The sequence below is a fragment of the Pristiophorus japonicus genome, chromosome 1 (assembly GCF_044704955.1).
Source record: "Pristiophorus japonicus isolate sPriJap1 chromosome 1, sPriJap1.hap1, whole genome shotgun sequence".
Lineage (NCBI taxonomy): Eukaryota > Metazoa > Chordata > Chondrichthyes > Pristiophoridae > Pristiophorus > Pristiophorus japonicus.
Genome location: NC_091977.1, coordinates 391,751,332 through 391,823,420, shown reverse-complemented (window position 1 = coordinate 391,823,420; position 72,089 = coordinate 391,751,332). Strand labels below are relative to the sequence as shown.

At 45.9% G+C, this 72,089-nt stretch overlaps 1 protein-coding gene across 1 annotated transcript; it reads left to right on the top strand.

The window, feature by feature from the left end:
• The first annotated feature begins 25,979 nt into the window (after positions 1–25,979).
• xkr9 (XK, Kell blood group complex subunit-related family, member 9) lies at positions 25,980–57,007 on the top strand. The gene is made up of 3 exons (XM_070875321.1): positions 25,980–26,302; positions 51,696–51,883; positions 56,250–57,007. The coding sequence occupies exons 1-3, from the start codon at positions 25,980–25,982 to the stop codon at positions 57,005–57,007; spliced, it is 1,269 nt and encodes a 422-aa protein (XP_070731422.1).
• The last annotated feature ends 15,082 nt before the right edge of the window (positions 57,008–72,089 follow it).

The following is a 72,089-nucleotide window of genomic DNA, read 5'->3' as shown; positions in this document are numbered from 1 at the left end:
GTTGAGGGATAAATATTGGCCAGTACACTGGGGATAATTCCCCTGCGATTCTTAGAAATAGTGCCGTTGGATCTTTTACGTCCACCTGACAGGGAAGACGAGCCTTCAGTTTAACGTCTCATCTTAAAGACGGTATCTCCGACAGTGCAGCTCTCCCTCAGTACTCAGTGCTGCGCTGGTGTCAGCCTAGATCTGGCACTCAAGTCCCTGGAGTGGGACTTGAACCCATAACCTTCTGACTCAGAGGCAGGAGTGCCACCACTGAACCATAGCTGATGTGAGAAGAGATGGTGCTATCATTAATGGAGAAAGGGGAGGGAATTCCCACAAGAACTTGTGGAAATAATTGCCAGTTTGAACTGAGAAAGTTGAAGAGTGCCAGCTTGAAGTGGGGTTGGGTGAAGAAGAGTACCAGCTTGAATAGTAGGATGAAAGAAGAATGTTAGTTTGAACTGGATTAGAGGAGAAGAGTGTCAGGTTGAATTGAGAAGGAAAGGGAGAAGGGTGCCAGTATGAACTGGGAGAGTTGGACAAGAACAGCATGTCCCAAAGTGTAATGAAAGGGGGAATGAAGTGAGGCAATGAACGAGCACTGGATGTCACTGAAGGGGCATGGATAGTTATGAAGATGTTGGGTGTTGGATCAAGTACAATGGGCTAGAAATTTAGCAACATACCGCCCATTTAACCACCCAATTACTGCTGGGAAACAGTTTACCACCCAAATGACGGTCAAAGTGAAAATTATTGCCCATTTACCACCCATATATCGCCGGCGGTAAATTCGACAGTCAATTACCGCCGGCGATAAACAATACCGCCTGCCAATTAAAGAAAAATTGATTCTGACGTCATTTCTCGTGCACCGCCTAAATACTGCCCAAAAATACCGCTGGTGGTAAATTCAGCAAATTGCCCATTTTTACCGCTGGACTAAACTACCGCTCAGAAAACGCATCACTTACCTGACCTTAACCCAGTGGTATGGACGCCATTTCTTAAATCGGAGGAACTTGAGGAATGGCTGTTTGAAGTTGGTGGGAGCATAAATGTTTTTTGTGAGTAGTTTTTAAGGGTGTTTGAATATATTGGAAATTATCTGAGCACATTGTGGTCAATTTAAAGTATATTTGTGGTTGTTTGAGAACATTTGAAGAATTTTGAGGACATTTTAGGACATTAAAATGAATGGGGCCTGTAATTTCAGTGCCAATATTGCTGACTACTTACATGCTGCAGAACAGAGCTGGAAGAAGGTTCATTGAAGAGCATTATGTGCCCAATCAAAGAGGTCGCAGACTTTTGAGGAGGAGGAGGCCTTACCCCCAATGAATTTACAGGGAGAAGCGGTCATACCTGCACCTGTCCGATACACAGTGCGTTAGAAGGTTGCGCTTCCGGAAAGAGGTCATCAATGAGATATGCCAGCTCATTAAGGATGACCTGCAGCCTACCAGCACCATCAGGACTGCACTGCCCGTCAAGGGGAAGGTGACTGCAGCACTTCCTTCTATGTATCGGGCTCTTTTCAGGCATCAGCTGGCGACATATGCTGCATCTCTCAGTACGCCACACATCGCTGCTTTCGCCAGGTAACTGAAGCACTTTACACACGCAGAATGGACTTTATAAATTTCCCAATGACCAGGGAGACACAGAGTGAGAGGGCTCAGTTGGGGCATTACCGTGATGGGTCCAGAATTATTTTTCTGGCAGACCACACAGCGGTCTGCTACCTGCTGGGCATGTTTTTTAAATCCCTGACCCCACCAGCTTTTCTGGAACCGTGCCGTCATCTGTTGTGAGGCCACGTGTCCCCACGAGTGGATCTGTTGGGCTAAAAAAGGCATAAGCGCTTGTGGCGAGACTGGCTTGTCGGTAACTCTTTGTCTCCAGACACCATCTTCGCATAGCTTAATTCTTGCCTCAATCCATGTCCATTTTTCCTCTCAGGAGCACTCGCCTTGCATTGTTTGAAGGTCTCGTGTCAGAGTCCTGAGTGCTTTCAATCTGCACATCTGTGTTGGTTCTTCTGGGGGATCGCCCCGTGAGGCGGCATCTTTAGCTGCCTGGTCGGCTAGGGCATTTCCCGGAGCTTCTGTGGTATTTTCCTTGGTATGGGCCTTACACTTCAGGATGGACACTTCCTGAGAAAAATTGTATGGCCTCTAGTAAGTGTCAGACTTCTTTTCCATTTCGGATAAGTGTACCAGCAGCAGTGAGGAATTCTCTTTTCCGCCATAACAGACCAAAGTCGTGAGCGACTCCAAAAGCATAACGCGGATCTGTGTCGACGTTAGCTGTCTGTCCTTCTGCTATTCGACATGCTTCTGACAGGGCCCGTAACTAGGCCTGTTGTGCTGATGTTCCTGAGGGTAAACATCCTTTTGCCATTACCTCATATAAGGTTGTAACTGCCCATCCTGCTTTTCTGGTACCATTGTCCACAAAAGAGGAACCATCTGTAAACAGGATGAGGTCTGGGTTGTGTAGAGGCTCCTCTGCTGCTCAGGCTGCTTCTTCTGTTTCTTTTAAAATCTCCACGCAGTCATGCTCTTCACATTCTCCCCCCTCTTGCTCCCTCGATTCTGACATTGGGAGCATAGTTGCGGGATCAACCGGGCTGGCCCAGACGATATGGAGATTAGGAACTTCCAAAACTGCTGTCCAGCGGGTCCATCTAGCTGCTGTCACCTGAGACATTCTATTCATAGACAGCAAAGCGTGTACGGTGTGGGGATACTTGACCATCAGCTTTTGGTCGAGGACTAGTCCCGCAGTAATCATTACCGCTCAACATGTAGCTTCCATGGCGCTTAGGCAACTTCCCCATCCGAGGGCTGCCGCATCCAGTTTTGCTGAATAATAGCCAATAGGTCTTTGCCGATCCCCATGTTCTTGTGTCATGTAAGGATCGAAAATCCAGTGCTACACTATAAAAAAAAAAGGGCACCCGGTAACAAGGAAACAGAGCATGTGATCGTCCTCTAATCGAACTTTGGCCAAGGCAAGCCACAGGAAGAAAGGCAGGCTGGGAAGGATGTCTGTGGCCAGACACTTTGTGAATTCGAGGGCCACAGGCAGGCTGAGAAGCTAGCCAATCCCTGGAAAGAGCATCCTGGGCCGGCCAATCAGTGAATCGAGCCGGGCCAGAAGCAGGGAAATCGTCGACCAGTGGGGAATACCCGGCCCACTTTGTAAAGAACAGCTTACCTGGATCTAATCAAGGAGATGGGCCTATTACCAGCCCATTACCCATGTACATAAAGACAATAGGAAAGCCTCACACTTCAGTACATCCCGACCCTGACACAATAGCCAGCTAGATGATTAGGCACCGAGGTGCACAAGAAACAATGCTTTACATTTAATACCTCATCCCCACCTCGACTCAAACAATGAGACATTGATTCAGTTTGGGTGCAAAAGGGGCCGAACCGGATATAAAGGCAAGAGCAAGAAGGACACAAAGGACACACAGGCGGAGAAGGAGACGCACACAAGAAGGACACACAGGCAGAGAAGGAGACGCACACAAGAAGGACACACACTCGGAAGGAGACACACTCAGCCAGAGATAGAGACCTGACGACACCTCAAAGTAAGAGAGAGGGACTAAGCCTCGCAGCAGATAAAACCTCCGGGGACAACTGAAGAAGCCCGATTTAAGGTGGGACCCACTATACCTGTCAAAAGGGAAACTGTGAGTATCACCCTGGAGTCTTTTCCCAACTGTCAGCTTAGGCTAGTTAGGTGTAAAGGAGGGGGTGGGTGATAGAGTGGGTGTAAGGATTTTAAACTTGTGTAAAACTTTCGATGTGTCCGTTCCTCCCATAGACCTTTTCTTAGTTCAAGGTGGTTCAACAAGCCAGTGCGTCGACCTTGTATTTCACTTGGTCCACACTTTGGGGGCTCGTACCAAATATACATGTGTGTATTAGCCTTTGTGTTGTTTTAGCAATGTAACCTTGTTTAAACGCTCACCTGGGTTTTAATAAAGTAGGACTTACCTGAATTTTCCAGGAACATTTCTTGTCTTTTGCATCTCTGAGTGTTTTATTGTGGGAAGCTCACTATCCACCTAAATTCTGAGGTCAGAACCAGATAGGGGTACAGGACACGTCAAAAACATCAAGGTTGCGATTGGATATAAACGGCCGCAGACATATTGGTGGTATCAAACATATCACTAAGCTATAATTGGATATAAGCAGCCGCAGACATATTGGTGGTATCAAACATATCACGAAGCTGTAATTGGATATAAGCAGAAAAAAAAAAGTCCACTGGTGATAGCAACTCAAATCACCATAGTCTGAAGGTTGCGCCCGGTCACCAGCAACCAGAGAAGGAAAAACCCCTACAACTAATGGCGACCCAGATGGGACCTCAGTGGAAAAATGAGCTGACCACCTCAGAGAAGGTGATCCTGGAACATTCCAAAATGGAGGAAAGAATTAAAGATTATGTGTTTTCTAAAGTTAATTTTTCTTAGGCTTGGGTTCAGAGCCTGACAAGGGCGCCGCCTCCGGCAGACGTGGCGGCCCATGGACTGCGGGCCCAACCTATGGAAAGAATATAGAGAAGGTGATCTGGCTAATCTGCTTGACAAGGCAGGTAGAGAGCTAGACCTCCAGGTAAGGAGGTTACAGGATGAACTCAAAGAAGCAGTAATAACCTCAGCAGCCAGCAGTGCAGCGGGTACTAAGGTCACAGAAGAGTTAATAGAGGAAAGGAATAGAAGGGCACAGTTAGAGGAAACATTCCACAACCATCAGGAGTACCTGCAGAGCCAGGTTACAGTGTCTCCGGCTGCGGAGCAGAAACATAGGGAACAAAGTATAACCTATGCAAAGCAAGTACAGGAATTGCAGGGCCAGCTAGAGGATTTGCGTGTTGCCTATAAAGTCAACATGGAAATCAGCCGTGAGAAGGAAGATCATGCGTCCTGCCAGAAACGGATCCAATCCCTCCTCCAGGCTCTGTCCCAGGTAAAGGGGACAGTGTGTCTGCTGGGGCCTAAGGGGGCTACCAATGAATGGGGAGTGGAGGAGGATCCGACGGCAGAAGCTCGTCGACCGCCTCCCGAGGCGTCGGTAGTGTGTCCGGCAGGCTTAGGGAGGAACAGAGGGTGCAGTCCAAGAAGCCCACAGGGCATGGGACCGGCCAGGGAGAGTCGGCCCAGCCAAAAGGGCATGGGGCTGGCCAGATGGAGCCGACCCAGCCAAAGGGGTATGGGAAACCCGTAGAAAGGGTTGAGTCTGTCAGTTTGATCACGGCTGAAGAAGAAGGGGAGCCAAGGTAGACAAGTCCCCTGGTCCTGATGAAATGCATTCCAGGGTATTAAAAGAGATGGCAGAAGTTATAGCAGATGCATTCGTTATAATCTACCAAAATTCTCTGGACTCTGGGGAGGTACCAGCGGATTGGAAAGCAGCTAATGTAACGCCTCGATTTTAAAAAGGGGGCAGACAAAAGGCAGGTAACTATAGGCCAGTTAGTTTAACATCTGTAGTGGGGAAAATGCTTGAAACTATCATGAAGGAAGAAATAGCGGGACATCTAGATAGGAATAGTGCAATCAAGCAGACGCAACATGGATTCATGAAGGGGAAATCATGTTTAACTAACTTACTGGAATTCTTTGAGGATATAACGAGCATGGTGGATAGAGGTGTACCGATGGATGTGGTGTATTTAGATTTCCAAAAGGCATTCGATAAAGTGCCACACAAAAGGTTACTGCAGAAGATAAAGGTACGCGGAGTCAGAGGAAATGTATTCGCATGGATAGAGAATTGGCTGGCTAACAGAAAGCAGAGAGTCGGGATAAATGGGTCCTTTTCGGGTTGGAAATCGGTGGTTAGTGGTGTGCCACAGGGATCGGTGCTGGGACCACAACTGTTTACAATATACATAGATGACTTGGAAGAGGGGACAGAGTGTAGTGTAACAAAATTTGCAGATGACACAAAGATTAGTGGGAAAGCAGGTTGTGCAGAGGACACAGAGAGGCTGCAAAGAGATTTAGATAGGTTAAGCGAATGGGCTAAGGTTTGGCAGATGGAATACACTGTCGGAAAGTGTGAGGTCATCCACCTTGGAAAAAAAACAGTAAAAGGGAATATTATTTGAATGGGGAGAAATTACAACATGCTGCGGTGCAGAGGGACCTCCTTGTGCATGAATCCCAAAAAGTTAGTTTGCAGGTGCAGCAGGTAATCAGGAAGGCGAATGGAATGTTGGCCTTCATTGCGAGAGGGATGGAGTCCAAAAGCAGGGAGGCCCTGCTGCAACTGTACAGGGTATTGGTGAGGCCGCACCTGGAGTACTGCATGCAGTTTTGGTCACCCTACTTAAGGAAGGATATACTGGCTTTGGAGGGGGTACAGAGACGATTCACTAGGTTGATTCCGGAGATGAGGGGGTTACCTTATGATGATAGATTGAGTAGACTGGGTCTTTACTCGTTGGAGTTCAGAAGGATGAGGGGTGATCTTATAGAAACATTTAAGATAATGAAAGGGATAGACAAGATAGAGGCAGAGAGGTTGTTTCCTCTGGTCGGGGAGACTAGAACTAGGGGGCACAGCCTCAAAATACGGGGGAGCCAATTTAAAACCGAGTTGAGAAGGAATTTCTTCTCCCAGAGGGTTGTGAATCTGTGGAATTCTCTGCCCAAGGAAGCAGTTGAGGCTAGCTCATTGAATGTATTCAAATTACAGATAGATAGATTTTTAACCAATAAGGGAATTAAGGTTTACGGGGAGCGGGCGGGTAAGTGGAGCTGAGTCCACGGCCAGATCAACCATGATCTTGTTGAATGGCGGAGCAGGCTCGAGGGGCTAGATGGCCTACTCCTGTTCCTAATTCTTATGTTCTTATAACCAAACCCCCAAGAAAGAGTGGCATCAGGAAGGGGGATATCCTTCCGATAAGAGGGGGATATGTTACGGGTGCGGCAAGCCGGGCCATTTCCGCAACAACTGCCGGACCAACCCATACCACACCGAGGAGGTGAAAACATCCCCGGAAGGGAACCCAGGCGACGAGAAACCCGGGGCCACCACAGCATTCGAGACTGCGGTGGAAACCCTCAGGCAGCTGCTGGCAGGTTCCGGCCGGGTGAACGTAGCTGTCGGCAGGGAGATCCCAACAGCTCTCCTACAGCAGAAGCTTTTACTAGGCCCCACCAAGCCCGCCTACCTGTGTCCGCTGGACTACGACTCGTGGGGAAGATCGTGGGTAAAGATGAAGGTGGAGGGGAGCCAGAGTAATTACCTGTTGGACACGGGAGCTTCAAGCACCCTTGTCCACACAGGGGACCCGGCCTCCTCACCCCTGTCTAACGGTGTACCCTACGAGCTGGTCGGCTTCACAGGAGACGAGAGGGCAGGGTACTTCTCAATCCCATTGACCCTCAAGTTGGGAGCACTTACAAGCAAATGGAATTGCGTCCGAATGCAATGGGAGCAGGCTAACAAGGGGATACTAGGGGCAGATTTCGTAAAAGCCCACCAGATTCTGGTGGATTTACGAAATCACTGTTTATGGGGAACAGTAGATCTGGGAGAGAATAACGAAGTCATGATTATTGAGAAAGTGCAGGTCAAAGGGACCCTATGTACTGTGAAGCCGAAAGGGGGTTGCGATTTGGAGCTTCTGGTCAGGAACACCCCGGCCGAGTACAGGGCCTATGTGCGAGCCAGTCTCGCAGCATTTGCCACCCACAAACATGATTGTGGGAGAGTCACCGGAGTCGAAGTCCGGGTAGATGGGGATCCCATGTCCCGTCCTCAGAGGCAATATAACTTCCCGAGAGAGACAGAAGCCAACTTGGAGGTAGCACTGAGCTCGCTGGTGGAGCAGGGTGTGTTGAGACGCATAGCCACGCACGTGAACTCTCCCCTGTGGCCGGCCAGAAAACCGGACCACTCGTGGAGAGCCACTGTGGACTATCGGGTGCTCAATAAAAACATCCCGGCTTGTGCTCCCACAGTAGCCGCAGTGGCAGACCTGATCAGGGAAATCCCTGCGTCTGCCATTACCTTTTCAGTGCTGGATATCTCCAACGGCTTCTGGTCTATCCCTGTAAGGAGAGAAGACCAGTATAAGTTTGCGTTCACTTTCAAGGAACAGCAATATACTTGGAGTTGTTTCCCTCAGGGATTTCACAGCAGTCCAAGCATCTTCCACCAGTGTATGGGCGAACTGTTTAAAGAGCTTCAGCCAGCCGCAACAGCTGGTGCATTATGTGGATTACTTGCTCCTTTTTACTGACAACAGTAAAGAGCATGGTCCCCTTCTGGCGGAACTGATGGCTGTGCTTAAGGAGGGGGGTTTTAAGGTCAACCCCAAGAAGGCCCAGATAGGGTTACAGGAAATAAAATTCCTGGGTCTAACACTCAGAGCAGGGGAACGAGGTATAGATGAGAACCGAAGGCAAGCCGTGCAGGAACTCCCGGTACCGACCACCGTATCCGGAGTCAGATCTTTTTTCGGGGTCACAGGCTACTGCAGAGATTTCATAGAAGATTATGCAGCAACCGCAGCCCCTCTACTCGGGCTCCTACACAAAGGGGTCGAGTGGGAATGGGACCAAGGCTGCCAAGCTGCATTTCTTCAGTTGAAACAGAACCTGCAGAAGGCACCTGCACTGGGGGCTATTGATGGGGTAAAGGATTTCTATTTAGAAGTAGCAGCCAGCGGGGACAGTCTGAGTGCAGTGCTTTTACAGGAAAGGCACGGACAGCTGAGACTGGTGGTGTACTCCTCTAGAGTCCTTGCAGAGGTGGAGAAAGGGTACTCCAACTGTGAAAGGCATCTGTTAGCCACTCACTGGGCTGTGAAAAGAACACAGGTTTTCACAGGAGTATCCCCTATCACACTCCTCACCCATCACACCCCGACCCAGATATTGTTAGATGGAAGAATAAAGGATGGAACAGTCAGCAGTGCCAGGATCACTCGCTGGACCCTCCTCCTCTCCCAAATGGCCATCAGGGTCAGGGGCTTCTGTGAGCCCAGGCTCACAGCTAACCTCATATATGCAGGGGAGCCACACAGATGCTCAGTAGAAGGGGTTTGGGACACCGACTTTGGATTTCAGGCAGGGGTATATCCCACAGGCCGTGAGATCCACGTCGATGGATCCAGTTCAGTGTCTGCGGGTACAATACTCACGGGTTGCGGAGTTTGGGACCCCAAGGCAGGCATAGCCTTGGCGCTTAAACTCCCCAGCATCCTGAGCGGCCAGCAGGCTGAACTGTCAGTGGTGATGTACGTGGTGACACACCCCGAGGAATTCCCCACCCTGTACACGATTTGTTTGGGCAGTATGTTTACTTGCAACTCGTGTACAGAGTATCTGGCTATTTGGTCATGCAGCGGGTACACATCCGCAGATGGAAAGCCCCTGGTAACCAAGATCCTGCTAGTAAGGATAGTGGCAGCCCTCGGGAACAAAAGGGATGTCTACATCCATAAGGTTAAGGCACATTCTAAGACAGAGCCCAGGGCAGAGGGTAACCAGCGGGCGGACCCCCTGGCCAGAGAAGGAGCCAAGACAGGTTGCTTCTGGGACCCGTATGAGAAAGGCAGGGTGATAGCAGCTAGAGGCAAGCCAGGGAAACAAGGGAGTGCAGGGCTAGCGGTGGCCTCGGACCTGAGAACGGTTCAGGCGCAGGACCCCATCCTCAAGGCTGCCATAGCAACCATCCTAAGTGGAGGAAAGGCAGAGAGCCCATACAGTGCCGTTGATATAGCTGTCAGGGAAGGGATGCTGTTCAAAGGGGATAAGTGGGTGGTTCCAGCACAACACCAGCAGTAGTTCCTACAACTGGCCCATGAGGGTTCAGGTGCGGGACACCCCGGGCCAGAATCCACCTGGCAGAAAGTGGAACAGGCAGCATGGTGCCAGATCTCCGGAACGACGTCTGTGATTTCTGCGCAGCCTGTCTGGTGTGTGCAGCCAACAACCCAGACCCCCAGAAAAGGAAGGCACCTATGGGGCACATCAGGCGGGTAGAGGGACCATGACAGTCGATCCAAATTGACTATACAGGGCCCCTACCAACCACCCAGGGAGGTTATAAGTATTGCCTCGTCCTGGTAGATGTGTTTTCCAAGTGGGTGGAAGCCTTCCCTTGCCGAACAGCTACTGCATGGGGGACGGCTAAGCTCTTGGTCCGGGAAGTGTTCACAAGATGGGGTCTGCCACAGTTTGTGGAGTCTGACCGGGAAAGTCACTTCACCGGCCGGGTGATGCAGGCTACCTTAAAGGTACTGGGTGGCATGTGGCTTACAACCCCAGTCCTCAGGCCCTGTAGAACGCCTCAACCGCACTATAAAAGAAAGGCTCCGCAAGGAGACAGGGAATTTCCCCAATCGATGGGTAGAGGTCCTGCCCCTAGTCCTCCTGGGTATCCAGGCTGGCCAGTCCAAAAGCACAGGGTATTCGCCCCACAAAATAATGACTGGGTGGCCCATGAGAACCCCAGTACACCTACTGGTGCCGAGCCTCACAGAAGGGCAACTTCGGGAAGGTAATCGGGACTGTTTTGCTAGGAATCTGCTGGAACAGCTGCAGCAGATTCACTGGCAGGCAGCCACCAACATGGGAAAGCAGCACTTTAGCAACAAGCTGCTGCTGGAGCTCCGCAGCCACCACGACTGGGAAGTAGGCGACCAGGTTATGGTCCGCAGCTTCGTTAGGGTGGGGGTGTTCGAGCCACTGTACATGGGGCCCTACATTATAGTGGACAAGGTAAGCCCTATGGTTTATGCGGTCCAATTACCCCGCCGGGTAAAGTGGTACCACATAAACCAATGCAAACGGTTCAACCCTACTAGGGCAGGAAAAAGGAAGGCTCTCACAGGTAAAGAAACCCCACGGGAGGCAGAGGACATTCCGGTGGATGTGGAGGCTGTAACAGAGGTCATCCCTGACCCCGAAGCCCCACAACCCGGAATAGTCCACTGCCACAGTAAGACAATCACACAGCAGAGTGAAGTGGCACAGCCTGATAGGCAGGAAAGGGACTTAGCACAGGAGAAGGGAGTCCTGTGCAGTATAACGACAGGGCAGATAGAGGAAGGGATAGACCAGTGGGAGGACCAAAGGGTGCAGCCCATAACATGGGACTCCGTGCCCCTGGTTTGGCGTAGTTCCAGAGTGGGGCAGCCTAGGATGCCTTGGTCCCCCGTATACCTTCCCCAGTGTCAGATGAGAAAAGAAGCACAAGAGTGGCAGACTCTGTGCGGTAAAAGGGACACCACCGAAAAGCCCGGGAAAGATCCCAGACACCGAAGGGCCCACAGAAATTGAAGCAGGACACATAAAAGAAGTCCTCCTGCAAGCCCTACAAAAGGGGGCAGCCGGCTCCTGGGGCAAGGTCAGCAAGATGGCCAACAAAGCCAAGTCAGTATCAGAGACTGACCTGGCCACCCGGAGACGTGTGGCATTGTATATAGCCCGGTGTTCTGGAAATAGTTTAGGGAGATTTTAAAGTGAGGTGATGGTGTTTTTATTTTGTGATGTTACTCCAGTCGAGCCTGAAGAAGTCTCAGGCAAGACTGTGTTCAATCCTGTGTTCCAGAAGATGCTCCGGACCGTCGCGATGTTATTTACCTACCTGGGGACCTGCACCGGACAGAAACTCGACATCGAGATGTCTTTGACATATGGGTGCTCCGGGAGCAGGGCGCCAATCGTGACCACAAGAGAAGGGATCATGGAGGCAGAAGGCCAGGCCACCTACTTCCACAAGGGGAGATGGCCGGGGTGGTTGGGTTTGAATTCCACCCGGTATTCGAGCCACGAGAGTTTTACCTATGGGGAGGCCTCCATCCCTTGCCGCGAAATCGAGATGGCCACGTCCCGGATTAGGGTGACAGAGGGAAGGAAAGTGTATTTAACGTGTGTTGGGGATATACCTTTGGGACGCTGGTGGTGGCTCAGGAAACTGACATCAAGGATAGCAGCTCAGATTGGGAACGTCTGAGCAATGACACCTACCGAACGATCACAGGGTCACCGGGGGGGTCACTGTGTGTTGGGAGAAATGGTAGGCCTATGATCAGGGGATCTATACCTGCTTATGGGGCTCAGCCCGAATATGCCCAGTTGGGCTGTCCATTGCTTTTGCCCGATGGTGGAAGGACTCGGGGAAGGGGATGGAATGGCATCGCAGCAGGGAAGACTGTGTGCTCCCTCGCTTCCCAGTACCGGTCAACGCCACCGAGCTGCTGGCTCAGGTGAAGAAACCCCTGCCCAGGCCCAAGCCCATTGACAGTTATGGATGTCCGTCCACCACTAGGGGACTTGGGAATGGGTTAGTGTTAGTACCGACAGATAAGTTAGTATTACCAGGGAGTACATTATGCAGTTGATTCAGTAATTCTAAACCTGACAGAAGTTCACCTACCTGCTTTCTGCCCCAGAGAAACCGAGTTGTTGTATCAAGCTCGACTGAAGGAAATGTTCAGGAGCTTTTACGAGCTGGACTTTGGGAACATCAATGTAGCAGACTAGTATAGGCAGGAAGACATCACCGAACGAGGCAGGCAACACAGGGGTGTCATGAACGACGTTTTTACGGGGATCAACACTGGGGCCTCTGTCATGAACAGCCTGGACGAGGTGCAGCTGGCCCTACAGATTAACGGGTTAAAATCACAGCTGCGCAGCATCCTTGGCAAGGAGAACCACGTATTGGGTTCCTCACTGCATGAGGGGGTAGCTATGACAGTACACCTTAAAGAAATCATTACTCAGATAGAGAATCATGCCCGAACCATAAACGCCCTGATCAGAGAGGACCGGCTGGCCTCCGATCAAGCTGCGCAGAATGAGGTGTGTGTACTCTACGGGGCCTGGTTGCTGGGAGAGGGACGGAGTAACTTGGAGGACCTTAGGCAAGGTCGGGTCCCCTCCTGGATCAGTAACAGGCACCTGGAGGCACTACACCCCTATAGCAGCACCCTCAGCCCCTGTCAACTCCGGGTAGCGTCCGCGGCCTACCCTGTCCCCATTGACTGCGGGAAATCTAACCATACCATCATGGGCATAGTCGTGCGGATGCCAGTCATGGGGCCATCCACCAAACCAGCACCCCTGTACCGTGTGGAAAACATAGGAGTCATTCGAGGGGAGGTGCACGTCCGTTTCGCAATGGTCCCACCCTATGTCATTATGTGGGAACGCGCCATGACAGGGACACACTTAGCTGGTTGCTGTAGCCGGGGAGCACAGGTCATCCTGAGTCCCCAGCACTTGAAGGCCTTCGGGAGGCCACAGTGCGGGTTTTGCACTGCTGGGGCAGAACCTATAAATTACACGATGGAGGTGATGGCACCTGGCCATGTACCTCCACAGATAGCATATGTAGGTAGTGGGACATATTGTGTCGCCACAACTGCCCACCGGTATAGACACGGGCCGAGTGGGCGGTGTGATATTCTGGACAGCAGTTTTTGCTTTAAACCCAGGGCGGAAGTTCAAGTGGCCCAGGAAAGGATCATTCCAATCCCAGAACCCTCCACTGTTCACCTCACGGTACAAGACAACGCGAGTGACCTGCAGAAGTACGCTGTCCGTTTTGGTTATCCTATACCATTACTCCCTGAGAAGCTCACCGCCTTGTTGAAGGCAGTGGAACTCAGCCAAAAGCATTATTACACTCTGGAACAAAGGAAAAAGAGTATAGCCCTCGAGATTGCAAATATACAGTCACCAGCATGGTGGGACTGGGGTATCCGGGTGGACATCCCTGTTTGGCTTTGTATGGCCTCCCACGCACTGGTTATTGCACAGTTAATTATTGTCCTGTACCTTCTAGCCAGCGCTTGTAAATCTAGGCAGGCTCAGAGGGCACAGGGCTATTCCGTAATGTTCCAGAGACAGCAGCAAGACAGCCTCATCTGATCATTAAGAACGCCCTTTGTTTCCAGGTTTTCTTGCCTTTTTCAGAAACAAAGAAGGACACTCTGGCTGCCGTAACATCCCGAGAAGTCGCACCCGGAGACGGACCAATCCTGTCACATGAAGCACATCATGGACTCGTATACCATGGATATTCTCTGTGCAGTAACTATGTGTGTTGGTGTGTTGTAGTGTTTTGAAACATGGCGCAAGAAGCGCAAGAACCACGCGACATAGTGTAATTTTGGGTTTGAAAGCACTATGTAACTAAGACAAAGAGGTACCTGTTTTGTAATTTACCTGCAAGAAAGTGGGGTTAATGTACATAGTAAGAATGTTGCTTGTGCACCTGGGAGTAAACGGGCCCATAGTCGAAGATAATTATTGGGGAAGGCTGACACTTGGCAGACCCTAGGATTTTCTTACAGTCCTTTGACACATTCCGTTTATTTCCGGATGTGTCAAGATGGGGGAGTGTAAGGGTCGAAAATTCAGTGCTACACTATATAAAAAAAAAGGGCACCCAGTAACAAGGAAACAGAGCATGGGATCATCTTCTAATCGAACTTTGGCCAAGGCAAGCCACAGGAAGAAAGGCAGGCTGGGAACGATGTCTGTGGCCAGACACTTTGTGAATTCGGGGGCCACAGGCAGGCTGAGAAGCCATCCAATCCCGGGAAAGTGCATCCTGGGCCGGCCAATCATTGAATCGAGCCGGGCCAGAAGCAGGGAAATCGGCGACCAATGGGGAATACCCGGCCCATTTTGTAAAGAACAGCTTACCTGGATCTAATCAAGGAGCTGGGCCTATTACCAGCCCATTAACCATGTACATAAAGACAATAGGAAAGCCTCACACCTCAGTACATCCCGACCCTGGCACAATAGCCAGCTAGACGATTAGGCACCGAGGTGCACAAGAAACAATGCTTTACATTTAACACCTCATCCCCACCTCGACTCAATGAGACATTGATTCAGTTTGGGCGCAAAAGGGGCCGAAACCGAACCGGATATAAAGGCAAGAGCAAGAAGGACACACAGGCGGAGAAAGAGACGCACACAAGAAGGACACACACTCGGAAGGAGACACACTCAGCCAGAGACTGAGACCTGACAACACCTCGAAGGAAGAGAGAGGGACTGAGCCTCGCAGCAGATAAAACCTCCGAGGACGACTGGAGAAGCCCGATTTAAGATGGGACCCACTATACCTGTCAAAAGGGAAACTGTGAGTATCACCCTGGAGTCTTTTCCCAACTGTCAGCTTAGGCTAGTTAGGTGTAAACGAGGGGGTGGGTGATAGAGTGGGTGTAAGGATTTTAAACTTGTGTAAAACTTTCGATGTGTTCGTTCCTCTCACAGACCTTTTCTTAGTTCAAGGTGGTTCAACAAGCCAGTGCGTGTATTTCACTTGGTCCACACTTTGGGGGCTCGTACCAAATATACATGTGTGTATTAGACTTTGTGTTGTTTTAGCAATGTAACCTTGTTTAAACGCTCACCTGGGTTTTAATAAAGTAGGACTTACCTGAATTTTCCAGGAACATTTCTTGTCTTTTGCATCTCTGAGTGTTTTATTGTGGGAAGCTCACTATCCACCTAAATTCTGAGGTCAGAACCAGAGAGGGGTACAGGACGCCTCAAAAACGTCAAGGTTGCGATTGGATATAAGCAGCCGCAGACATATTGGTGGTATCAAACATATCACTAAGCTGTAATTGGATATAAGCAGTTGCAGACATATTGGTGGTATCAAACATATCACTAAGCTGTAATTGGATATATGCAGCCTCAGTCATATTGGTGGTATCAAACATATCACTAAGCTATAATTGGGTATAAGCAGAAAAAAAAAAGGTCCACTGGTGATAGCAACTCAAATCATCATAGTCTGAAGGTTGCGCCCGGTCACCAGCAACCAGAGAAGCAAAAACCCCTAGTCAGTATAGCTGTCATGTATACTTCTTTATCATGGACAAACAGGGTAAATGGCTTACCACTGTTGGGGATTCCCAGAGCCGGTGCCGAACACAAAGCCTTTTTCAAACTCAGGAAGGCCTCTTGCTGTTCCTTAGTGAGGGTGATGGCTTCTTTAGGGGCGTGTTTCCCCTTTAAGATATCATTCAATGGCTGAGCAAGCTGTGTGAAGGAGTCAATCCAATTTCTGTTAAAGTTACACAATCCCAAAAAGGACCTTAGTTCCTGAATAGTGGTGGGTTTTTTAGCAGCCCGAATGGCTGCAGTTCTATCCTGGGTAAGTTCTCTCTTTCCTTGTGAAATCTTTTGTCCCAGGTATACAACCTCTTCTTGGGATATTTGTGCTTTGTCGATGCTGGCTTTATGTCCTTTCAGCCAAAGGTGGTCCAGCAGAGCTCGTAAATCTTGTTCATGCTGTTCTTCCGTGTTTGAAGCTAGCAGGATATCGTCGACATATTGGATGACTGTGGATGACAGAAAGGCAATTCTCACAAATGGCTTTGTAAAGCCATGTGGAATACCATAGGGCTGTTGTGGAAACCCTGCAGTAACCGGGTCCAAGTATACTGTTGTCCTTGGACCGTGAAAGCAAACCACTGTCGAACCTCCGGTGCCAGAGGCACCGACCAAAATCCGTTGGCCATATCTATAACTGAGAAATATTTATGTTCCGGTTTGAGGGCATTAAAAATGGTGGAGGGATCTGCGACCAAAGGGGCTTTTTGATCAATACACTGGTTAGCTTTCCTATAATCGACAAACGCCAAGTCTCATTAGATTTCTGTAGCGGCCACACGGGGCTTTGGAGGAGCTATGCATTTTAATAAGCACGCCTTGTTTCTCCAATTGCTGAATAACCAGTAAGATTCCCGTGATGGCAGTTGGACTGATGGGATACTGTTTAGTGCATGCAGGCTTGGTCCTGGTAAATGACGCAGGCTCCATCTGGAGTAGGCCACAATCATTCTTATCTTTAGCCCATATCGGGTGTTCCTTCAATTCTTCTTTCTTTAATGTTCTAATTGACCATGTCACCTGACCATCCTCGAAATGGAACAATGAATCTATTTGGATTAGGATATCCATTCCCAAAAGGGGTTGATCTACTGGGCCTATCCAGACCGGCATGGTTAGTTCATGTGGACCCAGCCCTATAAGTACCGGTGTTGTCCTTTTAATTTCCATTTTATGGCCCCCAACTCCATAGGCTGTACCATCCAACGGCAAAAAGTCTCCATATTGTAGGGCTAAGCATGTTAATTCCGCCCCGTGTCAAAAAGACAGTCCATATCCTTATCGCCCACCCTCATAGTTATATATAGCCCATCTCCCTTCTGTTGTATTAGTGCGAGGAGGGGGGGCCAGGGCGGGCTCTAATCGTTTTTTGCTATCCCAAGTAATTCTTTCTGTTGTTGTATTGTCAGTCGCTTAAATGCTTCTATTAGGTCGTTGTCTTGTGACAAGCCTGGTTTGTTGGCTGAATTGTATCCCTGGCTGCATCCTCTTCCCCGGCCATGACCTTGCTGTTTCGCCCTGCACGTCTTGGCCCAGTGACCTTCTTTCCCACAATAATGACATTTTCCGGGTAATTTTCCTAATGACAGTTTATCGGAATTCTGGGATTTCCATCCCATAGCCTGCACAGTTCGGACTTTAGCTCCCATATCCCTGTCTAATTGGTTACATCGCTCCACCAACGCTGCAAAGGTAGTTCCTCTACCTTCCCAGTCCGGTAACACTACCTTAAGCATTTTGGACAGTTCTGGCTTTAGACCTGCCACGAAAGCTGCTTTCAGGGCTCCAAACTCTTGTTCATCCATTTCCTCATCCGTATTATTCATACCTGAATGTTCTAGCCATGTGTATCTAAACCGCTCGTCATACTCCAGGACCTCCTCTGTTCCTTTCTGTTGGCAGGCTGCAATTTTTCCCCAGTCTGTCTTAGCTGGACTGAAGACTTGCAGCTAGTGTTTAATCGCCTCCCATCCTGCGTCTAATTCTTGCTCATCCCGTCCTAAAGCTCCTTTTACCTTGTCGTACAATTTTCTTCCGTGTGTTTTTGGCACCATTATGGTCAAAATTTGCACTCCGTCCCAGGGATGAAGTTGATATATATTTCTTAAGTGGTCCAATTGGTCCCACGTTTTCACTCCCCCTTTCTTTGGATTGGGCAACTCCTTGGACCATTTATCAATTTTCTCTGGGTCTGCTGGATCATGAACTAAATATTTTTCATACAGCCTTTTCTTCGTTTTTTTGGTTCCGCCTTCATCCGCAGTCTCTTCTGATTTGACTCCAACTCGCCTTTTTTTAAACGGGGCAAAACGTACCCCTAATTCTTCATCCTCCGACCCTGTATCGTCGGAGGACTCAGAATCCGTATCTATTCCTTGGTCGTGTCTTCGGGTTTGCGCTTTTAATTCATCCAAACTTGGGTACCCTGGGAATTGACCGATACATTTTCCTTTTCCTATTACTGTCTCTTGACCTAATGATTTTTTCCATTCTTTAATTTCACCTTTAAGATCTTTAACTTCCGCTTCCAATTTTTCAAGTTCAAGCTTTTTCTGTCTCATTTGTTCACAATCCGCTTGTAATTGGTCCTTTGTACTGGTCAGGTGCCTATCATGTTGGGAACGTGTTATAATTTCATTCTGCTGTCGGATCTGTCCCATCTGGTTCACTCTTTATTTTTCATACGGGTCATTTTTCCCCAGACCCTTTTGATCTCGTCCAAGGACCATTGTCCTTTGGAGGTTCCATACTTTTGTTCAATCTTGATACAGGTTTTAGATAAGTCGAATTGTTGCTCTATGTATTCTTTCAACTGTGCGAGGATTTCGCCTATCGAAACCTCAGGTGGTGCCTGCCCGCCCGCCTTTAACAGTTGTAGGCAATTCTTTGCTCTTATCTTCTGCTGCCTTAGTACTAATTTCTTTACTGGGGTCTCGAGTTGTAGGCTTTCCAGCCGATCAGTGGGTCGGTGATGAATTAACTAACACACCGTCGAAGTTTAGACGTCTATGGGACCTTGAGCCGATTACCAATCGGAGGGTTCGCAAACCGGAAGCTTTTGGAATCGCGTAGAAGGGGAGGTGAATTCAGACAATTGACCAAGGACTTTTATAAAGAGGAGTCCTTACCTCAGTATGTTGATCCGATGTCCAAAATTCAGTTTCTTCCCTCAGCGATCCTGTTCGTGATGCCAAAATTGTTAGATCTCTTAATTTTCAATGAGATGCGAAGTCCGGTGATAGTTTAACATAACTTTATTCTGGCAGCTACAACAAACTGCTGGCTTTATGCCAGGTCCTTTGTCCTTCTAAAACACATGGCAAAAAATGGCTGTACTTATCCTGGATCAATTTACAATCGTGACCTCGCCCCCTTTGACCTTATTGGCTCAATTGATATGTTGTTAGCCCATAATTGGCTCGCTGCCAAAAGTCCTGAAATGTCAAGCGTGAGTTATAGCTCAATGCAATATGCTAACTCTCACGTAGGCAGGGGTCTGTGTTTTCTCAACTTTGCAGCCTGTTTAAATTCTCCATCACCAAGGATAAGATACATGTCAGCGAATAATTACTGTTTTCCTAAATTTAAACATTATAACCATCCCCAACTTCTGCAGGTTAAACATAATAGACCTACACACGATAGATATGGAAAGAGGGTCAGGTAAAAAATGGGACCGGGGAAAAAGAGGGATAATAGAAATGGTACACGGCGGGACACACGGCAGGATACGCAGTGGGATACGCGGCGGGAGTTGCGACGGTAAACAGTATAGACCTACACACAATAGATGATCGAGTTAACGCCCTAACATGAACCTTACAGGGGTTGCTGGAAAGGGATGAGGATAAGGAAAAGATACAGGCACAACTGGGTAATGGCGTAGAAAGGGAATTATTACAAGTGGCCCACACATTGCGAGACCACACCAGAACTATAAATGAATAGAGCAGAATGGAATACTTGATGTATTTACCAACTGGACCTTGGACAAAAATATGACTCATGCCTGCGAGGAGCGGAGAAACAGTCATGCTTGGGTCCCAAAGGCCAGATGTGTAACCGGATATTTAAATAGAATAGGTTTTGTATTATCTATACTACAGTATGATGTGACAAAGGGAGATCCTCTATACCAAACAATGTAGGAGAAATAAGAAATCAAACTCGCATGCGGTACCATGACAAACCGGAAATGTAACTGAAGAGAACAACAGTACTAAGAGTCTCAGCATAGATGATTGTTATAACAATAACCATGTTGCTTTATGTTGAGATCCACTACGAATGATCAAAGATGACTGAGGATATAACCAAGTGGATGGGTGCACCTTGAGTATCACTCCCCTAACACAGGACTACTAAATTATCGCTGTTCCACGAGGAAATGGAGATTGATGTGTGAGCACCATGGCAACTGAAATGAAGAAAGGAGCACCTCATGCACCATTATGGATATTGACTTCTGCTTTACTCCACTTGATGAGACAGATATAAACGGGTTTATTATAACCCCTGAACTAAAGGAGGAAAGATCAATGGGACAATGATGGACATTACCTGAGGAGGTTATGCGAAGGCCATCGGGCCACAAGGAAAACTGATACTCGAACTGAAAGAGGAACAAACTCGCCTGAATTGGACACCATTCGACAACATAGAGGATACCCCAGGCGGGGCATAAATTCAGCAGAATAAAGAAGATCCCAAGTGGAGGAAAGAAAGAAGAAACAGAGGATAGCCCAGGCAGGGCATAATTCGAACACCAAGAAAATGTTGGCTAAAAAGGACTTATACACGAACTACGCTGGACTAAATGTACTGGTTGTTGTGCAAGGGAACTAGTATTGTCCTGTAAAAAGGTGTAACCAACGTAAGAGGCAGGCCCTAGCTTGTACTCTAGTTAAAACATTCAATAAAGGGAAATCGGATAGTCCGGCAGAAAGGACTTACATAGTATAACCTTAATGGGAAAGCAAATAGGCAGATCCTGCAGCTTGGGAAGTAGTGCTACCCAAGCAAAAAGACAACACTGGAAGCTCACCCGTGAGGTATTAATTGGGAAATGGCCTATCTTGGGCATATAGCCAAGGGCCATTAGGGGGGAATTGTAAGGGATAAATTGTAAGGTTGTAAATAGGGGGTCAGAATTATGCTGAAGGTAGCGAACTTATAAATTGTCTATGTATGTAAGACTTGCTTATATAGATATAGCAGACTTCTACGCATTAAACTATAGCTTAACCTTAGTAACACTTAAACAGCCGAAGTCAGCAGTTTTGTTTAGAAGTCCCTGAGGAAGAGATAAGGAAGCCAGCCACACTTGACGCGGATAGACTGGGGTAGAGGGCAAAATGGAACAAAACAATGATGAAAGATGGACAGTTGTATGTACCCCTCAGAGCCCGTCTGATAAGAGTCGACAAACCAATGTAACTTTGCTGATAACAATAGACCTATCGCTGATTTTGTAGGAGGATAGCTCCTCTCCAAAACCTGCATAAATTATGTTTGAAAGCTCTTGTATTTCGGAGATTCCATGACTGAACCTTCCCTTGCAATTGCTCGAAATAAAAGCCGGTTGAATCTGGGATTTCGTGTGTTCACTTCCGTGGTCGTTCTACAACAGGAGAAGGGCGAGGTGTTGATTAACTATATCAGTTAGTCCACCTTGGGGGAGAGAAGCCTCCTTTTTACCCCAACAGGCGCTCACGCTGTTGGCATACAACGGTCAGGCAGAACGAGCAGTTCAAACAATCAAGCAGAGCTTGAAAAGGGTAACTGAAGGCTCGCTGCAGACTCGCTTATCCCGAGACTTGCTTAGTTACCGCAGAAGACCCCACTCGCTCACCGGAGTCGCTCCCGCTGAACTACTCATGAAAAGGGCACTTAAGACAAGGCTCTCGTTAATACACCCTGATCTACATGAACAGGTAGAGAGCAGGCGGCTTCAACAGAATATATATCATGATCGCGCAAATGTGTCACGCGAAATTGAAGTAAATGATCCTGTATTTATGCTGAACTATGGATGAGGTCCCAAGTGGATTGCTGGCACTGTTTTGGCCAAAGAGGGGAGTAGGGTGTTTGTGATCAAACTCACAAATGGTCTCACCTGCAGAAAACCCTTGGACCAAACCAAAGTCAGATTTACGGACTATCCAGAACAGCTCACAAAAGACTCTACCTTTTTCAACCCTCCAACACACACACAAGTGGCAACCGACCCAGCAGTTGACCACGAAGCAGAACCCATCACCCGCAGCAGCCCAGCAAGACCAGCTGCGCAGCAGCCCAGCGAAGGTCCAACAAACGACTCACCAACACCAGCATTTGCACCGAGACGATCTACCAGGGAAAGGAAAGCCCCAGATCGACTCACATTGTAAATAGTTACACTAGTGACTTTGGGGGGGGGGGTGGGCGGGTTTCGGGGGGGGGGAGGGTGTGGGGTGGTGGTAGTATTGTTATGTATGTAAACCTGTAATTACCATGTCTAACCACCAGAGGGCTTATCCCCTGGAGTCCCAAGGGATCCCACAATCCCTTGGGAGCACCTGTATATAAGGAGGCCTCACAGGCTGGAGAGGCACTCTGAGATCTGTAATAAAGGTCTACGGTCACACCTTACTTTGAGCTTGCAGTATCTAGTCTGACCCTTTATCCAAGATACAACACAGATGATGTCATCAAATAGTAACAAGGTACACTCAAATACATAACATCGTTTAACATACAGATAATGTCATCAAATAGTAACATGGTACACTCAAATACAGTCATACAGACAATGGCTAAAAGGCACCATATCGTCTAGCAACCTCTTTCGATCCAACATTGCATCTTCCAACTTTTAACCCTTTCGATCTCCAGGCCGTGCCGAAGCAAAGAGTTCAGAAATGCAGGTTTTCGCTCCCACAGTTAGCAGCAGGGCAGGGGAGGGGAGGAGTGACATGAGTAGGCACACGTTGCGCAGGCTTATGTAGAGGAACAACACTGCTGCATTGTATATCACCGAGGGACATTACATGAAATTAGCATAAACAGAATGGATAGAAACTGCATGACATTAGATTTCATGGCCCCAGCATTACATTACATTATTTCTACATTATGTTCACATAACATTAAATTACATGACCGCAGCACAGCCTGGGGCTTATGCAGGACTTACCCTCTGCCACCGGATCAGCACCACCATGGGTGGCCGAGCGATTATGTGCTCCAACAAGGGCTACGGTGCGCTCCTCCAGGTCAGACAGATCTACCAGCTTTGGTGGCCCTCCACTTTTGCACTGACGCTCTGCTCGATTGCTGGATATTTTTTTCTGCAAAGCTGACAATAGCAATGTATAACCTAATTGCCCAGCTACTATTCATCATCATCATCATCATCATCATCATCATCATCATCATAGGCAGTCCCTCGGAATTGACTGTACGTGGTCTGCCCAGTGGAGCTGATCAAGAGTGGTCAGCGCTTCGATGCTGGGGATGTTGGCGTGGTTGAGGACGCTAATGTTGGTGTGTCTGTCCTCCCAGGGGATTTGTCGGATCTTGTGGAGACATCGTTGGTGGTATTTCTCCGGTGACTTGAGGTGTCTACTGTACATGGTCCATGTTTTTGAGCCATACAGTCGACAAGCTCCCTGCTGGAGTGGAACTAAACTACAGAACCAGTGGGAAGCTGTTCAACCTACGCCGTCTCCAGGCCAGGTCCAAGACCACCCCAACCTCTGTCATCGAGCTACATACGCGGACGATACCTGCATCTGAGCACCTACAAAGGCTGAACTCCAGGACATAGTCGATGTATTTACTGAGGCGTACGAAAGCATGGGCCTTATGCTAAACATCAGCAAGACAAAGGTCCTCCACCAGCCTGTCCCTGCAGGAAAAATGCAGGGAACAGCACCAGCCCTTATACATGGCTTTCTTTGACCATACAAAGGTCTTTGATACTGTCAACCGTGAGGGTCTATGGAACATCCTCCTCCATTTCGGATGCCCCCAAAAGTTCATCACCATCCTCTACCTGCTCCATGACGACATGCAGGCCAGCTACTATTACGGAACACACAGATAGACATCACCAATTAGCCATCCCCAATCCTTTCCTCAATGTCCCATTAATGTACCATTAGGATGCAAGTGATGCATGATGAACATACCTAAGTAGAGAAAACCATTGCAATAAGATCGTTGATGGGAAATAATGCATGACACCAAGCTTACTAACATTAAAATGTGGCAGATTTACATTTTAAGTAATGAGTCTGTGCATGATTAAAGTTATTACTTACTCTCGCGGACAAAACGATGTCGTTCCATCTCTTACGGCACTGGTTTGCTCCCTGATGAACCTGGGCAACCGAGGACACTGCCTCCAAAATCTCTGACCAGATGCGTTGGTACACCACATCCACCCCGAGTCAATTGACCCCATCTTGCCTCCACCTCATGGACAAGAGCCTCTTGGGCTTCCCAAGAGAATCTTTTAGCCCTCTTCCTTCCTCCTATCTTTCCACCTCTCCCTTTCCTTCTCTCTCCACTATTTTAGGTTTGAAAATCTTCTAAGATTATGCAGAAGAAAATATTCAAAATAAATTCCAAATAAATTCAAAAAATTCAAGAAAGATGTACAGACATCGATAAAAGTGTTGTAGTTTCTCAATAGCACGACTATAAATCCAACCAGTCTCCTCACTCTCTCTCTCTTCTTCCCTCACTCTTCAGCGCATGCGCGGGTGAACCCTGACCCCAGAATCATGGGAAAAACTTACATCTGAGAATTTTTTTTTTTGCACATGCGCAAAAGGGCCATTGTCAAGGATGCCAGCCTTGCACAAGGAAAAAAAAATGCCATCGCCCAATAGTTACCGCTAATACCACTGCCGGTGAAATTTTACCGAAACTAACGGCTTTAGTTCTTAGCGATATTCCGGCGGTACTAAAAACTCAATCAGCATATACCACCGGAATACCGCTGAGATATGGGCGGTAGCGGTAAATATGGAATTTCTAGCCCATTAATGTCTTTGTAAACTGGCCTGGAAGGGGTAGAATGTCTTTGTGGATTGGGGTCGGGGGGGGGGGGGGGGTGGGGAGGTGGTGGGGGCTTTGACATGGGAGTGTGATTATTGAGGTAACTTTTGGAAAAATGGTCATTTAGTTGCTTTGTTAAAAAAATCTATTAATTGTGGTATTAAAGTACTTAAAATAAATCAGAATGCATAATTTTTAATATAAAAATTCTATTTTTTCTAGGGAGCATGCCGTTGGACCCACTAGAAATGCATCACAATTTAGTGCCATTGATACTTGGATTTACTTTTTTTTAGCTTTCATGTACTTAAGTTGCTTTTCTCCAATACAAGTGAAGGAATGTTAGTTATACCACACAGTCCTCAGGGCGCCAATCTGGCAGAATGGATCTCCCACCTGTTACAGCACCAGCCTGATTTTCATACCATTGATTGCATGAAAAGGCGGATTCTATAAGGCGGGGACCAACCGCTCTGTCGGATTATTGTCCAGGCAGTGGAAACGAAAATTAACTTCCTTGTTTTCAGGTCATAGTCAGAGTGCTTATTGAGGTAGCAAGCTGATTGACACATAGCATTACTAACACAGAAATATTGTATCGTTAGCAAAACTGCATCATAAGTTTGTCAGACCATCATCACGTGAATGAGAACCTTGGGATAAGCGGTGTGGTGATCTTACTACATTTCACTGTGATCTGACGGAAGTTGAGGGTACCGAAAGTTGCAGCTCCAGTCTCGGCCATTCCCCGGCTGCTCTCAGAGGGACTTGGCTCCGAAACACTGGCGGTCAGTTGCGTTATTGGACAGTCATTCGGACTGTTTCTCAATCAAATGATCAATGGTTTCCACCCAGATAACATACTGCATTTAACATTGGATTAATTCGAGTGACGTTTCCGGATACCCGGTTAAGTGGAAAAGTGAAAGAGAAAAAAACACCTTCACGAAGTTGGGGATTTTATGCGGCTTCAGTGAAGACAGTATAGATTGACCTTAAGAAGGATTAACGGTTGACCATGGCAACCGAGGAAAAGTTCAGCAAGTGCAATTTTCTGTTGACCCTAGCTGGATTCGTGCTGTATTTAGCAGACATTGGAACCGACCTTTGGGTTGCAGCGGTGTATTTAATCGAAAGACATGTTACCTGGTGTGTTATGGTTTTGGCGGTGACAGTGTTTTCTGCTCTGATACTTCAGAGCTTCAGCTGGTCTTGGTATCAAGATGACAAGAAAAGTCAGCAGGCCAGTTCAGAAAGGCAACATTCACAAAACCAAGACTACAATAGCAGCTGCTCGTATCTCTGTGTGTTGCATATTTTTCAGATGGGCATGCTGGTAAGGTAGGTACTTTTCGATTACATATTCTGAATATTTTTTTTAAAATCAGACGCAGAAGAAATGGTTTCGCTCCCCGGATTTTCCAGTTCACTTCCACCTGTTCTGTATCTGGTGCATATGACCTAGAATGACTGGATTATGGAAAGGAACGAACTCAGACCCAGCTCATGTAAAAGCACAACACCACGCATGCTGGAAATCTGAAATAAACACAGGAAATGCTGGGAATACTCAGCAGGCCAGGTAGGTCGACCTGAAACGTGAACTCTGTTTCTCTCTCCACAGATGCTGCCTGACGTGCTGCGTCTTTTTACACCATGCATTGTGGTAATATCACCAAGTATTTACAGCAACGAAACAGGCCATTTAGCCCAACGGGTCGATGTCGGTGTTCATACTCCACAGCAGCCTTCTTCATCTAACCCCATCAAGACATCCGTCTATTCCTTTCTCCCTCATGTGCTTAGCTGGCTTCCCCTTATATGCATCTATGTTGTTCGCCTCAACAACTCCTTGTGGGAGCAAGTTCAACATTCTTACCTCCCTGGGGAAATACGTTTCTCCTGAATTACAAATATATCTATTTAAAAATGTTTTTGCTAAATCTGAAAAGACTCTAATGTAGGTTTACTGAGAAACAGTGAAGTGCCTCACTTGAAGCAGTCAAATTGAAGTTACAACTCTCTTACATTTAAAGCCGTATTTACACTGCAATGTGGTATTGTTTCAAAGCGGTTTTGCTTCATACCAAAGCGAAGCAGTTGTGTACATCAGCAGTCAGGACCTGACCTGAGTCCAGAGAGAAGCAGAGTGAGACTCTTTTCTCTAGCAAGTCACTCAGGTTTCACTCTCGAATCAGGCATCGACGTATAATACATTTTAAGCATGTAACACAGCAAAATCATGTTGCACTGATGTGGCGGGTGTATTATGAATGTCGCTGAAATGTGGATGTCAGTGAGTGAATATTCATTAGATGTATGAGCATTGGTTGTTATGGTCGCTGTGCGATTGCTGCTGCTGGGATCTTGTTGAAAAGTAATTTTACAAGGGCTTGTTTGAGGAATAAAACATCACAGCATACAATATCTGACTCCTACTGTACAAATCAAGGACATTCAAGACATGGAAAATGGGAAATTGAATATTCCGCATCTTCCTCTTCCTCTCTCTCTTCTGAGATGGACTGGGAGTCCCTTCTGGCAATTCTTGTCCCCTTCTGATAGTCAAGTTGTGCAGCATGCAGCACACCACCATGAATTGAGCTACCTACTCAGGGTGGTATTGTAGCTCGCCTCCTGAGTGGTCCAGGCATCGAAAGCACTGCTTAAGCACTCCAATGGTTTTCTCGATGATATTGTGTGTGGCTCTGTGGCTCTCATTGTATCGCTTCTCGGCATCTGTGTGGGTGTTATGCAGGGGGTCATCAGCCAGGTGGCGAGGCCATATCCTTTGTCACCAAGCATCCAGCATTGACCTTGTGGCTGACTGGTAAACATATCAGATACAGTGCTCTCATGCAGGATATGAGCATCATGGATGCTGCCTGGAAATTTTGCATTTACTGCCATTATAATTTGTTGGTGGTCGACAACGAGTTGCACATTCAGGGAGTTTGGAATCCCTTTCAGTTCCGAAAAACTTCTGCATCCTGAAAAGGTGCCCGCATGCCGATGTGCGTACAGTCTATTGCTCCCTGCAGCTTGGCGAAGTTTGCAATTCTGGACAATCCTAGAGCCCTTTCAATCTGTGCCTCCCTGGTCATAGGGAAGCTGATAAAGTCCATCCTGCGTGCATAAAGGGCTTCAATGACTGGTCGAATGCAGCAATGTGTGGCATGCTGAGATATAGCGCAAATGTTGCCAGCTGAGGCCTGAAAGGAATCTGAAGTGCAGAAGGTGTCGGGATACAAAGGTGGACTAACTGATATAGTTAATTGACACCTCGCCTGTCAGTTGGGGTAAAAGAAGACTTCTCTTCCCCGGGGTGGATTAATTGATATAAATAATCGACACCTCATCCAACTCCCACTGTATAACGACCACGGAAGTAAACAAACAAAACCTCAGGTTTACCGGTTTTATTACGAACAATGCACGGGAAGGTTCAGCCTAAAACCTCCGAAATACAAGAGGTTTCAAGTACAATTTATACAGGTTTTGGAGAGGAGCACCCTCCTAGGTCTAATTCTATCAGCGAAGTTACATTGATTTGTCGACTCTTATCAAACTGTCTCTGAGTGGTATATGCAATTGCCCATCTTCTATGGTGGTGTTCCATGACTTGCACTTTGCCACAGTATAATAGATGCCTAAACTGGCTTCCTTATCTCTTCCTCAGAGACTTCTGATCAACAACTGCTGATTTTGCTGTTTACGTATTAGAGGTTACGGATTCAGTTTAATGCGTTATACATTTGTGCTATACCTACATAAGCAAGTGTTACATACATAGGCAATTATACAGACCCTCCTACTGCTGATAAGTTCACTACCTTCAGCATAATTCTGACCACCTATTTGCAACTCTTACAATTTATCTCTTACAAAGGCAAGTGCTGCAGTGACCTTGACCTCAACGGACAGTGCGGTCCTGATGGTGCTGGCAGGCTGCAGATCTCCCCTGATGAGCTGGCATATCTTACTGATGAGCAAGCGCAGTCTCCTCAGGCACATGTTATCAGACAAGTTCGCTTCTCCCTGTAAGTGCGTGGTGTGTAAGTTCTCGTCCTCCTCAGCAGTATGCCACCTCTTTGATTGGCCACATAATGCTCTTGAATATACCTTCTACCATCTCTAGTCTGCAGCATGTGCGTAGTCATCAAGACTGGCTGAGAAATTACAGCCCCCATTACAATCACAATCTGTATTATACCTATTGTTCACAAACAATAAGTTTACCTACTAAAACACCTAAAATAAATTCAAATCATCCACAGTATAATAAGATGTTTGTTCAGATGTTCAAATCACCTGAAGACATCCAGAGTACATCAAAACTCCCCAGAAGTCAAAGCAGCCTTTTATATGAACTGACCTCCAATTTACAAAATACCGCTGGGTTTAGTTCAGGTGAGAGCAACTTTTTCTCAGCAGGATTTTCAGCGAGCGATATTTTCGGCGATATGTGGGCGAGGTGCCGATAATAATGCTCAGTGATATAATGGGTGTTAGTTTTGCCCATTCTGATCTTTACGGTTAAAAAAAAGTGGGCAGACGGTATTATTTCTCGGCATTAACTACATGCTGAAAGTAACACTCGGCGATATTATGGCCGTTAGTTTCGCCCATTCTGATCTTTATGCCAAAAAAGAGTGGGCGGGCGGTATTATTTCTCGGTATTAAGTACATGCCGAAATTAACGCTGGGCAATAAGTGAGCGATACATGGACGTTAGTGTCCATTTAGCAACAACATTGAAACTATCTGGGCATTATACCTTGTTAGATCTCTTAATTTCCAATGAAATACGAACTCCGATTGTAGTTTTAATGTCACTTTATTTTAGCAGCACGAACAAGCTCTTGGCTTTAAGCCAGGTCTTTGTCCTTCTGATATCACATGGCCAAAATGGCTGTATTTATACCGGGTTCAATTTACAGAAAATAACTCACCTTCTTTGACCATATTGGCTCAATTAATAGTCTTTTAACCTTTTAATTGGCTCGCTACCCAAGGTCCTAAAATGTCAAGTTGATTGATGACTTAATGCAACATGCTGAACTGCACATAGACATGGGAGTCTGTGTTTTCTCAACCTGTCTAAATGCAGTCTGTTTGAATTCTCTATCAATCCCCCCTTTGATTCTTTCACAAACTGAATCATAAAATATCAGGTATCACTGGTTAAACATTCTACAAAATAATTTCATACATGTTAATAGAGTTTCCTTTGAAAATTTGTTGATGTGTTTCACCACATGTCCGGACTAGTAGCTTCCACACAAATTTACACCAAACCGAGTTCCATCATATCCACAATGGAAGTCTGGTTTTAGTAGGTTAATTAACCTTATTCCAATTTAATCCAAATCAATATCTTAATTCAACCAGTAAACAACCTTCCCTTAAGCATAACATACCCCTGTACCACGTACAGACGGTCTGCTGGGACCTGCAAGGTGTCTCACATGCGGGACAGCAGCTACAGCCGCCTGGTCGCAACAACATTTAATCAACATAAACAAACAATATAAAAGTAAAATAATTACAACAAATAAAATTAAACCTTCCACCAATGAAGTTCCTATTGAACCTAGCCATTTAGTGGCTCAGTTCCACAAAGTGAATGATGGGGGTTGCTTAAGTTTTTCTACCTCCTTTTGGATATGCTCCGCTAAGTGAGTAATTTCTTCGGAGCTATCTGGGATATATGTGCAACACTCAGTTCTGAGTAGGGTGCAAGTACCTCCCTTTTCAGCCAGGATGTAATCAAGGGCCAGTCTATTCTGTAGGGCTACTGTGCGGATTGCTACCATTTCTGCATTGATTTTAACGAGGGCCTCTGAGATATCATTGGCTACCCGGTCCACAACGGATGCCATGTTAATGGATTTCCTTGCCAGTTTGGCGGTCCCATACCTGGGGATCAGAATGGCAAAGAACCTCTCTGTTTAGCTCTCTTAGGACGATGTAAATGTTCCGACAGTGACCTTATATGATACATATAAGGCACAATGTAGGCTAAATAGCAGGATCCCGTCCAATTCTGAAGCAACCAAGGGTAGGCCTTGTGGCCACACACCCAATAGGTGCCATTATAGGCAATGAATGTTAGCTGTTTCTTTGTCAGCAACACTCCGGGGCCTGTCCAGGCTTTTCCATCTGTTTTATTCAGAATCCCCGTTATGTTAAAAATTCCCACATCGGCCCAGTTTGGACGGTTCCGTGGCTTGATTATATTATAATTCCGGGAGCGGTTACTATACCCCATATTTTGGCCTCCTTTGATGTTTCTAATCAGACAGACCGATTCCCCCGGTCTTCCTATTTCCGTTGTATTAGTGATCACAAAAAAATGGGGGCCGTTTGGAAATATTGTAGCACGGTTGGTATCCCCCTTCAAAGGTAGTCAGATTGTTACCTGCTGACTTCCATTTACGTGCCCAGTTTTCCATATCCTGAAACGCATTGCCTGTTTTGTTTTGATTAATTATCCAGTCAGCCATTTCCGAGATATTCAAGGGAACTAGCCTCAAGGGAATCCCTCCCTTTGAGTGAATAGGAATATCTGCACACACCCAACAACGAGAAATGTTACCTTGTTTGGCATAAATGTATGACATATATAAAAGGTATTTACATGTAATTCCCTTGCTACCCTACTATTTCCCTTTGGTGCAGAGGGTCGGCTAGTAAGAAGTAGGCAAATGCCTAGTATACCTACAATCAGTAATACAGTAAATTTATACATTTTCGCAAAAAGTAATTATCCTTATTAGATTTCAGCTTCAGTTATGGGTGCTCGTTTAACGTGTGAAGCGTGGATCCAGGCTTTCTTTCCTTGGACTTTAACAGCTGCATGGGTGGTCAATAACACTTGATAAGGTCCCTCCCACTTGGCACCCAAAGGTTCTTTATGCAACTTTTTCACATACACCCAGATTCCCGGGATGATGTTGTGTCTTCCTTCGGGTGGATTACCCCAAGCTGCCGATACCTGTCGGGAATCAGAACTAATAGCGTTGGTTAAGTTCTGACAGTATGATAACAAAGTGTCACTCATTAAGTGAAATTCAGCTTTCCGTAAATCGATTGTTCCTGGCAGCGACATGGGTCTTCCTGTAATAATTTTAAATGGACTTAGACCTGTAGTTCTGTTCGGGGTTGCCCTAATGCTACATAGCACTATTGGTAGTGCCTGGTGCCATGGTGTTCCTTCTTGGTGATATTTGGCAAGCTGTTGTTTCAGAGTTCAATTCATTCGCTCTACTTGTCCTGATGATTGTGGATGATAAAGACAGTGTAAATCCCACGTAATGTTCAGTAACCTACAGACTTCTTGGCAGACAGCACCTGTGAAGTGTGTTCCCTGATCTGAGTCAATGCTACTCGGGACTCCCCATTGGGGAATGTAATCCTTACACAAGACCTTTGCAGTGTGATTGGCTGTGGCTCTTTTAGTTGGGACAGCTTCTACCCATCTAGAGAATCTGTCGACCATGACAAGAATGTTAGTGTATCCTTGGCATGAAGGAAGAGATATATAATCAACCTGCAGATACTGGAATGGTCCGACAGGGGCAGGGGGCCTCAGTTGGGGCATTACCGTGATGGGTCCAGAATTATTTTTCTGGCAGACCACACAGCGGTCTGTTACCAGCTGGGCATGTTTTTTAAATCCCCGACCCCACCAGCTTTTCTGTTGTGAGGCCAAGTGTCCCCACGAGTGGATCTGTTAGGCTAAAAAAAGGCATAAGGGCTTTTGGCACGACTGGCTTGTCGGCAACTCTTTGTCTCCAGACACCATCTTCACATAGCTTAATTCCTGCCTCAATCCATGTCCATTTTTCCTCTCGGGAGCACTCGCCTTGCATTGTTTGAAGGTCTCGTGTCAGAGTCCTGATTGCTTTCAATCTGCACATCTGTGTTGGTTCTTCTGGAGGAACACCCTGTGAGGTGGCATCTTTAGCTGCCTGGTCGGCTAGGGCATTTCCCGGAGCTTCTGTGGTATTTTCCTTGGTATGGGCCTTACACTTCAGGATGGACACTTCCTGAGGTAATTGTATGGCCTCCAGTAAATCTCGGACTTCTTTTCCATTTCGGATAGGTGTACCAGCAGCAGTGAGGAATCCTCTTTTCTGCCATAACAGACCAAAGTCGTGAACGACTCCAAAAGCATAACGCGAATCTGTGTAGACATTAGCTGTCTGTCCATCTGCTATTCGACATGCTTCTGACAGGGCCCGTAACTCGGTCTGTTGTACTGACAATCCTGAGGGTAAACATCCTTTTGCCACTACCTCATATAAGGTTGTAACTGCCCATCCTGCTTTTCTGGTACCATTGTCAACAAAGGAGGAACCATCTGTAAACAGGATGCGGTCTGGGTTGTGCAGAGGCTCCTCTGCTGCTAAGGCTGCTTCTTCTGTTTCTTTTAAAATCTCCATGCAGTCATGCTCTTCACATTCTCCCCCCTCTTGCTCCCTCGATTCTGACATCGGGAGCATAGTTGCGGGATTAAGCGGGCTGGCCCGGACGATATGGAGATTAGGAGCTTCCAAGACTGCCGTCCAGCGGGTCCATCTAGCTGCCGTCACCTGAGACATTCTTTTCAAAGACAGCAAAGCGTGTACGCTGTGGGGACACTTGACAATCAGCTTTTGGTCGAGGACTAGACCCGCAGTGATCATTACCGCTCGACATGTAGCTTCCATAACCCTGAGGTAACTTCCCCATCCGAGGGCTACCGCATCCAGTTTTGCCGAATAATAGCCAATAGGTCTTTGCCGATCCCCATGATGTGTCAGTACAGCTGTCATATATCCTTCTTTCTCATGGACAAAAAGGGTAAATGGCTTACCACTGTCGGGGATTCCCAGAGCCGGTGCCGAACACAAAGCCTTTTTCAAACTCAGGAAGGCCTCTTGCTGTTCCTTAGTGAGGGTGATGGCTTCTTTAGAGGCATGTTTCCCCTTTAAAATATCATTCAATGGCTGAGCAAACTGTGTGAAGGAGTCAATCAAATTTCTGTTAAAGTTACACAATCCCAATAAAGACCTTAGTTCCTGAATAGTGGTGGGTTTTTTAGCAGCCCGAATGGCTGCAGTTCTATCCTGGGTAAGTTCTCTCTTTCCTTGTGAAATCTTTTTGTCCCAGGTATACAACCTCTTCTTGGGATATTTGTGCTTTGTCGATGCTGGCTTTATGTCCTTTCAGCCGAAGGTGGTCCAGCAAAGCTCGTAAATCTTGTTCATGCTGTTCTTCCGTGTTTGAAGCTAGCAGGATATCGTCTACATATTGGATGACTGTGGATGACAGGGGAGGTAATTCTCGCAAATAGCTTTGTAAAGCCATGTGGAATACCGTAGGGCTGTTGTGGAAACCCTGCGGTAACCGGGTCCAAGTATACTGTTGTCCTTGGACCGTGAAAGCAAACCACTGTCGAACCTCCGGTGCCAGAGGCACCGACCAAAATCCGTTGGCCATATCTATAACCTAGAAATATTTATGTTCCGGTTTGAGGGCATTAAAAATGGTGGAGGCGTCTTAATAAGCACCCCTTGTTTCTCCAATTGCTGAATAACCGGTAAGATTCCCGCAATGGCAGTTGGACTGATGGGATACGGTTTAGTACATGGAGGCTTGGTCCCGGTAAATGACGCAGGCTCCATCTGGAGTCGGCCACAATCGTTCTTATCTTTAGCCCATATCGGGTGTTTCTTCCATTCTTCTTTCTTCAAAGTTCTAATTGACCCTGTCACCCGACCATCCTCGAAATGCAACGATGAATCTATTTGGATTAGAACGTCCATTCCCAAAAGGGGTTGATCTACTGGGCCTATCCAGACCGGCGTGGTTAGTTCATGTGGACCCAGCCCTATAAGTACCGGTGTTGTCCTTTTTATTTCCATTTTATGGCCCCCAACTCCATAGGTTGTACGTGCCCTACCATCCAACGACAAAAAGTCTCCATATTGTAGGGGTAATCATGTTAATTCTGCCCCTGTGTCTAAAAGACAGTCCACATCCTTATCGCCCACCCTCACAGTTATATATAGCCCATCTCCCCTTTGTTGTATTAGTGCGAGGAGGTGGACCAGGGTGGGCTCTAATCATTTTTTGCTATCCCAAGTAACTCCTTCTGTTGTTGTATTGTCAGTCGCTTAAATGCTTCTATTAGGTCGTTATCTTGTGACAAGCCTGGTTTGTTGGCTGAATTGAATCCCTGGCTGCGTCCTCTTCCCCGGCCACGACCATGCTGTTTTGCCTTGCACGTCTTGGCCCAATGACCTTCTTTAATGACATTTTCCGGGTAATTTTCCTAATGACTGTTTATCGGAATCCTGGGATTTCTATCCCATAGCCTGTACAGCTCGGACTTTAGCTCCCATATCCCGATCTAATTGGTTACATCGATCCACCAACTCTGCAAAGGTAGTTCCTTTACCTTCCCAGTCCGGTAACACTACCTTAAGCATTTTGGACAGTTCTGGCTTTAGACCTGCCACGAAAGCTGCTTTCAGGGTTCCAAACACTTGTTCATCCATTTCCTCATCCGTATTATTCATACCCGAATGTTCCAGCCACGTGCATCTAAACCGCTCGTCATACGTGGGTGATCAGCCATGGTCTTGTTCAGTGGCGGTGCGGGCTCGAGGGGCCGAATGGCCTACTCCTGCACCTATTTTCTATGTTTCTATACTCCAGGACCTCCTCTGTTCCTTTCTGTTGGCAGGCTGCAATTTTTCCCCAGTCTGTCTTAGCTGGACTGAAGGCTTGCAGCCAGTGTTTAATCGCCTCCCATCCTGCATCTAATTCTTGCTCATTCTGCCCCAAAGCTTTTTCTACCTTGTCGTGCAATTTTCTTCCCTGTGTTTTTGGCACCATTATGGTAAAAATTTGCACTCCGTCCCAGGGATGAAGTTGATATATATTTCTTAAGCGGTCCAATTGGTCCCACGTTTTTACTCCCCCTTTCTTTGGATTGGGCAACTCCTTGGACCATTTATCAATGTTCTCTGGGTCTGCCGGATCATGAACTAAGTATTTTGCATAAAGCCTTTTCTTCGTTTTTTTGGTTCCGCCTTCATCCGCAGTCTCTTCTGATTTGACTACAACTCGTCTTTTTTTAAACGGGGCAAAGCGCACCCCTAATTCTTCATCCTCCGACCCTGTATCGTCGGAGGATTCAGAATCCGTATCTATTCCTCGGTCGTGTCTTTGGGTTTGCGCTTTTAATTTATCCAAACATGGGTACCCTGGGAATTGCCGATACATTTTCCTTTTCCTATTACTGTCTCTTGACCTAATGATTTTTTCCATTCTTTAATTTCACCTTTAAGATCTTTAACTTCCGCTTCCAGCTTTTCAAGTTCAAGCTTTTTCTGTCGCAGCTGTGCACAAACAGCTTGCAATTGATCCTTTGTACTGGTCAGTTCTCGATCATGTTGGGAACGCATTATAATTTCATTCCGCTTTCGAATCTGTCCCATAACTGCTAGGGACCATCTGATTCGCTCTTTATTTCTCATACAGGTCGTTTTTCCCCAGACCCTTTTAATCTCATCCAAGGACCATTGTCCTTTGGAGGTTCCATACTTTTGTTCAATCTTAATACAGGTTTTAGATAAGTTGAATTGTTGCTCTATGTATTCTTTCAACTGTTCGAGAATTTCATCTATCAACCTCAGGTGGTGCCTGCCCACCTTTAACAGTTGTAGGCAATTCTTTGCTCTTATCTCCTGCTGCCATAATACTGATTTCTTTACTGGGGTCTCGAGTCGTAGGCTTTCTATCCGATCAGTAGGTCGGTGATTAATTAACTATCACACTGCGAAAGTTAGACCTCTATGGGACCTCGAGCCGACTACCAACCGGAGGGTTCGCAAACCGGAGGCTTTCAGAATCGCATAGAAGGAGCGGCAAATTTAGACTTTTGACTGAGGACTTTTATAAAGAGGAGCCCTTACCTCAGTATGTAGGTCCAGTGTCCAAAATTCAGTTTCTTTCCTCAGCGATCCTGTTCGTGATGCCAAAATTGTTAGATCTCTTAATTTCCAATGAAATACGAACTCCGATTGTAGTTTTAATGTCACTTTATTTTAGCAGCAGTAACAAGCTCTTGGCTTTAAGCCAGGTCTTTGTCCTTCTGATATCACATGGCCAAAATGGCTGTATTTATACCGGGTTCAATTTACAGAAAAGAACTCGCCTTCTTTGACCTTGGTGGCTCAATTAATAGTCTTTTAACCTTTAAATTGGCTCGCTACCCAAGGTCCTAAAATGTCAAGTTGATTGATGACTTAATGCAACATGCTGAACTGCACGTAGACATGGGAGTCTGTGTTTTCTCAACCTGTCTAAATGCAGTCTGTTTGAATTCTCCATCATACCTCATCTCAGTGTTAAAATCAACGTTAAGTGGGCGGTATCGATGCAAAAAAAGCAGAAAGTCTAGCCCATCAGGTTCCACATGTACGCTGACAACACCCAGCTCTACCTCTCCACCATCTCTCTTGACCTCTTCACTGTCACTGATTTGTCATGATGCTTGTCTGACATCCAGTACTGGATGAGCAGAAATTTCTTCCAATTAAATATTGGGAAGGCCGAAGCCATTGCCTTCGGTCCCTGTCGCAAACTCTGTTCCCTAGCTGCCAACTCCATCCCTCTCCCTAGCCACTGTCTGAGGCTGAACCAGACTGTTCCCAACCTTGGCATCCGATTTGACCCTGAGATAAGCTTTCATCATCATCATCATCATCATCATACGCAGTCCCTCGAAATCGAGGAACCTAAGAACATAAGAACATAAGAATTAGGAACAGGAGTAGACCATCTAACCCCTCGAGCCTGCTCCACCATTCAACAAGATTATGGCTGATCTGGCTGTGGACTCAGCTCCACTTACCCGCCTGCTCCCCGTAACCCTTAATTCCCTTATTGGTTAAAAATCTATCTATCTGTGATTTGAATACATTCAATGAGCTAGCCTCAACTGCTTCCTTGGGCAGAGAATTCCACAGATTCACAACCTTCTGGGAGAAGAAATTCCTTCTCAACTCTGTTTTCAATTGGCTCCCCCGTATTTTGAGACTGTGCCCCCTAGTTCAAGTCTCCCCGACCAGTGGAAACAACCTCCCTGCCTCTATCTTGTCTACCCCTTTCATTTTTTAAATTTTTCTATAAGATCACCCCTCATCCTTCTGAACTCCAACGAATAAAGACTTGCTTCCACTCTAAAAGTGAGTTCTTAGGTAACTGAACAATCCAATATGGGAATTACAGTCTCTGTCACAGGTGGGACAGACAGTCGTTGAAGGAAAGGGTGGGTGGGGAGTCTGGTTTGTCGCACGCTCCTTTCGCTGCCTGCGCTTGTTTTCTGCATGCTCTTGGCGATGAGACTCGAGGTGCTCAGTGCCCTCCCGGATGCACTTCCTCCACTTAGGGCAGTCTATGGCCAGGGACTCCTAAGTATCGGTGGGAATGTTGCATTTTATCAAGGAGGCTTTGAGGGTGTCCTTGAAACATTTCGTCTGCGCCCCTGGGGCTCGCTTGCCATGTAGGAGTTCCGAGTAGAGCACTTGCTTTGGGAGTCTTGTGTCAGGCATGCGAACAGTGTGTCCTGCCCAACGGAGCTGGTCAAGTGTGGTCAGTGCTTCGATGCTGGGGATGTTGGCCTGATCGAGGATGCTAACGTTGGTGCGTCAACCACATATCCACTCCATCACTGAAACCACATACTTCAACCTCCATATTATCACCTATCTTCGACCCTGCCTCAGCTCATCTGCTGCTGAAACACTCGTCCATGCCTTTGTTACCTCTAGACTTGACTATTCCAATGCTCTCCTGGACAGCCTCACATTTTCCACCCTCCATAAACTTGAGCTCATCCAAAACACTGCTGCTGTATTCTAACTCGCACCAAGTTCCATTCACCCATCATCCCTGTGCTTGTTATCTACATTAGCTCTCGGTCTGGCAACACCTTGATTTCAAAATTCTCATCCTTGTTCTCAAATCCCTCCATGGCTTTGCTCCTCCCTATCTCTGCAACTTCCTCCAGCCCCACAACCTTCCAAGATCTCTGCACTTCCCCAACTCTGGCCTTTTGCGCATTACCAACTTTAATCATGTCACCATTGGCTGCCATGCAATGTTCCTGTTAAGCTGCTCAACTGCGTGGCTGTGCAGAGGTAGAATCATAGAAATTCATAGCATGGAAGGAGGCCATTTCAGTCCATCGTGTCTCGATGTCCCGCGCAGGCCGCTCACTGTTTTTTTACATTGGAGAAATGCACATGTCGTGAAAAGTTAAAGGTGTTGTATATGCAGACTATGCATGTACTCTCTGTGTAGTCACTGTGTGGTTGCATAAGATGGAGACTTGTTTACCTGATGTACTATCAATAAGGTTTACACTATGTATATACATGCTGGCACCACTAGAGGGTGCAACTGGTGGAGACCGGGGGTCTCCTGCCCTGGTGGCAGGGCCCAGTATAAAAGGCTGCACACCATGCTTGTGCCTCACTCTGGAGTTTGGAATAAAGGACCAAGGTGACAACAGTTTGAGTACAACACATTGTCTCGTGGAGTCATTCATAAGTACATTACAGACATAACAACTGGCGACGAGGATGGGATTTTCTCACGATATTATGGCAGCTTTGGCACACTAAAAGACTTCGCAGAGGGTGATGATTGGGATGCTTTCACGGAAAGGCTAGAGCAATATTTCGTGGCAAACGACCTGGCAGGGGAGACAGACACATTGGCGGAGAAGTGCAAGGCTATACTGCTGACCAGTTGTGGGCCCGAGGTCTACCGCCTCGTCAGGAATTTGCTGGCATCCACGAAGATCAAGGATAAGACATACGATGAGCTGACTGAACTAATTCATGACCAGCTAAAACCAAAAGAGAGCATCCTCATGGCCAGGTACAGATTCTACACTCACTGCAGACCTGAAGGCCAGGAGATTACAAAATATGCTGCCGACCTCAGGAGACTTGTGGCACCGTGTGATTTTGGCACGCACCTCAACGAAGCATTGCGAGACATCTTCATTATGGGAATCGGCCACGAGAGCCTCCTTCACAAGTTATTATCTGCCGACACCACAGTCAACCTGCAGAAGGCCATCAGCATCAGTCAGACATTCATGACCTCGACCTGTAGCACCAAGCAAATCATTCATCCTGTGCACTCCAACCCAGCAAGTACTGTACACAGAATGATGCCTTTCACAGGCAAGACTGTAGAACGTGGCTCTGCCCTTGGCAAAGAGCACAGACCTCAGGGTTCCAGAACTCAGAGTCCGCCCAGAACGACCTTCCCGGTTCCAGTGGCAGGACTCCTGGGGAGGAAGATCAAATTCACAGACACTCTTCTAGCTTTTGTGGCAGAATCGCGGGAGAGAAGGATCAAGGCAGTCGACCTCGAGGACAAAGGCAAGATGGCGTCCCTGCTGCAGCGAAGGGCAGAGCGATTGAAAAAAAAGATGGCTGCGGCCATATCACGAGGTGTAATGCTGAGGGACCAACACGTGGTGTCAAACAAAGGATTTGACTGGACTTAGAGACATTGTATACATGGCAATCAGTGTAACGAACCGATTAAGATTGTGAACAAAATGTTGTTGCGAATTGTCGGTACTATTCCTAATGTAAAGAACAAAATGTTGTTGCGAGATGTTGGGAATAGAGTGTCCCCAAAAGTAGCAAGCAAGCGACCTCAGGAGGGTGAAGGCACTGATACCCTGCCCCAGGTCTATCCCACGCTGCAGGCACCCGATGGCACTATTTGCCACGGACCCGGAAATGAAAATGGCGCCAATCCGCGCAGTCGATCGCCGTTGCCCACCACCCGGGTGGAGACAGCACAGCCCCCCAACCCAGTCGCTACCTCGGCCGTGTCCGGGAGCGAAAGGTCACAACCAACGAGCTCTCCAAACGGGACCTGGAACAGCCAGGTTCCCAACACCGTTAGAGAGCAGGCAGAAGACTCTGCAGCCCTCAAAGGAGGACAGGGAGGCCACACACATCTGTGGCTCTGCCCACCACTAGGCAATGGCAAAGGCCCAGAGTCCTGGCAAGGTGTGCGAACCAAGCCCACCCCGCTAGCAGGGGGACGCAGCGCCGCCATCAGACGACTAGGAACCCGTCCGGTTGCTCTGGAACTAGCATCCTCACATACCTGTACTGCTACCTCAGTACTGACCATGACTGAACCATGAATGCAATCTACCCAATCCTGGCGCACGACCGTAAAACGTAATGAATATAAGTCACTGAACCAAGGTGTCACGATACAAACTGTAAAAAAAAATGTTTTTCTTCCTTTCCTTGTACTTGCACTGTGTCTGATCCTGGATGTTAATGTAATGGGCCAGCTGCATGATCTTGCTGTGGGGTTGGGGAGGGGGGGTGGAAATGGATGCATGTAGCCATGGGGACACACATGGATCACACCCAGAACCCACTGGAACCTCCATTGCATCATCGAATCATCCAATCTGGTAACCGCCACACAAAGTTGTGGCAAAAGGACTTGGGGGTTAACAGGGAGAGAGCCAAGCCAAAGCACAGCCAAGGTGCAAGGGCTATTGGCACTTCAGTCTGGGGAGAGCTAAGCCAGAGCACATAGTGCAAAGATAATTGGCACAAAGGACTTGGGGGAGAGTGATGTTGTATATACAGGCTATTTATGTACTCTCTGTGTAGTCACTGTGTGGCTGCATAAGATGGAGACTTGTTTACCTGATGTACAGTACTATCAATAAGGTTTATACTGTGCATATACATGCTGGCACCACTAGAGGGTGCAACTGGTGGAGACCGGGGTTTCCTGTCCTGGTGGCAGGGCCCAGTATAAAAGGCTGCACACCATGCTTGTGCCTCACTCTGGAGTTTGGAATAAAGGACCAAGGTCACTACAGTTTGAGTACAACACATTGCCTCGTGGAGTCATTCATAAGTACATTACAGACGTAACAAAAAGGACTGCACATGAAAAAAAATAGAAGAAACATTTCTGCTGTGCCTTGATCTGCCTAGGCCCTAAGCTCTGGAATTCCTTCCAATAACCTCTCCACCTCTTTCTTCTCCTTTTAAGCTACTCCTTTTGATTAAGCTTTTAGTCACCTGTCCTAATATCTCCTTATGTGGATCGGTGTCAAATTTTGTTTGTTCATGCTCTGTTGAGTGCCTTGGGATGTTTTACTACATTAAAGATGCTATATAAATGCAAGTTGTTTGTTTCCTTCAGTGTGATGGAAGTAGGAACTTATGTTGGAGTCTTTTCCATTAGAGGAAAGTCTGAAAGTCACAGTCATTGGTGAGAAAATCTACTGACTATTTTCTGATAGCATCTCAAAAGATTACTTTTTAAAAGTTTTTGAGAGACAGAAAAGAACATAAGAACATAAGAATTAGGAACAGGAGTATGCCATACGGCTCCTCGAGCCTGCTCCGCCATTCAATAAGATCATGGCTGATCTGATCATGGACTCAGCTCCACCTCCCTGCACGCTTCCCATAACCCCTTATCCCATTATCGTTTAAGAAACTGTCTATTTCTGTCTTAAATTTATTCAATGTCCAAGCTCCCACAGCTCTCTGAAGCAGCGAATTCCACAGATTTACAACCCTCTAAGAAGAAATTTCTCCTCATCTCTGTTTTAAATGCATGGCCCCTTATTCTAAGATTATGCCCTCTAGTTCTAGTCTCCCCCATCAGTGGAAACATCCTCTCTGCATCCACCTTGTCAAGCCCCCTCATAATCTTATACGTTTCGATAAGATCACCTCTCATTCTTCTGAATTCCAATGAGTAGAGGCCCAGCCTACTCAACCTTTCCTTATAAGTCAACCCCCTCATCTCCGGAATCAGCCTAGTGAACCTTCTCTGAACTGCCTCCAAATCCTTTCGTAAATATGGAAACCAAAACTGCATGCAGTATTCCAGATGTGGCCTCACCAATACCTTTATATAGCTGTAGCAAGACTTACCTGCTTTTATACTCCATCCCCTTTGCAATAAAGGCTAAGATGCCATTGGCCTTCCTGAACACTTGCTGTAGCTGCATACTATCCTTTTGTGTTTCATGCACAAGTACCCCCAGGTCCCGCTGTACTGTGGCACTTTGCAATCTTTCTCCATTTAAATAATAACTTGTTCTTTGATTTTTTTTCTGCCAAAGTGCATGACCTCACACTTTCCGATATTATACTCCATCTGCCAAATTTTTGCCCATTCATTTAGCCTGTCTATGTCCTTTTGTAGATTTTTTGTATCCTCCTCACGCATTGCTTTTCCTCCCATGTTTGTATCGTCAGCAAACTTGGCTACGTTACACTCAGTTCCTTCTTCCAAGTCATTAATATAGGTTGTAAATAGTTGAGGTCCCAGCACTGATCCCTGAGGCACCCCACTAGCTACTGTTTGCCAACCAGAGGATGAACCATTTATCCCAACTCTCTGTTCTCTGTTAGTTAGCCAATCCTCTATCCATGCTAATATATTACCCCCAACCCTGTGAACTTTTATCTTGTGTAGTAACCTTTTGTGTGACAACTGAGTATTCGGTGCATGTACAAAATTGATTTTAGGAAATATTGATCCCCTGTTGTTCTCTCCAACTGAAACTATTTAGGGTTTTAAGATTTTTAGAATGTCGAAACCTGTTACTCTCACTAACACCGGATCAACTAACTGCCTTTCACTATTTTACATAACAATGCTTCCATAAGTTGAACTAGTATGACAACCTGATTAAATACAATAGCACAAATAGCACCGAGGACAGTCTTCTGGTAAAATAAAATAGTAATCCACCCTTGAGTCTAAGGTAAACATGCTGACAAAATCAATGTCAGAATTGGATTTGTAAACTGGCAGAATATATCAGCAATGCAGTATGCCCAAAATGAGTGATCAACTTGTGTAATTTGTACTGATAAAATACTTCTATGTGCTCTCTGAAGATATTACATTTGGCGATGAGAATGGGATGTAATCGGATAATACAAAGCTGAAATTTATGTTGGTGAAGGATTCAGCCAGCCGACAGAGAGACTTTGAGAGCTTCTCTGTTTTTTGAAACGGCTACAAATTCGAGGTAACTTACTTGATTAAACTGCCAGAGTCAAAATGACTGCCCCTATGGGAGTTATAGGGCATTTGGAGGCATTTCAATGCGACCATGAAAGTTTCAGAGCATATGTGGATCAGCTAGAAATGTTTTTCACTGCAAATAATATCATCAAAATCCCTGGTAATGAAGACAATAACCGGGCGGTGTTAGAACGAAAAAGAGCTATATTTTTTAACTGAGGCCGTTACCGAATTGTATGAAATGCTGCTAAATTTGCTTGTGCCTGACAAGCCAAAGGATACAACGCTGAAACAGATTCTAACTAAGTTAGAACAACATTACAGCCCCGTTCTGTTAGAAATTGCTGAAAGTTATTGTTTCGGAATACGAAATCAGAAGGCCGAAGAAAATATCTATCTATTCACTGTAATTTCGGAGACTTTCAAAACTGAACATTGCGAAACCGCTTTGTTTGTGGGATGAAAAATGTTGCGATCAGAAGAAAGTTATTGACGATGCCTAACTTGACTTTTGATTGTCAGACAGCTAGGTTGATGAGCATGGCTGACCAATATTCCCAAGAATTTCATACTAATTTCAGTCATCAGACAACCAAAGTGAATTGCCTGCAGGTTCAAAGTAAAAGATCAAGTTAGCATGTGATGCCTCTCCATATGGAGTTGGGGCAGTAACCTCACATGTATTAAGTAGTGGGGAGGAGAGATCAATTGCTTTTGCTTAAGCACTCTCAGTGCCAGTGAGCGTAATTATGTGCAAATCGAAAGGGAAGCTTTGGCATTAATTTTTGGGGTTAAGAAATTCCACAAATACTTGTATGGTCATAAGTTTACTCTTGTTATGGACCATAAGCCCCTGACAACAATCCTTCATCCAAAGTCCCCAGTTCCAACATCAGCTGCAGCCTGAATGCAGAGATGGGCTTTGATTTTCTCAGCATATACATATGATATTGAATACAGATCATCAGCTGATCACAGTAATGCTGATGCTATGTCTAGATTGCTTTCCCCATCACAAGTTACACCTGATAGGGAAGAGGTGTTCTATTTTTCATACATTGATGAACTGCCAGTCGCAGCTGAAGAGATTGGTAGAGCAACCAAACGTGACTCAGTTATGTCAAAGGTGTATGATTATATTGCAAACGGATGGCCAAACCAGGTAACAGACAAAGATATTCATTCATTCTTCATTCGTAGGAATTAATTATCAGTCGATAAAGATTGTATCATGTGGGGTGCAAGAATGGTTATACCAAATAAATTCAGTCCAAATTATTAGGAGCCCTCCATGACCAGCACCTGGAAATGTGCTTGACCAAGAGTTTTGCACGCAGTTATTTATGGTGGCCAGGTCTTGATAAAGATATAGAGTACATCGTAAGTCAGTATACGACATGCCAATCGGTAAGCAAGCAACCATCATCAGTACCATTATAGCCATGGAAATGGCCTCCCAGGATGTGGCAAAAGCTACATATTGATTTTGCTGAGCTAGAAGGACAACAATTGTTCATTGTGATTGATAGCCATTCGAAGTGGGTCGAGGTGTTTCCAATGTGGAAAATAACAACAAGTAAAACATTAGACATTTTGCGAAGATTATTTTCTTCATTTGGCCTCCCAGAAGAAATTATTTCGGATAATCGACCACAATTTCGTTCAGAAGAATTTGGTTCATGAGCAAAAATGGTGTGAAACATACCAAAGTTCCACCGTACCACCCTGCTTCGAATGGTGCAGCAGAGTGCACTGTACAAATTGTAAAATGTGCCCTCATCAAACAAATGTTGGATCCAAATCCAAAGAAACGACACAAATTGGCTAATTTTCTAATAGTGTATCATAATACTCCTCACACAACTACTGGTAGAATACCAGCAGAGTTGTTTCTCAAATGACAGCCACGAACCAGATTCTCGTTGTTAAAACCAAACTTGGCACAGTCCATAGAAGAGACACAATTAAAACAAAAAGAGAATCATGATAGAGGTAGAGTAAAAGAGAGAAGTGTGAAATTAAACCAGAAGGTAAGAGTGAAGAACCATCACCATAAATGGGTAAAGTGGTTACTCGGAAGAGTGGTGAAGATATGTGGTCCTCGCACATATTTGTTCAAGATGTTTGATAATGGACAGGTTAGGTTTGTTAACATTGATCATATTTTACCCACAGACATGGAAGTAGTTGAGAGTGGGAGTGATTCAATTGTTTCTGACTCATCAGATGAGTTTTGATACACCAGTAGCAAATCCTACACCCAATTTACTGGAAACAAATCCAAGAGAAAGTCAGAATTTAAATCTGAGTCCGAGTCAGGAAAACAAACAATCTGAAGTTGGAGACAATTCAAATGGAAATCAATGGCATCCCTTGGAGAAAAACTTCCTTCCGAATCAGCCTCGAATGAGTTTAAATTCTCCACCATGGTTGGAAGGTTCTGTTTGAGAGTGAAGGTATCCTCTTCGAAACAGAAAACAAGTGGTTAAGCTTGATTTGTAAATATGGCAAAATAAGTCCATATCCTTTGTTATGTATAACCATGCAAGTTATGTATGATGATTGTTATAATAACTTCTTCATTAAGGAGGGAGAAGTGTAATTTTTGTAGCTCCACACTGTGGATGCCTGTGTTACTGCAGCTAGTGCTGTTTAGTGAAGAGCAGGTCACCTGATCAGGTCAGAAGTTTCCAGAACTTGCAGCCATCTTGCAGGTTATGTGTTGTGTGCTTTCTGAAGATACTGCATTGCTGATTGTAATATGCCCAAAATGAGTGATCAACTTGAGTCATTGTATTTGTAGTGATAATGCTTCTTTCTTCGCAATGTAAGTTCTAGTGCATTATCTGTCCCCGCCTCCTCCTTTTGTGAACAATATTAAAAGTCAAATTGAGAGAGAGTTAACATGGATTTGTGAAGGGCAAATCAATTCTGACTAATCTAGTTAAATTTTTTGAGGAGATCATTAACATGGTGGATATTATCTATACGGACTTCCAGAAGGCATTTCATAATCTTTTGCATAAAAGATTATTTGCAAAAATGAAACGCATGGAATTGGAGACAATCTTACGACATGGGCTGGAGATTGGTTGGGAGGTAGGAGATAGAGAGTAGGGCTAAAAAGTACGTATTCTGATTGGTGGGATGGGACAAGTAGTGTTCCCCAGAGATCTGTATGGGGGCTTCAGCTTTTAACCATATATTTTAATGCCTTGGATGAAGAAATAGAGAGTTGTATATCAAAGTTTGAGGATGAAACTAAGTTGGGAGGCACAGTAAGTTTTGCAGATGGGAGCAGGAAGTTACAAAGGGACATAGATAAATGAATAGACAAAACTGGCAAATGGATTTTAATGTGGAGAAGTGTGAGGTAATCAATTTTGGATGCAAGAACAACAATTTTTCCTTAATGAGAAAGTAGAAATTATGGAGGAACAAAAAAAGTTGGTTGTCCATGTATATAGGTCACTACAAACTAGTGGACAGGTACAAAATGTAATTGAAAAGTCTAATGGAATGTTAGCCTTATCTCAAGGGGACTGGAATACAAAGGGGAGGAAGTTATGGATTAGTTGTATCAATCCTTGGTCAACTCCATCTGGAAAGTGTTCAGTTCTGGGGACTGCATCTTAGTGCCCATGTTGCTGTTTTAGGTTGCATATGAGGGGACTAAACTGATTAGCAGAGTACAGTACAAAATATTGGGGCTAGTTGCATTAATAAGATTGGTGAACTCACTCATGAGCTAATCTTGAACCATAGTGACTACTAAGTTGATCCTTGTTGCAACATGTTATTTGTAAATCAGCCAGAAAGATCAAATTTCAAAATAGGCATATTAGAATATAAACAGAGTTTATTGGCCACTGAAGCCTATTTGTGGGCTTGGGTAGACTAATGAACATACCAATATTCCACATTCTTGTACCCATTAAACATGTGGCTGTAGTTTTACCACAAACTACAATTCATCCAAAACATTGCAGCCTTCACCCTTGCCTGCACTGAGGCCCACACACTCATTACTGTCATTGTTATCAAACTTCACTGAGCTGCAGCCATGTGAATGTTGAGATGCTTATCCTTGCCTTCGATCCCTTCATGGCCTCACCCCACCCTCCTGCAGCAAACTCCCCCAGGCCAACGCCCTTGTACACACTCAACATTCCTTTGACTCCTTATTTACCACTCTCTCTACTCCTTCTTCCACTATGCCCTTTGCCCATTAGAACTTTCTCCCCCAGCAACTCCATCATGTCACCTCACCCTTGCCTTCAAAGGTCTTCTTAAGACCCATCTCTTTGACTTTGCTAGCCTTCCGCTCCTTTCTTTTCCTATTGCTTGGTGTCCACTCTTTGCCCACCACACTTTAAAGCACTCTGAGAAATCTCTCTGTATGTAAGGACCACTGCAGGAATGCAAGTTGTTATTGTTGTATACAACTGAGACAGAATACATATTTAGCGACTGTTCCATTTCAGAGTTATTGTCACAGTTGATTTTTTACCTTCTTGCTCAGCTGAAAATCCAATAATAGTATTGATTTTCAACTATAGCTTTAATTTTCCAATGTAATATATGTAACGTTAAATTTAAGGTGTGATCTTGATAACTAAAACTATGTCCTATCTTTTTAAGAATGAGCATTCCTAAATTTGTTGCAACAAAATCTGGACGCCCTGAAGAAAAATGAAATTTCATTTTGATATTTTAAAGCCTCCATTTTATTGCAGCCCATTTTCATATTCAATAATAACAATGAAGTTTCAATTCTATTTTTTTTAAATCTAATTACAAGAGGTTCAAAGATTTGTATCAAATTAAACTTTTTTTTTGAGTTTAATTCAATCAGACTTGGCTCACAGCATTTAACATATCTATTAACATAATGTATTTCATGTTAAGGAACATCAATTTTAATTTAATATAAAAACGGATCGATCATTTGATAGCAGTACCACACAACTCCTACTTTTACACAATAAGTAGGAGTTTCAGCAGTGCCTTATTTAGTATATATTATGAGCTTCCACTAACTCTCTTACTTCCTCAGTTGATACACTGGAGAGTATATTTTCTGACTAATAACAGCCTAAATTTTGGATGTAAGGTGGTCATTATTGATTGGAAAATGTTTCATCTGACCTCTGCTCATTTTGCGTATCGTGCACATTTCTGGTGGAAGACATGTTGGGCGCAGGAAGCTACCGTCTGAAACAGCTGGGAGCACCATGTCCACATTCAAATGATTTTCTGATGTCACTTTTGTAATGTATTTAACCCTGTGTAACCTGCATGACACCTGACCACTAGAGGGTCCACCTGTTGGAATCCCAAGGGTTCCCAGCATCCCTTAGGAGCACAGTATATAAGCAGGCTACCCACAAGGTACCTGCACTCTGGAGTCTTATTAAAGGAGCTAAGGTCACACTTGCTCATTGTACACAGTACTCAGTTTCATCCTTTATTATGAGTGTACCAACATTGGTCTCACAAATTCTCAATGTTCATACTGAGCGAACTAGACAACCATATATATTGGGAGTCCACTGTTGCAAGTGACTGCAATATTTTCCAAAGTTTATTCAAAGAGCCCTGAAAGAAGATTCTTTTAACCATTTTCAGGAAATTGTTGTATTGTCTTTCTTGTTTTTTTTCCTGCTGCTATCATCTAGCTTTTCAGAACCCTTGTGGCATTTGTGGTGGTGCAGCCTTTTTTTCAACAGCTGCAATGTTGCCACAATAAGTTTCCCCATGGGAATTTGCCTATATCTCTGCTTTTTGATTATTAGATACTGGTGCCCTTGTACTTTTTGTTAAACCTGTTTAAAGCAAGGTTTACTGCATCTGTCATGGATCATTGTTGTCTAAATTTGAAGATTTTTCTATACTGTTGGTGACAGCTTGTGTTGGAGCATGAATAACAAGTAAGCTGAAGATGGGCTGATTTACATTTTTAAATTGAAATGTTTAATTGGTTTAAAGAATTCTTTAAATGCTTGCATGATATTTTATTACTGCCTATTCTTACCTATGTTTATTTTTTTTAATTTTACTTATGGGTGTTGGTAATTGTTCTCAATCTGTTGGGTGGAGCAAATAGCTGCAATGCATTTCATTATCAATTATCTAAGTGTCGTGACTCAACCCGAAAGTTCATTCAAAGTACATTTATATAATAAGAGTAAATTGCATTACTGTCAGTTGGTTAGGAACACAAGAATGTACAGGTCCAGAAGAAACCATTGTGGTCTATCTGATTAGTTTTGAAATTCAAGAATACAATAACAATATTTTATCTCTCATATCCCTCAATCACTTTGTGCCATATATCTGTCCAATTCCCTCTTAAGTATGCTGATACTATCTGGCTCTAGTGCCTTCCCAGGCAAACTTTTTCTAATTTTCAGCTTTGTGCAAACTAATTAAATGTAATCTGTGTGGATTTCCAAAAGGCATTCGATAAGGTGCCACATAAAAGGATGCTATACAAGATAAGGGCTCATGGGTGTGTGGCGGTGGGGGGGGGGGGGTAATATATTAGCATGGATAGAGGATTGGTTAATGGACAAAAAACAAAGAGTAGGGATAAATGGGTCATTTTCTGGTTGGCAGGCTGTAACTAGTGGGGTAACACAAGGATCAGTGCTTGGGCCTCAGCTACTTACAACCTATATAAATGACTTGCATATAAGGGACTGATTGCAATGTATCCAATTTTGCTAATATAAAAGCTAGGTGGGACAGTAAGCTGTGAGGAGGACACAGGCCCGCAAAGGGATATAGAAAAGGTTAAGTTAATGGAGAATAAGGTGGCAGATGGAGTATAATGTGGGGAAATGTGAGGTTATTCACTCTGGTAGGAAGAATAGAAAAGCAGAATATTTTTTTAAATGGTGAGAAACTATTAAATGTTGGTGTTCAGAGAGATTTAGGTGTCCTTGTACAGGAAACGCAGAAATTTAGCATGCAGGTACAGCAAGCAAATGCCATGCTGGCCTTGTAAGGAGATTGGAGTACAAGAGTAAGGAAGTCTTACTACAATTGTACAGAGCTTTGGTGAGACCACACCTGGAGTACTGTGCACAGTTTTGGTCTCCTTATCTGTGAAAGGACATGCATGCCTTAGAGGTGGTGCACAAAGGTTTAATCGATTTGATCCGTGGAATGAGAGTGTTGTCCTATGAGTCCCGATCCCGGAGACTGGGTGTGATTACCGACCTGGGGTTCATATTTGCCCAAAATCTGAACTGGACCTGTCATATTTACACTGTGGCAACAAGAGCAGGTCAGACTCTGATGTGTGGATCACCTCCTGACCCCCTCATATACAAGGCTCAATTCAGGAGAGTGATAGAATACTCACCATTCACCTGGATAGACGCTGCCACAACAACACTCAAGAAGTCCGACACTATGCTTCCACTTCATCAAAATTCTTACATAGAAAATATATTTTCTGATATTCATTGATTAGTTTCTCTGACATAGTACTTCTTATTTGCTCTCAATCATAAAATGTATGGCTCTTGTGCATAAAGTAAATACTTAATACAATTTGAGTCTATGTTGTCTTATATTTCCAAAACATTTTTCTCTTTTTGTTTTAAAGGTTTATAAAAGCACTTGTTTCTGGCTACAAGGCAGCATTCAAACAAGAAAATACTCATTTGAATGCCATTTATGCAGTAACAGACTTGAGCATGTTACGATTGTTTGAGGCATTTTTGGAAACCGCACCTCAGCTTGTTCTTCAGACCTTCATCCTGCTGGAGGCTGATGACATAAGCTATATTCAGTGTAAGTTTGTTTGATGTTGTTTTAATTTAAAATGTCACTGACTCTAGGTACCATAGTTTGAAGAACTGGGTTTATAGATTATTCAGGGTAGATTTTCCTGGGTTTAATACAATTAGCATTTATTTTATAACAAAGTAAAATTGTGTGCTCCAGTATTCATTTAGTGTTCCAAAAGCACTTTCCTGTTGCCAGGGTAGAATTTCCAAGGCGATTCACTGATCTCCCACTGTAACTTTGGTTCAGCATTGGTTGAAGCCCTGGAGTAATGGTGTAAATGGCAAATTACACCATTTCTTAGGGGTGTCTGCTGATCGTTCATCGAAGATTGGGAACCCCCCACTGACATTACTGGCAGTCAAATTTAGTACCTGCACGGCTTTGCATCTTTGGGTGGGTTGGGGGGTGGTGGGGGGCTGTGTTCCCATGTTAATGAGGTCTAGATGTTGTCACAGTTGCTTAGGCTCCATTATCCTGCATTTGTTCCAGATGCCAGTCAGGTGCTGCTTCTCTCCATATAAATTGAGTGCTGTGAGGTGGTCAGAGAAATTTGTGACCTCCCGAGAGAAGGCTTGAAACCATGGAGCAGGGATAGCTCATGTCACTACAAAATTTCCATGCATCAGGAACTTTTCAAGTGGTGTGGCGGGAGACATGGTAAACATCAGCCAGTCAGCGGAGCACCACCATATAGCCTGAGTCATGCACTCCCTGCTCCAAGGGGCAAACAGATCCATCACATTAACCTCGATCTGCCCCCTCTGAAAAATATCTGTACCCCAACTTACTCAAACTCCCATCATTTATCATAAAATAGAAACAGTATTCAGAATAATAACAAAAAAAAACATTTACAGTGCTTCAATACTCTTTATTTACACATTCATTTACCAATCTCAATGATTTTCCCACCCTGCAAACCATTTCTATAATTAGGTATTTTGTGTTCTACTCCTATCCTTGTGCTTCTATTTGGTATGACAGGAATGTGACTGGAGGCTGGCAGCTGACTCTCTCAGTAGCTGGCTCCTGGGATTGAGGTGGTTCTCAACCTGTGCGTGCTCAGGAGCCAGAAATTTAAGCCTCAGGCTGTTATCCTCCATGTTAGGGTAATGGGGCAACAATCTAGCCCTACGTGCTCTCAATCTCAGCAGCAGTCAATGGAAGGGGGTTTGGATTTGGTGGTGGTATTGCAGGCTTGAGAATGTGCGACATCCATGAACAAAGATTCCGTGTCATCGCTGATCATGGCCTTATTGCCACCATGTGAGCTGATTAGTTTAAGAACTGACCCAACAGCATTGGTGACAGTCCCAATGTCTATGATGTAAGATCATAGTTGATTTATTTTAGTCCTGTGGTGTATTTTAGATGCTGGTGTCCTTCCAGTGCACAGCAAAAATCAGCATCTAGATCTCTGCTGACCTGGAGCTTGTAAACCCAGTTCCCAATTTGTCATTACCAGGTAGTTGTGCCAGGGCCTGTTCATGCAGTTGGTGGGATCTTGGAGGGTTTGGCTACGCTGGGTGCTGGCCACCAAACTATACCTCCTTTCAATACATAACGGGGGTGGAATTGCCCCTTTTTATAGCCCCGTTAGCCTCTCCGGGGGCGCTAACGGGGCAGAGGAAACTTTTCACCTGGGGGAGGGATTTTGCGGAGGCGCTACCATAGCAATGCCATGCAACCGCCGATGACATCATCACTGTGCACGTCGACCTCGTGCCGACCACTTAACGCCCCGCGGGCCGCGAGGCTGGCATGAGTGGATGTCAACCGTGAAGCTGGCTGACATCAGCTCTCGGGTGCTCCTTAAAGGGGAGAGCGCCAGCGCCCCGGGCTGCCATTTTTTTTGCCTGCCGATTCTCGGGTCAGCTCTACGATAGCAGCCCTAATGTGGTCTGGGCTGCCATCGTGAAGCCCGGCACTCTGTTTTGGGTGTTGGGTTGCAGGCCCGATTGCACACTGCCCTGGTGGCCTAGTGGAGGCCTTGCTGAGTGTGCAGTGGCCATCCCCTTTAAGCGAAGGAAATGGCATTGAAGCGCATCAGTGCTATGCAGAGCATCCACGTAGTGCTTCCCTCAGTGCCCCAGTAGCACCCGGTTACCGCCCCCAAAGGAAGTGGAGCGCGCGAGATTGCACTCCGCTTCCTTTGAGGGGCAGTAAGGGCAATTTTGCAGCATGGGCAAGACTTCTGCTCCGGGTGCAGAATGTCCTGGCCCCAAATAGTTACCGTTCCCAATTGAGGCGCAGTGCAATTTCACTCCCAACATGCTGTGATTGGAATGCTGCCAAAGACCAATCCAGCATAATGGTTAGTCAGGCCTTCACAAATAATATTTGTGCTATCAAGTCTACTGTCATGGAATTGGAGCCTCTGCATGCAAGGTATGTGCACCTCTGTCTGAAGATGCAGGTATGAAGTACAACATACACCTCTGTGCAGCTTGACCTGTCTAGCATTCCTTTGTTGGTCATCCTCTTCTCCCATTGAAAAACCCATTGTGATATTATTGGTGCTGTGGGGAAAAAGGCAGCAACAAAACAATTGCTACAAAGCCTAATTGGCAGCAGGAAACAAATCCAATCAAAGAAAATGGTCTCAAAATTGTTGGCTTAATCCTCTTGCTAATTATAATAAAAGTCATAACATTATGACATCACAAGGATGGAGGACAGTGATTAATTGAATTCCAGATTAATTGAATCACTGGACAGGGAATGGATCTTAAAGACAACAAATAACTGATTTAATTTGATTCAATTGCTGATTTTCTAATTTTAATTAATTTATAATTATGGTATATATTAATTTTGTTTAATTATAATTAATCTTTATTATACTGATTTTACTATTGTATGCTCCTTATTGTATTATTTACAATGTAATTTGATTTTTTTTTTTAGTTTTTTTGCCTGTGTCTATCTGCGTGCACAATTTGGCTGTGGCTTTGGACCAAGCCTTTAACCTCTTTTTACACTTCCTTCTCACGCTTTTTCTCTCTTTCCCTCTGTCATGTATGGTTGGGTTTACTAGCCACCAGCCGGCGCCACTGTCGGAGGTCATTGGGCTGTGCGCACGTGTGTGCGGCCCAGGTATAAAAGGCCAGCCATCTTGTAATGTAATCACTTTGGGCCCTAATAAAGTAGAGCCAGGTTTGTACCTGTTCAGAGTTTACAGTATTCAGTCTATTGAGTTATTGCATACACAACACCCTTAATGGTCAATTTCTAACGTGCTGTAAAATTGTTGGAAAGTGCCTTGGGACGTATACTATGTTAAAGGTGCTTATATAAATAAAAGTTGTTATTATTATTGCTAGGCTCCTTAAATGAACTTGCTTATACAGCTCATTCCCTAGCAACCATATACGTCATTTCACATGGGTGGCTTCCTGCTCCCATTTCATTCACTGCAATAAATGCGCATGATGTGTAAAGTAGATAAAGAGTCTATATTAAAGATCTATGCTCAGTTTTCCAATTGGGTTCGCCCAGTACACATCCATTTAGAACCAGAGAACAATAGCAGTTTACAGCATCGGAGGAGGTCATTTGGTCCATTGTGTCTGTGCCAACTCTTTTCTACAGCAGTCAAAATGATAAATTTGCCATAGCTAACTCTAGACTAACTGGTCTATAGTTACTTGTTTATCCTTGTCTCCTTTCTTGAACAAACATGTTACACAGGCTACTCTGCAGTCTCACAGCACATTTCTATAACTAAGGATCGGAAAATTGTGGCCAGAGCCTCTGTTATCTCCTACCTGACTATTTTCAACAGCCTAGAGTACATGTCATCAGGGCTCAGTGACTTATTCAGTTCAGTTAATTTTTTAGAACAAATTCTTGTTTTATATTGAGACAATAATGTTTTATCCTCCTCTAGGAGCTGTATATTCTTTATGCATGCACGTGCCAGTCCCTGGTGCTTTCTTTCTGTTGGTAGAGCTAACAGCAAGGTGAAATTCCATTATAGCCACCATGAGATTTCTACAACTAATGCCTGACACAAAAGCCATTTACATTGGGAATGTTGTCCCAGTCCACAGTGGCTGAGCCAACACTAAAAGTATTCAATTTACCACTCACCTTACTGCAGTGGTACATCATCTGGTTGGTAAGTTATTACTAGACCACACACAGATGCTTCACAGGTAGTCCAAAATCTTACTTTTGAGGCCTGGAATGAAAGTACAGTGAACGAAAATAACATGATATGAAGTCGTTTGTATTTTCTGAGATTGATCTTGAGGCTGCAATGGTAGAGAAGTTCTGGAGTGCTCAAGATTGCTGTTTATTAATAAAATATTGCAACTCTGAAATGCATTGAATTATGTCACCATACCGTGTTCCTTTTCTTTTGCAGATGGGTCTGTGATTATATCATGCTTGAGCATTTCATGGGCGACTTTGGATTACTATGCGGCACTAAAAAAATCATTGCCCACTGGACAGAACCTAGCTTGTGGATTCCCTTATGTGATGTACTTTTTTTACAAGTTGTTGACACTTAGTGCAAAGATTCTGAGCATAGCTCTATTGGCTACTCTCCATATCATAGCTGTTGCAGCTTACTTGAGTGTTTTATGGCTAATCATGATCATCTGTGTCTGGAAGCAGAAGACCACATTTTGCACATCCACATGCCAAAAAGTTATTTACAAGACAGTAGTTGGCATCATCTTAGTTTTTACCTTTTTCAATATAAAAGGTCAGAATACAAGGTTGGTTATGGCTTTCTATTATATATTTAGAATCTTTGAAACCATTATAATACTTTTCCTATGCTGGTTACTGAAAGGCTCTACAGTTGGTAAAAGCTATGATCTGTCAATTAGCATAACTGTAGGACTATCACTAGTTATAGGGATTGTTTGTCTTGTGTTGTACTATGGATGGTGTCATCCTTATAGTTATTCAGAAAGGGCAAATGTTGAAGACTTTAATCATTCTCACACTGAACCACCGTTACACAGATCTGATGAGGTTGATGGATTCCTGCCTGAAAATTCAGAAGTTAACATAAGACTTAACAACATAAGTGAGAACAGCAGTATGATTAATTCATCAATCCCTAATCATGGAAAAGGAAACAGTAGAATAGCACATTGTTTAACTTTTTAATTACACGAAAATGGAGCACAACTGGAATTAACTTGAACACCTGCTAGAGCTGGAGGTTGTTATAACTTGGGATTTAAAAAGGACCCATTTTTCCTCAACAGTTGGGGATTGTTCTCGCAATCTGCAAGCTCTATTTATATACATAATCTAAAATGAAGAATTGATGAGTTGTTAAAATGTGGCCCTGTCTACCAATGTAGATGTACATTAAAAGTTCTGTGGCACCATTCAGGAAATAGTAGGAAGTCCTCCTGGCAGCACTGACTAATGTTCCTCTTCCCTCAACCAACACAAAATCAAATTAATTGGTCATTCATCTCACATTAGGGGATCTTCCCTGTAAGCAAAATTGTTGTAGCAATTTCCTGCATAACTGTCACTGTACTCCAAAAAGTAACTATTCGAGTGTGAAGTGCTTTGAGACATTTCTGAGAGACATGAGGAAAGATTGGATCGGCTGGGGTTGTTTTCTTTGGAACAGAGGAGACTGAGGGGAGACCTTTATTGAGGTGTATTAAAATTATGAGGGGCCTAGATAGAGTGGATAGGAAGGATCTATTTCCCTTAGCAGAGGGGTCAATAACCAGGGGACATAGATTTAAAGTAAGTGGTCGGAAGTTTAGAGGGGATTTGAGGAGAATTTTTTTCACCCAGAGGGTGATGGGGGTCTGGAACTCACTGCCTGAAAGGGTGGTAGAGACAGAAACCCTCATAGCATTTAAAAAGTACCTGGATACACACTTGAAGTGTTGTAATCTACAGAGCTATGGACCAAGAGCTGGAAAATGGGATTAGGCTAGATAGCTCTTTGTCAGCTGGCAGAGACAGGATGGGCCGAATGGCCTCATTCTGTGCTGTAAATTTCTATGATTCTATGACGAGGAGCTATTTAATGCAAATTAAAAAAAAACAATTCTATTGGCAGTAATCTGTTTAATAGGTTATACATATTCATTGCGATCAATAATTTCTGAATGGCATGTTTAATATAGATCAGAATTTACAAGCTAAAACAATGAATACATTTATTTACAGCTAAATAGAAAGGTGAAGCACAAATGTTCAGTGGATGCTAATGGTACAATATAAATATACATATGTTTGAAAAATACCTATAATGGGCCAATTACCATTAATAACTGCTTCTGAAGCAACATGATAATCCTTTCTGCTTTGAAAAACAAAAATCCTGGCAGAATGAATTCAATGGTTTCATTTTCTCGTATAACTTTCAGTATCAGCATCACTTAACATAAATAATGATTTATCTCAGAGAGCTAAAAATGTAAGCCTTCTTTATAACTGCCTAATTCCTCTGAAGCTGAGTTACACAAATAAACTTCAGGAAGTTGCATGTCAAATAAAGAGTGGACAAATTTAGAAAATTATGAATAATGTACATTATGCAAGTGCAGAGATCACCAAGATTCATATAATCCATTCAACAGGAAAGTAATGTCTGTTGGGAATATCCAAACAACTTATCAATTTCCCACAAATCATTCAATCAGATATTAATGGAACCATTTTGAACCCAGGCCCAGGATCAAAAGTCACTTCCACCTAGGAAGTAAACAAAGCAATTTAACATTTATGACAGAGGGATAGGCTGATAACAGGAGAGGAAATGTAAGAACATATCACTTCTACAGGCACCACAAGAATAGTGGGAGAGAGGAGTTGCATTTATTAAGCACCTTTCATGTCCTCCGGACATTCCAAAGTGCTTCACAGCAAATGAGGCACATTTAACGCATAGTTACTGTTGTAATGTCGGGAAATGCAGCTTTTAGTTTGCACACTGCAAGGTCTCACAAACAGCAATAAGATAAATGACCAGGTAATCTGTTTTAGTGTTGTGTTTGGGGGATAAATCTTAGCCAGGATATCGGGGGAACTCGCCTGATCTTCTTTGAATAGTGTCATGGAATATTTTTAATTCACCTGAGAGGGAGAGGGATCCTTGGTTTAACATCTCATCCAAAAGACAGCAGCTCCTTCTGTGCTGTACTTTTGCGCCAACCAAGACTGTGTGCTCTGGAGTAGGGTACAATGGTCTGTTTTGGAGGCAAGCGTGATTCTAGTGAGCCACAGCTGATATCTAAGCAATCTGGTGACTACTCAAATCAAACCCAAGGTAGGGTGCACTGCTATCCAGCTTATCCCCTCCCCAAGTCCACAACAATTAAACACCCTGATTTTGAAGCATGTAACATTGCTTCATCAATATGTACAACAGTGCTATGCTTTTTCATACTAGAGTCCCTGAGATCATCAGATTTCTGAATTTGTCTGTATTTATTCTCTTGCTTGCCATGTTAGTTCTGTTTTTATTGTGAATAAATTTTTTTTTCTATTTTGGCAGTACTGATTTCCTTTGGGTAGCTGATATTTTATTTTGGAAGGTAGGACATGAAGTCGCTGGGAGCGTTAATGTTTTAGTGATTCCGCCGCATGGAATAATTTGAAAACCACTGAACTATGTCAACGGATTCATTTGGGGCAATATTTGCTTTGGGCAGACTTTGGGTGGGAGAAGGCACTGGTGTAACGACCAAGCCATTTTAAGGGCTGGTCGGCATGTCAATATTAATGGCAAGCTGCCAGCACAGCTATTAGGAGGGGAGGGTTGTGCGTGGCAGGAAATCCAGCAGCTCCAATGCAGAAATGAGCTGAAAGTAGGGACTGAAAGGGGGTGAGGTAATCTTGGAAGGGGGTGTGGGTGGCACAGACAGGTTTTCACCAGGCCGGAAGATTTTTGTTGGGCCACAAAAACCTTTATATAATAAAAACTTGCCTTGGGTTGCTTTATAAGAAGTTTGAGCGGCCCCTTGAAAATGTCAAAATCTCTGGCATTAAATTGACAGCACGATTGATTCTTTTAAAACTATTTGGAATAAGTTTATTTAACACAGACACATGCACATCTATCAGAGAAACAGCAGGCGTCAGCTGTCCTATGAATCTACTTAGTTACAACAGATACAATGATTGTTTCAATAATGATTTATAAAAAGGTATACTTGACTTCTATCTGGCAAAGCACAAGCACATGGCATTCATCCTTGCTCCTGCTGTGGAGGGAGGTTCTTGCTTTGCCATGTGCTAAGGAGAAGAGAGAGTGCGCAATCTTTTCGCTTGAGTTTTTACATCCCTTAAGTCCATTGTTTCTCAGAAAGCCCCAAGATTGGGTCTTGGTTCCAGGGCAGTTCCCTATTGGCTTCTCCTCATAAAATCTGGAGGACCGGTGCCATTCCTTGATTAGGTTAATGGCTTTCCAATGAACACCTTTTCTAGTTTGGTGAGTTTCAAAGCCATGCTTCCTTTGTCCCTTGGGCTCTGCCCAGCCAGAGAACACGTGGACTTGGGGAAGTTATTCATTTTGTCTCTTCAAACTTGTCTTTCTGTATAATCTCATTTATATATATACACAGAATCAATTTTATCATTATTAAACACTTTTATTCTTACAGGGCAGGGTTGTGGGTGGCAGGAAAGCCAGCAGCTCCAATGTAGAAATGAACTGGAAGTAGGGACTGAAAGGGGGAGAGGTAATCTTTGGAGAGGTAATTTTGTTGGGCCACAAAAACCTTCATAAAAAAAAAACTTACCTTGGGTTGCTTTATAAGAAGTTTGAGCGGCCCCTTTAAGAACCGATGGTTTGGATGCTCAACACCTAGCACCAATGGGAGGAGCCTGCGTGTTGCATACTCCACCCATTGGTACTTTAAAATTGCATATTAAAGGTAGCCTTTCTGCCTGAAAGCATTCTGGTTGGAAATGGCAGCGGCCATATTGGGAGCAGGAATGAGGCAGTTCGTGGTGCATTGCCATTTTCAGCCCACCACCACCTCTTCCCACTGGTCAGAGGCCCTGAAAATCACGGCCATTTTTATCAATGTACCTTCTTGTAAATGCCATGCAAATTACAACTGCGCTAATATGGACACCTGTGTAAAACAGTTAAATTAAATGAAAGGGGGGGACAAAATTGCCCCTTAACGCGGCGGCCATGCTGCCGAGCTCCCGTCAAATGGCCGCCGACATCGGAATTCCCCTGACGCGGTCTTGCAGCAGTCTGCAGCTCCGCATCTCTTCCCCTTCATTTCTGCGGCTGTGGTTGACAGCACTCAGTGCATCATCGCACGGCCGAGGTCCCGGACTGGAAGCAAAATTCCCCTTGTAAAGTTGGCCAGCCGCTCGGTGGTGCGAAGAGTTGGATTCTTGAGGTGGTGCATCGTTGGTGATTGAGAACGGCGGAGTGGATTAAAGGATTGATGCTTTGGTTGGATTTATTTTTGCCGACTTCGTTGCGGTGTTGAAGTAGCAGTGCAAGGCCACTTCGAGGAGACTGAGCTTGTGGAGGCCCTGGAGATGGGGGCAGTGTTCGCAGGCCAACGCCTCCTGTGCATTGTCTGTGCCGCTGAGGCTCAGAGGAGAAGGCGGTGCCGGGGGCAACGGCTGCAGAAACAGCGGGCAAGGGTCGCAGACATCATAACGGACCAGTGTGGAGAGGGCGAAGGAGATGGTCACAGAGGGCAAGCAAGAGGGCCCTCAGCAAGGGCCTCCACCAAGGAGGAAAGTCCGGTACGTCGACCCCCTCCACCAGATAATGAGTGAGCAGCCCAGGAGGCAGCCTGCAGAGGAGCCAGGTGCTGGGCAGCAGCAGCCTGCAGAGTTGGAGGAGGCAGAAGAGCAGCAGGGAGCAACGAATGAGTCACCTCACATAGAAAGACGGCCACGCAGAAGTGGGGGCGATAGGGCATGTCGCGGAAGGGTTTTCCGGTAGCAATTTGGATACACACATATGAGTGATGATCAGTGCCTTCGGAAGAACGTTATCACTGAGATCTGTAATCTGCACCCGGAATTGGAGCCACAGACATGGGTCAGGACAGCCCTGAGTGTGGCATCGAATGTCACAATAGCCCTCAACTTCTACGCCACTGGCTCGTGCCAAGCTGCCACTACGGACATCTGCAACATTTCTCAGTTTGCAGCCCACACAGCACTACGTGAGGTCACAGATGCTCTTTATGGAAGGAGGGCCGACTACATCTTCTTCTCCATGATCAGGGAGCACCAGTTGGCACGCCAGACTGGATTCATGCACATTGTGCGCTTCCCCAGGGTCCAGGGGCTGATTGACTGCACCCATGTAGATCTGAGGACACCACACCAGGCTGCTGAGTAATTCAGGAACTGCAAGGACTTCCTGTCCCTCAATGTGCAACTAGTTTGTGACCATAACCGAAACATAATGCACGTGGATGCCCAGTACCCTGGCAGCACCCAGGACTCATTCATACTGCACTAGAGCGGTGTGCTATGCATCTTCACTGGTCCCAATGAACATTACAGGTAGCTGCTGGGTGACAAGGGCTATGCACTGAGCACTTGGCTCATGACTCCTTTGCGCAACCTGAGAACTGATGGGTAGGTCGCATACAATGAGAGTCTGAGGGCCACCAGGGTCATCATTGAACACACTATAGGCATTCTGAAACAGAGGTTCCATTGCCTTGAACACTCAAGGTGTGCTGCAGTACTCGCCTGAGCGTATCTCCAGATTTGTGGTAGTCTGCTGCATACTCCACAACCTCGTCATTAGAGGACGAGGCAGAAGTGGTATCTGTGGAGGAGGAGGAGGAGGAGCCCATGAAGAGAAGGAGGAGGCTCAGGAGGAGGAGCAGGAAGCGGGTGGGCATCCACGCAGAAGGCGACGTCCCCATCGTGACCCTGCAAAGGAAGCAAACGCCGTCTCATAACTGCCCGCTTCACATAAGTCAATGCCCACTTAAGCCTGCATCTGGCTATGTCCATGGGCCAACCTGTGAACCCTCTCACAAACCATTCCCACACACTGAAATGACAGATTTGATCACAAATTCCAAAGACTAAATAAAGATTTATTACAACCCAAACAATGGGTCTCCAAAACACTCACGTCATCCATTATCACCCGTGTCCAATTCCTTATTACCTCTCTTAAGCAGACCTATCCTTACATTACGCTGCAGTGTCTCCCCTGTGGCTGCCTCATGGCTTTGGTCAGGCTGCTGTGTGTCTGTAGAGGAAGCTCAGATGTCCTTCCCGGACACCGCTGACCAGCTCTGGCCCTGGAACGGCTGGCTGCAGACTGGGCCGCATCCTCCTGTGCGCCTTCAGTCGGAAGTGGCTGGGGCGAAACCATGCTTAGCAGCAATTGCAGAGTGGCAGCTCTCGGCTCAGGGCTGCTGTAAGCCGGAGAGGCAACATCAGTATCCTGGTCCGGGGAGCCAGCGCCACTCCCCCGGGGCAGCATCCTACCAAGCTGATGGACCACAGATCGATGGGTGTGGTGGAACCCTTAGGCCCCCGGTGGACCGTCGTGGACACAGTCGCAATGGCAGCAGTCAGATGTCGCTTAGCCCCCAGCTGACACTGCATGACAGCAGCCACATTCTGGAAGCCATCAGAGACTCCGTGCCCTGTTGCCCAGAGTGCATGAGAGCATTCTGAGCTTCCAGGGCAACGGCCATCCTGTGCAAAGAAAGGTCAAGATGAACTGAAGACACAGCTGCAAAACCTGCTCTTTGAGAAAACCAGGGAGCAGCTGCATCGTAAGCATGATCGTTTTGCATCAACTGGATAGGAGGGGAATTTCTCAGTGCAAACACCACACCACTGAAAACAGCCATTACCACCAGGAATTAAGACTCCGCTCCTTTTATGACCAAAAAAAGGGCAATTTCGATCTTATTACCACCGCAATCATATCGGTGGTAACGGATGGCCAATGGTGGTACGACTACCCTGTTTTGGGTGGAGGGCAGTTTCAGGCCCAGGTTGTTTACTTATCCACTGGGTCTGGAGATTACAGGAAGTTGGTCAGTATTTAAAACAGAAACAACTGTTAGATCTGGGCAGGATTTTCCTCTTCTTGTTTGGTAGTTCACAATTCTCCACCTACTCATTTTAATAGGTGCAAAATCACAGGCTGGCGAGTGCAAATACAGGAAATCCTAGCCAAGAGTTCACAATTTCTGCTCACTGAGACATAAGTATGCAATTATACCAAGCTGGTATAGAGAAGGGCTATGATGATGATCCTAGGATCAGAGGGTTGAGTTTCTGGGAAAAGCTAGAAAATGTGTACTCCTTAACCTTGAAAGGATTTGAAGGAGAAGGGACCTCAGAGGCATATAAAAAACTAAGTAGAATAGGAAAACTAAATATGCAACACTACTTTAAGTTAAGACCATAGTAATTAGACAAGTGTTGTGTGGCACTACCACCTTGCGAAATGGGATAGATTCAGAACAGATCTGGCAGCTCAAAACTGGACATCCATGAGGCGCTGTGGGCCATCTGCAGCAGCAGAATTGTACTCCATCACAATCTGTAACCTCATGGCCCGGCATATCCCTCACTCTACCATGACCATCAAGCCAGGGGGCCAACCCTGGTTCAATGAGGAGCGCAGAAGAGCATGCCAGGAGGTGCCAACCTGGGGAAGCTGCAACACAGAACTCCATTCATACTAAACAGTGGAAGCAGCATGCATAGACAGCTAAGCGATCCCACAATCAACGGACCAGATCAAAAGTCTGCAGTCTTGCCACATCCAGTTGTGAATGGTAGTGGACATTTAAACAACTAACAGGAGGAGGCGGCGCCATGAACATCCTCATCCTCAATGATGGCGGAGCCCAGCACGCAACTGCAAAAGACAAGGCTGAAGCATTTGCAACCATCTTCATTCAGAAGTGCCGAGTGGATGATCCATATCAGCCTCCTCCTGAGGTCCCCGCCATCACAGAAGCCAGTCTTCAGCCAATGTGATATCAAGAAACGGCTGAATGCACTGGATACAGCAAAGGTTATGGGCCCCGACAACACCCCAGCTGTCGTGCTGAAGACTTGTGCTCCAGAACAACTGCACCTCTAGCCAAGCTATTCCAGTACAGTTACAACACTAGCATCTACCCAACAATGTGGAAAACTGCCCAGGTATGTCCTGTCCACATAAAGCAGGGCAAATCCAATCCAGCCAATTACCACCCCATCAGTCTACTCTTAATCATCATCAAAGTGATGGAAGGTGTCAGCTACAGTGCTATCAAGCTGCGTTTATTCACCAACAACCTTCTCATCGATGCTCAGTTTGGGTTCCGCCAGGTCTACTCGGCTCCAGACCTTATTACAGCCTTGGCCCAAAAATGGACAAAAGAACTGAATTCCAGAGGTGAGGGGAAAGTGACTGCTCTTGACATCAAGGCAGCATTTGACTGAGTGTGGCATCAAGGAGACCTAGTAAAATTGAAGTCAATGAGAATCGGGGAAAACTCTCCACTGACTGGAGTCATACCTAGCACAAAGGAAGATGGTTGTGGTGGTTGGAGGTCAATCATCTCAGCCCTAGGGCATCATTGCAGGAATTCCACAGGGCAGTGTCCTAGGCCCAACCATCTTCAGCTGCTTCATCAATGACCTTCCCTCTATCATAAGGTCAGAAGTGGGGATGTTCACTGATGACTGCACAGTGTTCAGTTCCATTCGTATCTCCTCAGATAATGGAGCAGTCCATGCCCGCATGCAACAAGACCTGGACGACATTCAGACTTCTCCATCATTCTACATTGCACTGGTTCTTGGGGTTCTGCTGCTGATCCAGGTTTTGCAGGATCCTTGTTACTCTATTCTGTTAACTCAGATTTGCCTGTCACCCTCTTCTGCTTCATAGTTTTTGCTGTTCTTGGTCCCTTAGTTTCACTCCCACTACTTAATTTATTCGTTCACAGGTTGTGGGTGTTACTGGCAAAGCCAGCTTTATTGCCCATCCCTAATTGCCATTGAGCAGCTGGTGGTGAGCCACCTTCTTGAAACTGGGTGGCCTGCTAGGCCATTTCAGAGGGTAGTTAAGTCAACCACGTTGCTGTGGGTCTGGAGTCACATTAAAGGCCAGACTGGGTAAGGACAGCAGATTCATGTTCCTATACTGGTCCAGTCAGATGCGCTGCTATCATCTGAGGCCATTATGCACTTCCTATGGACCCCAGGATCAGAACTCTGTTGGTTTTTGGTCAACGCTCTGCTCCTCATGGGCTTCCTCAATTCACTGGATAACCTCCACCAGCACTCCTGTTGTTACTCACCCCCTCCAATGGCTCTCAGATCTAGCAGTCCGCTCCATTAGGTCTGTTATCCCATGCTATCTATAATTGGATTTCATTCCAAAGACCCCTGGCCCTCGGACTTTAACTTTGGCTCTTTTTCTTGCCAGGGAGACTGCTACATGTCATGCCTAATCTCTGCTCTGCTTATGTAACCCAAATTCCCTGTATGCCTACTTGCATGCACATGTTGACTTATTCTCTGGACCTGAGCCCATTACTTCTGAAATTATTTTTGGCCTCTCTTAGGCACTCATTTCCTCTCTGCCTCCCTTCTTCTCACCTGGATATGCCATTTTTCCTTTCTCCACTCTCAGGTACTTTGCTCTGCCCCACCACAACAATTGTAAAGTGAAAGAAAATTGTTTTCATAAAATAAGAGCTCCTGAATGTTATTTTTAAATAACAAACACAAAAACACCCTCCCACCGCCCCCCGCCCCCCCATTCCTCGCCTCTAACTACCCCCTACCCACACCCCAACAGTGAAACAGCAATAAAAATACTAACAATAAAGAATGTGAACAATATGTACAATATAAAAAAGATTGTACCCCCCTCCCTACCTGCGGCCACATTTCCCTCCAGATCCTGGACCCAACCATCTCCTTACCTCACCCACCCGTTTTGGTCCCCGGGTGCTGCTATGAAGCTGGGGTGGTGGGGGATATGGTGGCACGATCACCTGTTGGGGGGTTGTTGGAGGTGAAGACAAAACAGGGGGATCACCTTCCGAGTCAGGAGATGGTGCTTCCTCCGGACCCGCCTGTGTGCTGGTGCTTGTGGTCATGGGACCTTGGGGTGCAGCGCCGTGTGCTGCCAAGAACGCATGCTGCAATGCATGGGTGGAGGCGGTGTTTTCACGTATCTCGTAGATCATCTGCTGTGTCGCCTCTGCTTGGCGAGCAAACACCCGGGAGAATTCCTCCGTGAATCCCACAAACACCTGGAACTGCTTGCGGTTGATCACGACAGACTCCTCGCACAGTCGTGCCAGGCTCTCTATGCTATTGTTCAGAGTAGGCCTTTACTCAAGCCTCTGACCTGGCCTTCGTGGGGTCTGCGACAGCACCAATGTGCGCCTTGGCATCGCCAACTGCATGCTGCTTGTTGCCGCTACCTCTTCGGTGGAAATCAACGTCGTGGCCGCAGGTGCAAGGGGCATCCTCCTCTGTCTCCAAGTATTCTTCCTCCTCTGGCTTGGTGGTCTTCTCTTCACCACCTGTGGTGAATGACACATACAGTGGGGCATGTGCATGTGAGGGTGTGTCCTCCACTGGCGCCTCTGGAGCTGTGCATCCTGCAAAAAACAATTGAGCTTATTAGAATAGAAGGGATTGTTGCGCCGCACTGGCATATGTAGGAGGAACAGCACTATTCCAATAAATGTGAGCGAGAGACATTACATGTTAATGCATCATATGGTAGTACATATGGTGGTACATCTATGTGGAATTCACTGCGCCAGAGAGCTGTGGAGGCTGGATCAGTCGCAGATAGGCAGAATGATAAGGGAGCGAGGGTTTATGGGGTGCGGATAGAGAAGGGGACAGATGGCCTGCTCTTATGTTCTTATGTTCTTATGTTGTCAACCTGAGAGTAGCACAGAGGGTGCATGCATAACATGACATCATTTGTCTAGTCTATTATAATGAAATGATGTTACATTACTTTAACACTGCTTGACACATTACTCACATGACTCTTGGGAGTTGGAGCAACACCACGGGTGGTGACCACACGACTGTGGGCCCCCAGTAGTGTTGCAGCACGTTCCTCAAGGCCGGCCAGTGGCTGTATTACAGCAGGGCCTCCTCCATGCGCCTCTGCTGCACCCGATTATGAGATATCTCCCTCTGCAAATGTGAAAAGAGCATGGCATAAGCTACTTGACTAGGTTATATCATTTATAGACAACAGTTTCCAATGTTATATGTTAATAGGTTTGTGTCCACAATTGATGCACAGTTATAATAAAGATCAGTGTTTAGGAGCTAATGCTTGACACAAACATCTCTCTCGAATACAATCTACATTGTGCATAGGCGGTCCCTCGAACGATGATAATGACTTGCTTCCACGAGAGTTCACAGATGTTTCAATGAAGGACCCAATGTTCCAGTTCCAGTCCCGAACTCCAGTTGAGAGGGTGGAAGATGCCTGTGTGTGGATTTTTTTTTTAACGTGTGGCGACAGTTGCACATCAGCCACCACATGAGCTTGACAGGGCTAGGCCTTTATCTAGTGGTAAGGATTAACCAGGATGACTGGAGACCTGCTCTTCTGCACAGACCTAATGCGCACACATATCACAGTGTGGGCAGGTCCGTGCTGCCCCTGGGCCCTCAGCTCTTCTGGGCCCCGTACTCTCATTCGCCGCACCTCCACCACGATGTTCCAGGGCCCGACGCTCCAGCTCTATTTATAGCCCGACCTGCGGAGGTGTTCTCGCACAGGTCGGGGAATCACAGGTCAGTCTACATTGAACTCGGCAATGACAGTAGCTAATGTCCAAAATTGTCCCAGGCCAGACAGTGAGCAAAGGCAGCTCTCCCCCAGTCCATGCTGGGTCCCTGTCTAAGTGACACCAGCCAGAGAGTCTTAAAAAGGTCACAGGTTCATAGCCATGTCCAGTTCTTAGCGGGGATGATATATCTTATATATGTTAGAATAACAAGCTTACATTCAATCCAGGAGATTGACTATTATAATTAAAATTATACTTAGAATTTGCATCATTACAATATAAAATCCTACTTACTCTTGCTGAAGCCACAAGGCTGTTCCAGCGCTTGCGGCATTGGTCGGATCCCCTGGCTTCATGGGATGCAGACAAGACGACAGCAGCGATCTCGCTCCATATCTGATGGTATGCTCGTGGTGCTGGTTTCCCATCACGCTTCCCCCCCCACCCCGCCCAGGTCAATTAGGCCCACTGGAAGTGGACCTCTGCGACGAGGGACTCATTGGCCTCGTCCAAATAGGGTTTGGGCCTCTTGCTCCCTCTCTCCACATCTCTAACACTTTCATCACTGTCAGACATATTCTTTACCTCTCTATCTCTCTCTCTCTTTTCTCTCTCCTCTCTGTCTCTGCCTTCCTCCTCTCTCTCTATCTCATTCTCTCTATCCTCTCTCGATCTCTCTCCCCCTTCTGTGCAAGTGCCTGACCTCCCGAAACGCGGGAAAACATGTCCACCAAAAAAAACCACGCATGCGCAAAAGCCCATTGCTAGGGAAGCTTTTGCCTTCACCATCACTGCGCTATCGTTGGTCAATGCCACATCGCTAGGCTTTCGCTTCGCCCATTTCACATCGCTGGGCTATTGCCGAGCCGAAAGTCGCTATCCAAAAAATGGGCGATAGTCCTGCGATCATGAAGGCTGAAACATTGCTAAGGCTGGAACATCGCCCATTTTTTGGGCGCTAGCGAACCAAGTGGAAAGTCTAGCCCAACAGTTCAAAGGCGTCAGACATAATTGGGCTAGAAATTAATTATAGCTCAGGAATGGGCGAGATCTTTAGAAAAGATTGTGAATTAGCACCAGACGCTTATGCTTTAGACTGCACAAAATTATTCTCACTGCTCGAAGAAATCATTGTGACGCTAAATCAAGTCTTAAAGGCCTAGTTCAAGGGCGTTACATTGAAAGGCTGGGCCAATATTGCATGCAGTCTAATCTCAACTCATCATTGCCTTGGGGTTTTCCCAGCACTTAGGGCCCAAGTTTCTGGTTCTGGCGAAAATGGCGCACGTCCGAGACTTACTGACCTGCCTGGGCTCGAAGGTGCGCCGGAATCTTCTTCAGCAATTCTCCGGTCCTCCTGGAGCGTGTCATGGCGCAGCGTAGTCTCCCTGGGGCGGAGCAAGCTGATCGCAGCCTGCGGGGGGGGGCGGGGCTAGGGATCATGCCTTCTTGTCAGTGCCAGCAACGTTGCACAGGCGCGTTAGAGTATGCGCGCCTACACAATGGCTCGGGGGAGCGTTGCTACCGGGGAGGGGGGTGAAGGGGTGGGGAGCATGGCTACCGGGGAGGGGAGGGGAGGGGAGGGTGGGGAGCGTGGCTACCGGGGAGGGGAGCGTAGCTACCGGGGAGGGGGGGCGTGGCAACCGGGGAGGGGGGGGGGAACCATGGCAACCGGGGAGGGGGGGGAAGCATGGCAACCGGGGAGGGGAGGGGAGGGGAGGGGGGAGGGGGAGCGTGGCTACCAGGGAGGGGAGGGAGGGGGGAGCGTAGCTACCGGGGAAGGGGGGGGCGGGGAGAGCGTGGCTACTGGGGAGGGGGGGGAGTGTGGCTACTGGGGAGGGGATGGGGGAGCGTGGCTACCGGGGAGGGGAAGGGAGGGGAGTGGGAGGGGGAGCGTGGCTACTGGGGAGGGGTGTGGGGGTGGGGGGAGAGAGCATGGCTACTGGGGAGGGAGGTGGGGAGCATGGCTACTGGGGAGGGAAGGCGAGGGGAAGGGGGGGAGCGTGGCTACTGGGGAGGGGAGGGAAGAGGGAGCATGGCTACTGGGGAGGGAGGGAGGGGGGGAGCGTGGCTACTGGGGGAAGGGTGGAGGGAGCATGGCTACCGGGGAGGGGGGGGGAACGTGGCTACCGGGATGGAGGAGAGTGAGTTGGGGGGCACTCGAAATGATCGAAGGGCCGGAGGAGAGAGCAGGGGTGCCTCCTTCCAGCCTCCCCGCCCTCACACACCCCCTCCCACCCCCCCACACACACACAGCCCCCTACACACACAAACACCCCCCCCCACCCACCCCTCACTGTCAGAGAGAGAGAGAGACACCAGAGCGAGAGACACTGACAAGAGACACCTTCCCTTCACATAAAGGTAGGACTTCTATTTTTTATTGATTGATTATTTATTACTTTGGTCTTGGTGCTTTAGGTGCAGGGTTCCTTCTATTTTTTATTAATTAATTGCTTATTACTTTTTGTGCTTCATTTAGTGCTTGGTGCTTTAAATGTACTGCTTCGTTTAGTGCTTAGTGCTTTAAATGTACTTTACTTCTTTAATGTTGTTGTGAAGGTGTTTATGGAAAATCCTCAAACTTCCCTTACCCCCCGCTCTGTTGTGATGTTGATGTGTCCTTTGTGTTTAATGCTTTCCACCCGCCATCTCTGGCTGTGCCTGCACTAAACTTAACTCTAGGTAAGGTTTTTCAGAACTTACAAAAGTGGACACTTACTCGATTCTAAGTTAGTTTGTAATAAGTTTTCACTGCCGAAACTTGCAAAACAGGCCTTTTGAAAAAAAAAAGTAAAGTCCTGTCCCCTCAGTACAGATTCACACGAGGCATGGAGTGAAGTCAAGGTCACTCTGGACCTGCACCTTTTATTTCACAACTCTGGAATGCTGCACTTGCCTGAGACCTGTGCTTATATACCTGTCTCTTGCAAGTGCACCCCTGGTGGTAAGGTATGCTGATGGTTACAGGTCATATCTTATTACAGTCATGTATAGCATGTTGGGATACAGTTATATATAATAATGTAAGATACATGACAAAAGATACCTTACCTAAAGCCAACCTAAACTAATTCACTAGAACTGGAGCAAACTAATATCTGAGAATTGCAATTTCTAACATACTCCAAACTAAACTAGTTGCTCCAAAAAACTAGGAGCAACTTCACCCGAAACTTGGGCCCTTGAAGAGGAAGTTCATTGATACTGCAGCACCTCATTCTCGGTATTGCTGGCTGTGCTGCTGCCTCAGTAAGGAGAAACACAACAAGGAGAAGGTGCTGGAGGACTGAAGCAGGTGTGCTCATGGAAGATCCACCTCAGTCGGGTGGTCAGGGTGATTGAATGCTTCAACAAATGCTACATACCACCATCTGTACCAGAAGCTCCACACTCCGCCCAAAGCACTACACCCCCAGCACTCACCCATCCACAATCTCTACCTAGCAACACATCCACAG

Bases quoted from the DNA above. Each gene is read 5' to 3' on its own strand.
- xkr9 (XM_070875321.1), top strand. From the start codon at position 25,980: ATGGCAACCGAGGAAAAGTTCAGCAAGTGCAATTTTCTGTTGACCCTA. The intron at 26,303-51,695 runs GTAGGTACTTTT...TTTGTTTTAAAG, and splicing joins CAGATGGGCATGCTGGTAAG to GTTTATAAAAGCACTTGTTT. The intron at 51,884-56,249 runs GTAAGTTTGTTT...TTTCTTTTGCAG, and splicing joins TGACATAAGCTATATTCAGT to ATGGGTCTGTGATTATATCA.